General features: G+C 40.9%; 1 protein-coding gene across 1 annotated transcript; it reads right to left on the bottom strand.

The window, feature by feature from the left end:
• Positions 1-354: 354 nt before the first annotated feature.
• LOC119140743 lies at positions 355-22,104 on the bottom strand. The gene is given in 7 exon segments (XM_037372275.1): positions 355-576; positions 578-838; positions 4,518-4,590; positions 7,221-7,314; positions 8,415-8,512; positions 8,514-8,556; positions 22,053-22,104. Coding segments are annotated over 7 exon segments (837 nt in total). The 3' UTR covers positions 355-360.
• Positions 22,105-60,948: the final 38,844 nt, after the last annotated feature.

Genomic DNA, 60,948 nt, shown 5'->3' with positions numbered 1-60,948 from the left:
AAAATCAGATCTTGAACTGATCACACTGATTAGAGAACTCTCCTGATGACTAGAACAACACTTTAGAGTAGAAGCCTTGAAATGGCTTCCTGAGTGCCCTGGATCTAAGCAACTAGCAAGATATACCTTACTGGAAGGTTTTTCATACAGTTCCCTGAAAGTTTTGCCTGTGTGAAGACAGTAGGAGTTTCCACAGAATGACTGTGGTGAAATAGCTAATCTATTTCACTAAGGAAGCTTATGGAAATAGAGAATAACTATTGTCACAAGCTCACTGACATATATGGTCCTAATGGCTCCATTCAAGAATCAGAGTTTTTGGGAACTTGATTTTATGGTATGGGAAACTATCAAGATGCTTCAGTTCAAATTTACTTGTCCCATCAAAGTTGGTCCAGATGGCAAAAATATCAACTGGCTTTGCTTGAGGTAGTCTTGGGGAGAAAAAAATCCCTGATGCTTAGTTTGTGCTGGCTTACTGCTTAGTTCCATTTCCAGATGAGGTTGAGCAGCTCTTGCAGGCAGCGTCACTGTCAGACTCATAAAGACTTTCTGGCTGAACTCCATGTTGGTGTTAGTCATTCAAGAGTGGCACTGTAATGGAAATGATTCCCTCCTTTTCGGTTGTAACTGCTTTTTCAGGGATTTCTTTGTGCCTTAGGCTTATGTCTATGTTATTCCTAGGTTCTTCTGACTGACAAGTGTCATACTTGCTGTCTTCTCCATCATCTGTAAAGAGGTCTCGCTTCAAAGGAGCCTTTGACTCATGCTCTATGACATAAAGGCTGGTGGTATCATTGTCTGGCAGGGCCTGAAGCAGTGATCTTGAAATGGCTTTCTAATTAGTCTGCAAGACAAATCAAGAAGAAAGACTCTAATTTCAGTATCGTACTTTTGCAAAGTGCAATTGGCAATTTAATGAAATAAATGCCAGAAGAATAAAGCTGAGACAGGCAGCCTGGTCTGGCCTATATAATATGGCTAACATCCATTTTGTCTCATATTCAGTGGTTTTAGAAACATGAAAGAAAATATTTATTTCCCTAATTCAGAAGATCATCTTCTCTTCTCTTTTAGTATTTAATCAAAGTTTTTCTTGCTTTTACACGTGCTCAAGACAAAATGTAGTGGCAATAAAATGTAAGCTTCACGATGTTTTGTTCCAAGTCCCACAGTTTTCAAAAAGTTTAACCAATAAAAATGCAGTCAATAAAAAGGCAGCAGCTTGAATTGAACAGCAGCCAAAATAGCTTTTGATATCAGCCTCTGCAAGCAGTTTGTTATTCACCTTAATGCCATGTTGTGATCCAAGTATACCTTGTGTTACAAGTTTTTGCAAATTCTGGATGATTAAATGGAGAACAGTTTGCGACACAAAGTATCCTTCTTTTCCACTTAGATTGTTCTGCTGGCTTTTCTGACTTTTCCTGTCATATTTTTTTAAATTACAACCAGGTTGGTATGTTCTCTGATATAAGTATTAGCTCCCCCCCCCAGTTGTTCTAAGTTTGTTTAAACTGTTATGGTTCTTTTGCAAGAAATAAATAAGGATGTATTAAGTTTTATTTTCTTTTTTACTACAATTTCTGTTCTGACTTCAAAAATGAATATGCTGTTATTTGAAATCTCAGCAATACCACATAAAATACCTTTATTTTTCTAACTGACACTTGTAATGGGATGAGTAGACACATCTCCATGGTCAGCATTTGCCTTATTTTGAATAAAGACCTATCTGATCTGTACCTCCATTATCTTGTTTATTATGAGTGGCAGCCTAATATCTACACCTAACAAATCTAAAATAAGCCCTGTGTGAGCTTCTGTCCGAAAGAGGCACTAATGGGTGAAGAAGCAACATCTTTGAAGAATCTTGTCTAAACATGAAGAACAGGACATTGATTGGGTGACCATGTTAGTCACCATAGTTCATTTTCCTGATCTCTGTGTGCTGACTGAATTGAGAGTGTTCCCAGTTCCTCCTGCTGCTCTGTACAATGGGATGTATTATTGCCTTAGATTGCAGTAATGAATCTTCTATCTGGATTTAAAGTACAAATTCTCTTGCCACCTATCTGGGCTATATATATGTTTCTGTCAAGAGTTTCTACATTGCTCAACTAAACTGACAGGGTTCAGTCTTGAAACAACCTACAAACAGAATAAATATAAAGAATATTGTAAAATTTACTAGTTGCCTCAGTTTTACAGTGCTCATTTGGGGAATACCTTTTTCCACATTTCACGAACTGTTCATAACATCAGATTACTTCTAGGCAATATATCTGATAACTGCTTTATTGTACTGTCTACTCACATAGAGCTTTTTCTCCTTCCCCCAAAACCCTTATCTGATATCTGTTATTTCTATTTCTGCCACATTATCAATGTTATATTTCTTTGCCAGACTTAGCTAATACAAGTTTCATTTCCTTTTATAGCTGCTTTGCCTCTGCAGGAACAGTTAAATGCATTTTAAATAGCTATATTTTGCTTTTAAAGTATTTATGTCAGTGGCACTTTGGTTCATAAAATCTATTTGTCCTTTCTATAACATGCAGCCTCAATGTATTTCACCTGTACTTCTTCACAATGGCAAATTATTATTTGAACCTATTAGATTATTTTGGCTGGTAGTTCTTACTCCTTTCTTGCTGAACTTCTGTCCTGCAATTCCAGTCCCTCCTCCACCTAACCTTATTAGTACATTGAAACAGCTTCAAATCTTGCACTTTCTTTATTCAGCATTTAGGGAATTTCTCCCTTATAATAGATTCCTCATTTCCCTTTTGAGAAGTCTCACTTTGAACAAGTTTTGAATCTGCAGATCTCCTACTTTCTAAATGCATGGTGGAAAAGAACCAAGAACATCAAGTGTAGTAATTTTTACTGGAGCGGTCAGTGAGGGACATCTGAATCCCAGAATTGAGAACTGGAAGTTGCCTGGTGCTCATAAGCAGATCAAGTTCTTTAACTGAACGAAACAGTGAAATTGCAATCTTCTAATAGCATTGTTTTTGAAACTGTCTTTGTACAGCTGTACATTTGTACATCTGATCCTCCTTTGTTCAGCATTGTCTGGCTTTGGCAAAATGATTATCTGAGACTACCTCTGAGCTCATCACTTCATCTACATTTAGGTGGAAGAAAGGAAGAAAGCAGGCAAGGAAGTCCTGATCTGGAATATGAAAGTCCAGAATTGCTCTGTCAAAGGAAGCAATGCTAATGTTCAGCTAAACTTTTGATTACCAGCAGCCTGTCAGAGTCTTTTGAAATTTTCTTGCTGATGATTTCATTCTGGTGTCGTATATTTAGATAGTGTCTGGCTGTAGATACCTTTGAGTTTCTGCCTGATCTTTGATTGTGCTCTTGCCTATTCCTATGTGAATACATAACTTTGAAGTCTCCAGTTCCTTGCCTTCAGCTTAGGTTGACACTGGCATATACTTCCTGTCATCATCCTAATGCTTAAGAAAAAGGGGAATGAGAAAGTGGCACACTTGTATCTCTACCTATCAGGATCCACAGAGAAATGTTTATTTCACTTGGTCGCTTATTTAGGATAATTTTTCTCTGTCATGCTTTTGCCTTAGATAGAAGTCTGCTTTGTTAAAGGCTTGAGAAACTAGATCTACAAGTGCCAAATTAAGTTCAGGTCTGCCAGTAAAATCAAAGTGATTTAAAAAGGAAAGCAGTACAAATACCTGCTCCAAAAACATAATGGTTGGTGGTCTGAGACTTGGGAGATAAACTGAGGTGTCCTAGAGGAAGGACTTTTAGTCTAATTGGAGCAGAAGCATGTAAGGAGAGGAAGATGCAAGAAAGTCCACTATAAGGCAAAAGCAAATAACATGGTCTCCATCAGCCTCCTAACAGCTAATTTCCAGGCACTTCTTCAGTCCTGAAGTTCAGGTATCCTTACCAAAGCATATGGGAAAGCTGTGGGCAAGGTTTGAACATGCTACTGAACCTTGGTGCCTTTTGACTAGTAGATGCTTCCTCAGACAGTTACCAGCTGACAAGCCAGAACCCCTGGATTGCTCTAAAAGCAGGTAGAGACTGAGGGGTGAGGAGTGGATTTCAGAAAACACCATATACATTACTTCCTTTGTGATGCTTTTGTGGAAGTAACACATGTTGTGGCCTAATTTGTATTTTGAATAACTTGTACTTAATAATCCAGTTGTTGAAAACTGACTGGATATAAAAACTGAACTTCTCCCTTTAGACTCCATCTCCCCCCAATTCAGCTTTGCTTTGTTCTTTTAACAACCATACCTTTAAATATGCTTTATAATGTTCTCAAAAAGTCTGAGAACCTTTATTAAATTTAAAAGTGTGTACAGCCTCTGCCTAAACAACCACAGTCCCCCTCCTATATTTGTAATATTACCCTAGCTTTCCAACTGTTGATATTAGACATTTACTAGGATGGAGTGTGAGAAGTCTAATAACTAGCATTACTAATTAATCAGTAGAAAAGATCTCCATTGTATATTTTTTCCCAACATCAGAACAGTACTTGCCATATCCTGGATAGCACTGCTGTTTCTTGGATTTGGTACACTTGGCCAGTGTGATATTTTCAACCTATAAAGAAATAGTCTGAGTTTATTGTCAGCTTAAATGACTGACATTTCTTCTGCATTTAAATTAACTGCCAATTATGCATATATTTTATTGGCATTTTCATGACCATCAAAACAAGGGGTTCTACAATGACTATTAAGCATAATACCAATTAAAAACTGAAGACCAAGCTTGGCAGTCTACATTAAAATCCTGAGTTAGTGAAGTTTAGCATCTTTGTTTAAGAACAAAGGAACTGCAACGGGAGCTGATAATGTTTCCTCTGTGTTTATATCATTGCATATTACTAATTTGCTATGATTTCCACAAAACTTCTGTCTTCCTTGAGGACTCAGACACATACAAAGAAGTTTGTTTTTAGTAAGTATTTGCTTCTGGGTTTCTACTTAGAAGTTTACTTTCCCTCAAAGAGCAATTTTTTTCTGTTTTTAGCTTCTGTGCAATGAAGCCAGTAGCCTGGAAAAAGTTTTCCCTACAACTGACAGGACAAGACATGCAGCTCCTGCTCTTTCCTGATAGTTTTGAGTTTGGCTCTTTCTGGGAGCTATTACAGTATCTCATTGTTTCACCTGACATGAACCTAAGCCCACCTTTACTAAAAACTTATACCAGTTGCTTCTGTTGTGGAGGAAGTGGGTTGTAAGGCATAGTTGAGTTTGCCAGTTGAGCCATACAAATTGGCCATACAAATGAGCTGGCTGCTCATTGACAGACCTCTCATCAGAGCCCTTTCTTTCAAGCCCCTTCCTTCTACCTAGGGACTTCAGAAACAACAAATCCAGCAACAAGCTGCTATGCTCTCCAGCCTCCTTGAGCCACCCTCACCGTGGGCATCACCTTAGGCATTGTCCTCCCTGGCCCTTCTCAAGAGGGCAGGCCACGATGCCAGTATGTCCATTGCTTCCTGGGTTGCTGGTGCTGGCTGCTCTCCCCCCAAGCTAGCAGGAGCAGGCTGTGATTTCCCTGCAGAAGGGAAGCAGTGGAGTGGGATAATTTCAAAAGGAGTTTCTGCTGGGCTGACTATGATCCTATTGGCATCAGTCACCCCTGACTGCTTATTACCAGCTTCTGCAGGAGCAAGGAGAGACTCTTGGTATTTTTGAGCTGATCACCACCCTGTCAGCAGCTGCTGTCAGAGCAGCACCCTGTGACCTTTGGGCAATGACTCACCTCCATAACAAAAAAACCCTCAACACAGCTTTGAGAGTCTGTGGGAGGTTATGTAGTCCATCATCCAGCCTCAGTATCTACTTCAGCGTTATTTGGTCTTTGAGTCAAATCTAGGCTTTATTAGCTGTAAAGTACTTTGCCTCTGTTTAGGCTGTGGTTTGAGGTGAAGCCTGAGGCTGTAGAGTTACTAGATCTTTTTGCTGATCCTATGAAGATGGCTGTTTGGCTAGTGAGTCCTTTTTTTTTTTTACAAATTAAGCAGGCAATAAGATGAGGAGATCCTTGGGACCCTTCATCTCAGTTCCAGGTATTCAATGCTACTATGTATTTCATTGCTACTTTATAGTGCTATGCTGGGCTTGTGTGTGCTGGTTTTTTTTCTAGTTTTCCAAGAATTCTTTTCTAATGGGCCCAGACAATGAAGTGTGATCTTATCTTTAACAAAATAAAGTTATTTCTGGGGCAAAAATTCTGTGTAGGTCTCAAGTTCTTGTCAGAAAGGCTAGATCAGATACTAAAATAAAACCTGAAAAGGAAAGTGCACAGCAGACTTCATGTAGAGTAAGTACGGTCTGTTTCCCAACAGCAAAGGCAGGAGTTTAGCCTGATGTACAAGCTGAAGCAAGTTACATCGTGTGGTATGCCTTTCAAGTCACAGGTTGTACCATCTGTCTGTTCTGTCCTTTAACAGCTGCACTTTCAGTTTCTGGGGCTGGTGCTTTGTAAAAGGAGGGTAGTGTTCTAGGACATCAAAATAATAATATGAATGGTTGTATGAAGCTAGGTTTATGAGAAAATTAATATTAGAACTGATCACTATGCAAGCAATTTTTCTTTTAGTGGTAGTGTATGCCACTAATATTGTACCCCAGATTAATTTGAGGGGGGATATACTTTATTACTGCAGAGAATAATTTCTCCTAAAATAAGAGGACCTCATTCATATCTTGTAGGCATCCTTGTTATTCTCTCTTCTCCCTACTCATCCATCCATTACTCCTTCTCGTTATGTGCTTATGTGTGTAATTTATACAGTTAATATCCAAATGTGCTTGAAGGAAACTGTTTAGATGGCAACATAAACTTGTGTATGCTGCTAGAATTTATTTTTGTATTTCAGTAGAAAAGACATGATTATCAGTTGGGAATGAAAGAGCATAATAATCAAATGCACACTTTTTCCATATAACTATTTTCCACTGTGATAAATGGTTGTTGAGATGGGAAGTAGTTGGATAACTGCATCAAAAGCAAAAGATTATAGATTTTTGACAAAGTATTTTAATCAGCTTATAGTGGTTTGTAATTGCTCTCACTATGTAAATGAGTGGGGTGGTTTTGTGCTGTGTGCTTTTTGAGTTGAGTTGCTTTTAATGACAGAAAAGGTCCAGTGCTATGAAACTTGAGGTTAAGTAAAAAGGAAGTGCTGATAACAGCTTCAGTCAATATTCCTTTCTTACCTTTTAGGCACCAGAGAACAAGTGATGGGTGCAAAAAACAGAATGAACATCATGCTGAAGCAAAGGCCAGTCACAAAACCTTCAAACTCTTTTTCTGATGGGAAACAGAGAGATTGAATCAGACTCATGGTATCAAGTATAGAGAGCCTATATTGCCTCCATGAGAGAAATATTTCAAACCGAACTCAAATCAAACTTTATACATGGTTTGGGATTCCTGTAAGTGAAATCTAGTTCAAACAAGACTTGGGATTTTGGGGGTAGGGTCTGAGGCTTTCAGGTTTGTATTTTTAAGATATCTAGATATATGGTGCTGAGTTTTTAAATCCACCATCCAAAGACAAACGGTTTATAATAAAAGAAATATTCCTACTCCCCATGTTATTGTGTGAGTTCTTGCTTGTTTAATGATACTGTCCTAGCCCATTTATTTTTCTTTAAGCTTCAATTGAGTGAAGCTGTGGTCAAACCAAAAAAGGGTCTACTGCAGTGTTAGATTTAGTCTAATGTATTAAAAAAAAAGAGAGTCCATGTTTAGCCAACTGTATATGATACAATATATGAGACTTCATAAACATAACTGTATTGATCTTAGCCTATCTAGTCACCTTTGAAACAAGCAAACTCTTGCCAGTGAACTATAGGACCTGTTACATAAAATGTACTTAAATTATTAGAAAACAAAAGATAACTTTGATTAGTTGTCTTGCACAATAAGAGCAACTGAAAGAGAGACTTTTTAGAATAGTTAATGGCTCAGGGGCTAACTGGAAAACGGTTCTACAAGATTGCTTGAGATTTTGCCAAGAACAGACTACTGAGCTTAACTAATCACAGACAGAATTTTTAAACTGCTGAAATCTATGATAGGAATCTGCAATAAAGATATGTGAATATATAGCTAGCAGAAAAAAGTCAGAAAACAGTTCAGAGATGAGGAACCCTAGCTAAGCCTTCCCTGCATGTTGGGTAATGAAATATAGGCAGAGTTGTTCTGCGATATACAGTTTATCTGTAACAAAGGAATGATTTTGTGTGTTTGATATCATTAACTAAGGACTGAATAATAAATCTTGTGTATGAGCACTTTGTTACTCCTTAAAAAGCAGGAAAGGGTAGAGAATAATGCCATATATTGTGCATAAAGCAAAGATTCATGCTGGGTAACACAGATGCATAGAGCTTCCATGGTACCATATTTTGGAGTGTTGAAAGATTGTAAAAGAGTCACAGGTCCTTTGCCAGAATTAGTGAACCCTGAAATATGCACACAGTATATGGTCTTTTCCTTCAGTAAGATGGTGATTTGTGGTAGAAGAATTGAGGAGAAGAACAGCTGAAACAAGAGAGGTTGGGTGTAGGACAAGGCCTCAAGGACAAGAGTCCAAGTACTGATAGCCTGATGAATAGAGACTCGTTAGAACTTGTAGGGCACAAGCCCTGGGAGCAAAGGAACAAGCTAACTGCAGACCCCTGAGCCGTCACAGCTGAGGAGGCAACCAGACGGACAGAGAAACAAGTAGCCAGATAAGGGAACGGATGGCGCCAATATGTAATCAAGAAAGCCGCGTAGAAAGAAACTCCCTAACCTTGGAATAAAAATTATTGCTAGGTCAAGATAAACTAGTAAGTACCTATTGTTCTAACGGTGTGCCTTAAATATCAACCAATCAGTGTTTTTTACGCTTAAGATTTAACCAATCAGTGTGTAATATGTAGAAGGTAGAAACATATATAATTGTAGAGAAAATCACTAATAAATGGACAACTTGCTTGCATCAAGTGGCGTCCCGTCTCTTCATTCGCCGCAAATTGGTGACCCCGACGTGATCCGTTTAAGGATCTAACGTGAAGGGCTCTCGAATCGCCTATCTGAGCGACATGCAGCGAATCCCACAGAACTTTGAATGATCTGCTGAAAGGAAGCAGGAGCCGGCTGGCCATAGATCCCTCCGGAGTTGAGAGGTGAGCTGTGGGAAATCTGTAACGGGGAATCAGGCTTCGTCCCCAGAAAGAGACGTATATGGACTCATAAAGGGTCTTCTAGTCAGATCAGGGAGTCCGTGCCTCAGTCTCCTCAAATGGTGACCCCTATGGTGGTGTTCCGAAGCCTTGGAAGAATAAGGACGGAAAAAAGACAGCTCGTGGAAGAGGGCTGCGTTCCGGAGGAGACGGCTTGGCTGAACGATCGTCTTGCTGTCTGGACCAGGCGGACAACCTAAACCCCGAGGATAACACCTGTATTCATTGAGACAGGTGAGCAGCCAAGAAACCTTAGAGATTTTAAATATTTGAAGAAATTTTAAGAAGCTTTAGAAACCTGTACTCATTGAGACAGGCGAGCAGTCAAGAAACTTTAGAGACTTTGAAAGAAATTAAAGCGGTCAGCAGACAATTGTATGATGCTGCCGCAGAGGGGAACTCCGTGTCGGGAATGCATTTAGCACCTTGGTGGCAAATTCTGACTACTCTTTGCCAAGTGTGGACTAATTCTACTAACGGTGCTAAACCAGAGGAAGCTGTAAATTCCACCGACAGCGCGACTCTTCTCAACACACTGTCAGCGATGGCGATTCCGTCCACACCTCCTCTGCCCCCAAAGCTTCTGTCACTGACTGCAGCGACCCTCACAACACAGGACCAAGCACGGGAACAGGACAACTCGGACAATGATTTTATTGACACTGATAAACCTTTTGATCCAGGTCCTATAGATCTGGAAAAGGAGCTAGACCTTTCCCCCACCCCCTTGTCTCTCCTGATGCATTGATTGTATTTTGGGGGAGAGTGAAAGGGGGTCTGAGGGATTGGTGGCAGGAATGCAAGTGGGAAACACTTAAGTCATGGGTTTTGGGAGTCGCTAGGGCATGTTCAGTATTTTGTCAGACAGATCAACCTGCAGAGTGCCAGCCTGTGCAATACGAGGCTGTTACAGAGTTAAGCAAAGCAGTGCAGGAAGGGAGGATTCATAATATATTTGCTATGTCCCTTCTTGAAGTGATGGCAGAGCCTTATACACTCACACTGTGCGGCGAATGAAGAGACGGGACGCAGCTTGATGCAAGCAAGTGTCCATTTATTAGTGATTTTCTTACAATTATATATGTTTCTACCTTCTACATATTACACACTGATTGGTTAAATCTTAAGCGTAAAAAACACTGATTGGTTGATATTTAAGGCACACCGTTAGAACAATAGGTACTTACTAGTTTATCTTGACCTAGCAATAATTTCTATTCCAAGGTTAGGGAGTTTCTTTCTACGCGGCTTTCTTAATTACATATTGGCGCCATCCGTTCCCTTATCTGGCTACTTGTTTCTCTGTCCGTCTGGTTGCCTCCTCAACTGTGACGGCTCAGGGGTCTGCAGTTAGCTTGTTCCTTTGCTCCCAGGGCTTGTGCCCTACAAGTTCTAACAAGTCTCTATTCATCAGGCTATCAGTACTTGGACTCTTGTCCTTGAGGCCTTGTCCTACAACACTGCATGATTGGAAGTTATTGCTTTGTATGGTACTAACTGATACAGTATATGATGTGGTTATTTGATTTTTGTGAGCTATGTGTAGTGGCCTTGACTGAAAACCTTAATTGGGGAATTGCTGTTAAATATGAGCAGTCAGCTGGGGAAAATAATTGTGCTGATTCTGTGACTCAGGCAAGGTATCCCAGGGACAACTGTTTGCAAATGAATGAGATGGCTATTAAGGCAGTCCGGATGCGGGAGTCTTGCCACAGTCTTGCCGGGTCCTAGAGAGTCACTAACTTTAATACTAACTTTATTGATTGGCTTCAGAATATTTTGCAACAAGTCGAACATCAGGAAGCTCAAGGGTTGCTTTTAAAACAACTAGCTGTGATAATGTCAATGAAAATTGTAAACGGGCGACTTTCACAATCGCAACCCCAACATGTGTCAAGTGATTGTAACGCAGAACTCACAGCAGACTGTAATTCTCAGGCTGAGTTCTGGAATGCAGCATAATGGATTTTTGCTTCTCTAATCTCTTCTGTAAGAATAGTACACGCTCTTAACTTGCTTAGTAAATTAGGCTGCTAGCTTGCTAAACAAAGTAATACTACAAATACTATTTTTTTTTCTGGCTTATTAACAGATGTTGATTCTGTCCATCATATGTTGCTACAGAATCGAGTTGCTATTGATTTTTATTATTAGCACAGGGACACAAGTGTGAAGACTTTGATAGGATGTGTTACGTGAATCTGAGTGACCACTGTGAATTAATTTACAAAAGTATACAAGACTCAAAAGCCTTAAAACAAAGATCTGCAACAGAGCCAGGGGCGGGATGCCTTTGGTCTCTTCTCACGGCTGGGAAACTTCGGGCCATGACTCAAAAGTATTACAGGATTTATTATAATTATCTTTAACCACCTTATTGATGTTTGCCTTATGTCTCGCATGCTTTTTTCTTCTGTATTCAGTGTTTAGTTGATTGTAACTTAAAGCAGATCATGGTCACCCAGCTACACACACCCTTTGCCTCCTCGCAATTAACAAGCAAAAAAGGGGAGGATAGAGAATGTCTGAAGAGAGAGATAGGAGAGGAAGCTGGAGAATTATTTGACCTAACAAGAGATGAGAGAACAGCTGGGTATTGTGAAGGAGACTAGGAAAGATGAACATGGTTGTCTAGTGTTTAATAGGTGTCTGCATGCTTGTAGTGATATATAGCTATGTAACTACATGAATGATTTCTGCCCTGAGCCTGGTGGAGCATACAGCTGCGGTTTGTGTCTGGGCTCAGAGATGTAAATAGGGGCTTCTCTGTTATGGTAAAAGTGTTTCTCTTTGCATAAAAAAGAGAGGGAATGAAGGGAATGACCCCGAGGTATGTTCAGAGAAGGCATGCTATGTTTTGAACTTTTTGACTGAACCAGTTCTTGTTTGGTGTGCCCTTCCACCTATGTATAATGTTAATCCAAAAGAAGCTGATATTGTTTACACTTTGAATGTCGATAATTGTCTTTCTGTAGATGTTAATGTAGTAGGAGGCTATGATGGGAACGTGTCGCAGCGGTTCTTCTCTTATCCAGAGTAACAGCAGGGAAATCATTAAAGAGTTAAATCACCTTGTTTGGTAGGCAGTTAAGAATGTGAGTCAAAATTGCCACTGCTTTTTGTTGTTGGTTCAAGGACATGGCTGTGAGGATTTTGATGGTATGTGCTGCGTGGATTTTAGGCGCCCCATTGCAGCAACATGTTATCAAAATCTGAGAAAATTTCAGCCTTTTTTGGCATCAATTCACTCAATTGGCAGTATTGTTTGTTTGCTATTGCCTTGGTTGCTGTCATGTTTGCAAGGGCCCTGCAGAACATGGCAAACCTGGTACTAGCTGTTCAAAAACAAAAAGGGGAAATTGTAAAATTGTACGGAACAAAGACAGTGGGTTATTTTGACATTGATAATATGTCTTAGTTGGTTTTTTATTTGTTCTATTACTTGTGCCTTGTTTTTGCTCGATTTCAGGGGTTCTTTTTGTGCAACAGGAAGGGGGAGATGTAGGACAAGGCCTCAAGGACAAGAGTCCAAGTACTGATAGCCTGATGAATAGAGACTTGTTAGAACTTGTAGGGCACAAGCCCTGGGAGCAAAGGAACAAGCTAACTGCAGACCCCTGAGCCGTCACAGTTGAGGAGGCAACCAGACGGACAGAGAAACAAGTAGCCAGATAAGGGAACGGATGGCGCCAATATGTAATCAAGAAAGCCGCGTAGAAAGAAACTCCCTAACCTTGGAATAGAAATTATTGCTAGGTCAAGATAAACTAGTAAGTACCTATTGTTCTAACGGTGTGCCTTAAATATCAACCAATCAGTGTTTTTTACGCTTAAGATTTAACCAATCAGTGTGTAATATGTAGAAGGTAGAAACATATATAATTGTAAGAAAATCACTAATAAATGGACACTTGCTTGCATCAAGCTGCGTCCCGTCTCTTCATTCGCCGCAGTTGGGGAACGAGATTATTAGATGAACTCTGATGGTTGAGTCTGTATCACTGTAGCTAAATGGGCAAAAGGCAAAATTTCTGTACGCTAATTCACACCTGGAAGAAGCTGCACTGTGCATATCTTTTTGATGTGTACAAGATTTCTCCAAAATATTTATGTACATTTTGAATCCAAAGTTAAAAGCATGAGCTTCTAACATATCAAGGATGTTTAGGCGGCAAGTGCAGTAGGCTATGTATAACGCATGACAGGGAAACATACCTAACATCCTGAACAGTGAATACCCTTGTCTGTACACAGTTAAAATAAGGACTGGTTTTCACAGCAGTAATAGAATGAATGTCCATGTAAAGTCCTGTGTTTGTCATTACAGTAATGGGTAGTTATTTGCTTTGATTAATATCAGTGTTATTAGTGTTCAGTACAGAAAAAATGATTTGTATTCTGCTTCATCTACTTTTACGGATTTGGGTTCATCTTTCTTTTTTGATGGTGCAGTGAGTTTTCCCCTGGCCAGAATAATATAACCATCAATGCTGTAGAATGCCTTTAACGTGGCAGAAATTACTTTTCAAGTTTGCCTCTGAGAATTTAAGATTTTCATGGAAGTGGAAATGGCGCTGTACCCTATAGGCTTCTCTATCCCAAATTCTCCAGTAAAATTCTTCTTCCTGCCTGGAAAATATGGCAGTTGAGTGTTGTGTCACTGTTTTATTTACTGATGGATGGGGAGTTCAGTCCTGGACACTCCCCTTCTGGTCTCCTCTTGTACTCTCTGATAGGTATGTGGGGTGGATTATAGCCCCCTGAAGACAGTGCCAAACCTCCTGCTAATGTTGCATACGTGAAGCTTTTGTTACTCTTTATGATCCTGTAAAGGCATATGCCAACATGAATTATAGAACTCGTTATTCTCCTTTGCTGGGTCTTAGGTGCTATTTGTCTTCCATAACATATCTTTAATTTTATTTGAAAGTCAGCATGTGTGAAGTTATTGCATTGTTATTTATGGCAAGAAGACTTTCCACTGCAGACCAGAAGGAAAATATTTATCAAAAGAGATATGGGGATTTTTTTTGTAAACTTAAGTGGTTTGAGCTTGTAACTATTAATTTATTTTGATGTGTAGAAGTTTAGTCCCTTGCAGTTAAAGATAAAAAGCTATCAATTTAAGAAAGTGTTTCTAAAAATGAAATTAATAAGTGTCTCTGAAAATGGGTAAGAAATACAAACTGCATTCCCTGCTAATTTAGTTCAAAAAAGAAATATATAATGTCTTAAGTCCTACAGTAATTCTCACTCAGTCAAGCTTGACTGAATTGCAATGAAATATAAAAATATTGTGACTGAAATCTTAATACCTCAGAAGTACTGAGAGTACATCTTCCTTTCAGTGTTACTAGAGAATTCTGTAGTAGTCTTAGAAATTTAAGCTTTAAGGAAAATTTTTCTTATAATCTCAAATTAAATATTGATATAGAGGAGGAGAATCGGAATGTAAAACTTGAGGACTGAGATAAGAAAAAATTAATAATTGAAATAAAATAAAAACAATAATTATAACAATTATAATGAAAATGGGGGAGAAAGGGAGAGAAATGAAATCCAAATGGAAGGGAGAAAAGAAAACAAGTGATGCACAATACAATTGCTCGTCACCTGCTGACTAATGCCCAGCCAGTCCCCAAGCAGCAATCTGCAGGCCCCAGCCAACTCTCCCCAGTTTATATACTGAGCGTGACGTTCTATGGCAGGGGTCCTCAAACTTTTTAACCAGGGGGCCGGCGCACGGATGAAGTGGCAGGCAGTCATCTGCGGCTGCTTGGTTCCCCCCCCCCAACCCCCGGCAAGGGGGGGGGGGGGGGGGGGGGGGCGCAGGGGGAGGTCTGTAAATACCAGGGGCCAGATTGAGGACCCTGTGGGGGCCATATCCAGCCCGCGGGCTGTAGTTTGAGGACCCCTGTCATACAGCAACAGCAGCTTAGCTACATCTGTTGCCCAACTGTGACCAGAAGAATCCTACTGAAAACTCTAATTTCTTTTGGTGATTCTAAAAATTAGATGTTGTCTCAGGGCTAGACAAAGATACAAGTTGCACTTATCTGAATCTTAAGTTTGCTTTGAAAAACAGGATGAAAATCCTTCCCTCCCCAACAAAAAATAACCAGTAAATGGTGCCTCCATCAGTAGATGTGGTTGTTGCTGTTACTTGGTGTAAAATTTCCAGTAGCCATAGTTACTATTTTCATGTGCATATCCTCTTTACCAGTGACCCAGTTAACCACAAAACATTTTTGACTGTATTCTGGAGTCCAGGTAACAACCACATTAGTTCCCTGATGTTTTATGTGAATTTGACTAGGCAAGTCTATGAACAAATATACCATTAGAGATCAATAAGCAGGAAAGCAGTCTTTTCATCTCTTTCTCACTTTCTCTCTTTTGCTCTTTTTCTAAGATTATTCATTAAGTAGTTATCATTGCAGGTGACCAGTATATAGTAAGGTTTACACTAGTATGTCAATAAAGGGAATTTAGCATCTAGTATTTTTCAATGGTCTCTGGGAGCTCCAGTGTTAATTGCTGTTCATGACCTTACATTTCTTACAATTGGAAAAGGGGAAATGGCTGTTCCAAGCTTCAGGAAGAGGAGGAAGCCTGACACTGCTAAATAACCTCTTGTGAACTGCTATTAACATGGAGCAACTGTGAAATGGTGCTTACCTGGCAGAGGAGGAGCTAATTATGGATTATAGTTATATAATTTAGTATTTTTATATACTTTTAATTTTCTGCAAGAATTCTAAACATTTCGACAATTTTTTAAAGACAGATTATCAAACTAGGAAGGAAAGACATTCTAACTGAAACTGAGGGGGAAGAACAACCTGTCATTTTGGGATAAGAAATGGATCTTGTGGCAGACAGACAAAATTCTTCATTTTATCTCCTATCTGAAAACCAATATAATTAAGTGGAATTAAAGAAAATGGCTGTTCTAGCCAAGAAAGAATTGTGCATGCTGAGAAGGAATTTATTTTGGGAACGCACTTAATGCAAGTATCTTCCCAGTAATTCATCATAGATATGGAGAACTTGCATAGAAGTAAAACCAAAACTAAAACAGGTGTCTGGAGAGAGCCATGAAGCATGGTCTGAGAGGTTCGGTAAACAAGCAACTGTCAGTCAAAAGATGGCTTGAGGTGATAGTACATATTTCATCAGGAGAGTGCTGAAGCAGTTAAAGAAGCTTTCTTATATAGCTAACTTATTAAAAATTGTTAGGTAGTTTTATTGTTTAAATGAAAAACCTGTGTATTTAGGCATCATAAAAGCTTACATCTTCATTGGAATATGTGTACATCCTATCTATTCCTCTTCCCATGTGCCAGTAGGGGTAATACTAAAATAAAGGACAGTAGCGGGTCTCTTAATAGTTACTAAGCTCAAAAACCTTAGATTTGCACATAACTCTGAGAACTTTGTTTAAACTTCTGGCATCTACTTAGCTTTGAGTACATTCCATAAGCCTTTTTGATAGGTAAATCTAGTGCACAGTTATTTCTCTAGCTTGAGAAAACAAGTGCTACAAGGAATGTTAAATTGCTCAGTCTGTTAATTCTGTTAATTTCTATCAAAATCCTTAAGAAACAATACTGACACTCACTATGCAAAAATATAAGCCTAATGAATATTCAAGACAATGCTTATCCCTATCCCAAAGACTGTCAAAAGGTAGCATAGAAATTGCTCATAAAACTCGAATGAATGATAAGGTAAGTACCTGTTGCAGAGAAATCTGGGACAATATGGTTTGCGGAGATTGTCCTGCTTTATTATAGACAGAAATATTAACTCTATAATAAGCCATGGAGAGATTTAGAAGAACTCTTCTGTCCTTCAGAATGATGTGATTTGGTGAATCCCTGCAACTGTTGGGTATTCTTTCAACACTAACATAATATCCAGGGATGTTCTTGTGTTGCGACGGAGGGAAGACGCAGTCGCTCAATATGAGTGATCAGCAGACTTCCTTTATTGTCTCTTACAGTCACCTTTTATGCCTTCTTATAATTAGCTCATACATATTACAAAAGTTAAGCTCATTATTGGTTAGTTGCCTAAATACCAAGCCCATCCCTAGTTTCTCTTCGGTAGTTTTCTGTTCCCACCTGCAACATTCTTTTCCCACCAAAATCTTCCTGTTATTGTGTAACAAAAACAGCCAAAGACAGTGTATTTTGCTTTACTTCAGATAAGCTGAGAGCGATGTGCATTTTTGTCCAGCCAGCTGGACTATGTCTATGTGACCTTTTTCAGCTAGCCAGTTATCCACATTCTTGCTTTGTGTTACCTAGTAAGAGGAAAAAGATTATTATTCTACAAATGTTATAACATCCTGTGCAGAAAATAAAGAGAAATTATATAAACAGTATGTCGCCTTTAATGATGAAGATAAGATACTTTTAACTAGATTATTAGGAATCAATGAACCAAAGCATGTCCTTAAAATTAAGAGCATGTTTAGATTGAGAGGATTTAAGCACAGGATTGTTTTGCTTAATTGGGATCTTAGTTATGTGTAGCCAATTAGTAATAATGGCAGTGAAGCAGCTGTAATGTTCTCTGCATTTCACTGGAACATACCCCTCATAATTAACGAACTGGAAAGTTAATGAGAGGTGTTTAATTGCAATATATGCCTCTGGGAATCTTCACCTACTAGGCTCTGTTAGGCATCTGATCTCTGTGGATAAATGCTAGTAATTATACTACAACTTTGGAAGATGTTATATATCAATCCAAATTTTTAAGTGTTTCTGGTTCACTCATTATTTTACTGTACTAATCTTCATGAGAGATTAGGAAATGAGTGCACAGAAATGGAAATTGCTGCAGTCTAGATAGAAACTGAACTCAATATATGAAGGTCTGGGAATTATGCAAAGGTTACTTCTGATATCAAGCTTGTCTGTTATTTCTTGGCATAAAATTAATAGTGTGAAAACTCCACAGAGCTAGGAGACTGGGTTAGCTTAATGAATAATTGGATACTTTTGGAGTAATGTAGGATGACATTCAGTAATTTAAAAGGCCAAGACATACATGTTGAGAGGAATTTCTGCTAAAGCTGGAAGCACTTAAAATGGAAACAGAAATCTTTCACAGGATAGGGAGGGAAGAATTGGTGCCATTATCTGAAGCTCTGGTAAAGCTGCTGGGGGAATAGTGTTATGGTTCTCTCACCAGGCTTTGAAACTGGAAAAGGTTTCTGTGTAGGAGAAATGATTCCTAGGATATATGAAATATGAGGTCTATCACACAAGAAGAAACTAGTAGAATTTAGCTTTCTTAGCTTAGCAAAATGAGACTGGAAAAGGCTAGCACTGCCCTATCTTGAATAATCCTGTAGAAGGCTCCATGTTATTTGCAGCCATGAAAGCAATACACACTGCCTGGTTGTATGTTTAGAGCTGAAGACAGCTATCTTGTGCCTGTTCAGTAACCTCTACACAGTTTGGATCACTTAATGTTGAAAAAAGCAGAGGAGCTATGGCTAGCCTCTAACATCTTAGAACTATTTTTTTGTTTCAGATTGGCTTAAACAAATATGGCAGCAGAACTCAAGATTATTTTTTTCCCCTCCCTCCCCCTTTAACATATTAATTATTGAGTGCAGTCCTTCCCTCTGCCCCTTTGATATTTGATGAAGCCATATGGACTTGAACATTTTTCAGTATAAGACTAGTACAAGTGTTAACCTGAATGAAGGTCCTAGCCTGATCTTATATTTAATATTATGTAATTTTTAACTAAAGCATTTTGATGGAGAATAATTTCTTCTCTTAGCTTAACATTTAAATTGGCATATACAATCAATTGCTTTATTACAAAATGAATCATTTACTGTGCAGCTTTTCTTTCTTCTTGGGAGATAAGGGAAAAGGGGGATATTTCATCCTTATCAGGATATGAGGTATTTATTTCCTCTGCTGTCTTTTCTTTCCCTTAACAAAAACTCAAGGGGCAACTACAAAACTTTCTACATCATCTGATATTTCAAAACTCTGCCAGACTCTGTGTTTACTGCTGGGGATGTTCCCTATAGTGAACTTCTTGGACTTTGTAGACGTTCTTTCTCTCAGAATCTAGATAGAATTATTTTTCACACAAACAACTCTAGTAACACCTTGCTCATTGAAATTGCTTGTGGGCTCCTTCAATATAAATTCAAGATTGTCAATTGTCCATTTCATACCACGAGAACTGCAGCTGGTAAAACTGCCTGATGTACTGTAGTCAGTCGGCTGATAATGACACTTGCTGCAGAAGAGGGGATGCAGAAGAGGGGAACCAAGCAACTACAGTTCCTGGTTTGAATGTTCTGTATAAAAATATGGCTTCAGGCGTATGGGAAGGGCCTAATCCGGTGTTATTTATCGGTAGAGGTTATTTTTGTATCTCCACAGATAAAGGACCTATATGGGTCCCTAGCAAGTTTGTGCGACCTGTATGTCAAGATCAGAAGTCGGAAGAGAAGACTCAGAGCGAGCAGACGGAATAAACTGTCTATGTTGTAAGGGATGTAACCCGTGGGTATTGTGCCGATGTATGCTATGTGGGGTAAAACGGTTCTGTAAGCCAAAGCTTAAATGTAAATGGTGTGAAGGGTGTATGTGTTTGATTAGTAACTGGGCATATGAAACAAGAGAAAGCATACGACTAGTGTAATACCATGCTGATTGGAGACAGTATACATCATCAGAATCTGTGAAAGCACCACAGATTGTGTGGGGTGGAATGAAAAAGAAAAAAAAAAAAAAAGGTGGAAATTGTAGGAGTAAACATGTTTAAGTGGTGGTCTTGGTTTACGGTCTTGATGAATATGTTACCCATTGGCCAAAGTATTTTTGACATCTTGCCTAGAACAAACATATGGGTGACATGGGCAAATATCACAGGGGTAACAGACTTTTGTTTAAGTTTGCAGCAAGCAGACAACCCCTTTAGAACTTGTTTAATTGGTATTCCCCTGCAAGAGAATGAAACAAATTTTGATGTTTTTTTGAAATGTTAAAACAGTGGATCTGACTTCCAATCAGAATGGTACATGTATGAGTCCGAATGGGCAATTTGTTTGGCCTTCTATGTGTAATGCAGCGTGGCAGAAAACGGTTATTGAGAATTTGAATCGACCATATCATTTGCCATTGCAGGAGTTAGACCTATTAGGTAGCATTACGCCCGTTAAAAACGTTAACGTGACTGCAACGGGAATGCCAGAATGCGAGGACACGGTACCACCACTTCAACCTGTAAATGGCACTGGAGTAATTTGGTTTGGTGAACCGTGGCGATTTTGGCTAGCACGACAAGGTGAATGGGAGTTTGATACTAAGTTTCAAAATTTAATTGGTTTACCTAATTGGGGTGAACTGAAAGCTGGAGGCTTACATGTAAATGTATCAGGGGGCTATCAGGTGCCACCGGGAGTCTTTTTGATATGTGGAGATAGAGCATGGCCAGGGATTCCTTTGAATCCTGTCGGTGGACCATGTTATTTAGGGTGTTTAACTTTGTTTGCTCCTCGTATGAAAGACTTACTGAAAATGACTCCACAATTTCATAGATCACGGAGGGCACTGCGCACCTTTGCTGAAACATGTAATGACCGAGTCGATCTACAGTCTGTAACAACAAATGTCTTAGCCTCCATATTTATGCCGGGGGCAATGGCTGCATTAAACGCTAAGAATATACGAAGGTTAGCGTGTTGGGGAGAGAAGCAATTTAATCTTACGTCACAGATTTTAAGTTCGTTATCGCTTGACGTAGATAGTGTTAGGCATGCTACGTTACAAAATAGAGCTGCAGTAGATTTTTTGTTATTAGCACATGGACACGGTTGTGAGGATTTTGAAGGGATGTGTTGTGTGAACCTTTCCGATCATTCCATATCTATCCACAAGAAGTTGTCACAACTGCAGGGAAACATGAAGGGAAATAATCTTCTTGATGATAATCCTTTTGATGAATGGTTGAGAGGACTGGGGATAACAGGTTGGTTAAAGACGTTATTGATGGAAGGAATACGCTTTGTTATAATCATTATTGTAATGCTTTTAGTTTTTTAGCTGGTTTTTTTCTTGTTTAAAGAGAGTAGTTTTTAACATAACCAATCAGGCCTGGCTTGTGCAAAAGAAAAAGGGGGAATTGTAGAAGAATGGCTGCAAAAGCGTGGCCTTAGAATCTCTGAAGATCTGCACAATCCAGGCCTGGTATTAGAATAGGCCTGTAATCAGAATTGTGCTGAAGTTGCTGTGCTGAAGTTAACAAGAAAGGTAGCCTTGAGCTATTCTTGAATCCTGAGACCAAGTAATTATGTTGTGCCAACAGGCCGTGGCTGTAACAAGCTACAGCTGCTGGGAAAGCAGGTGCAGGGCCAAGAAAGATAGGGAGCGGTATGGGAATATAGGGAGTAACAAACTACAAGGCTGAAGCACAGCAACACAATTAGCTACATGGATAGAATGCTTATTTTAGTCATGATAATTAGGGGTGTGAGAACCGCGTGCGTTTAGAGACTACTAACCAATTATATTTCTGCTTTACGAATATGCATGTGTATCGGTTCTATATAAGTAGTGTTAGAAACTAATAAAGTTGAGCAAGATGCATAACTCATATTGAGCGTCTTCTTGACTTTGGCGAACCCTTCTTCCAACAGAAAAGGAACAAAAATCCTCAGCCTCTGGAAGTGACTCGTGTCAAGCTTCAAAAAAAGGTATCCCTACAAGAAGGATATTACATGCCACCCAGGCAAGTAGACTGCAATAGAGAAAGGTATCCTGGTACCTGAGGGAATTAGCCGTAGAAGAGATGATTTATTATGACCAGGATGATCCATTGTCACCCACAGATACCGATGAAGTTCTATGCACATGACCCATGTGGCAGAAATTTGTACAGAGTATGCACCATCATCATATGCCAACTCATTGGCAATAACAGGTTGGAAAGACAACGCACCACAAATGGTGGATGAAGTTGTTCCTCATCTCCGGGATTATGAAGATAGCTTCTCTACCACAATTACTGCAGCTGTGGAGAAACTGGTCCAGCGACTCAACAAGGATATATCCTGCTCCCCACCTATACGGACCCGTATCTCAGCTATCAACTGTAGGCGCCCTTCTGTTTGGGAGGGAGAATATAGGAGATACACACCACAGGATAGACTATGGTTTTACCTGCAGGACCATGGAGAGGACACGAGGTGGGATGGAAAACCTACTTCAGTTCTGGAGGCAGAGGTGCATGAATTACAAGGAAAACCAATCACAAATAAGGAGTCTTCCAGGAAGGTTGCTGCTCCAGTCTCCAGAGGACAGTTTCTCAGACAGAGCGATAGGGCTGACTTTACTCTTGATCCTGTGAAAAGGAATTCTAACCCATTCTGGCAAGACACAAGCAAGCAGAACCACTCCACGCTACATCCACTTCACACCACTTGCTGTCCTAGTGGAGAATCCTACAACCAGGATTAGGGGAGCTCTGCCTCCATCCAGGTGGAGGCCAGGGATAACTGGGTTTACTGGATTGTGTGGATTTGATGGCCTGGCACATCAGACTCGCAGGAATATAAAGCTTTAGTAGATACTGGTGCACATTTTACCTAATGTGATCAAGCTATGAAGAGGCAGAACCTATTAGTATTTCTGGAGTGAGGGGGATCACAACAGCTAACTGGCCCAGAGGATCAGTGTATCCTTGGAATAGACTATCTTAGGAGAGGGTATTTCAAGGATCCAAAAGGATATCGGTGGGCTTTTGGTATAGCTGCCTTGGAAACAGAGGAAATTAAGCAGCTGTCAACTTTGCCTGGTCTCTCAGAGGACCTGTCTGTGGTGGAGTTACTGAACGTCGAAGAACAGCAGGTGCCTCTTGCTACTACCACAGTGCGCTGGCGGCAATACTACACCAACTGAGACTTCCTGATTCCCATCCATACGCTGATTCACCAACTAGAGATCCAAGCAGTGATCAGCAGAACCCGTTCACACTTTAATAGCCACATATGGCCAGTGCAAAAGTCTAATGGAGAATGGAGACTAGAAGTGGACTATCGTGGCCTGAATGAAGTCACGCCGCCATTGAGTGCTGCTGTACCAGACATGCTAGAACTTCAATATGAACTGGAATCAAAGGCGGACAAGTGGTACGCCACTACTGATATTGCAAATGCGTTTTTCTTGATCCCTTTGGCTGTGGAGTGCAGGCCACAGTTTGCCTTTGCTTGGAGGGGCATCCAATACACCTGGAATCGACTGCCCCAGGGGTGGAAACACAGCCCTACCATCTACCATGGACTGATCCAGGCTGCAGTGGAACAGGGTAAAGCTCCAGAACACCTGCAATATGACATCATTGTATGGGGCAATACAGCAGGAGCAGTTTCCGAGAAAGGGGAGAAAATAATCCAAATCCTTCTGAAAAATTGTTTTGCCATAAAACAAAGTAAAGTCAAGGGACCTGCACGGGAGATGCAGTTCTTGGAAATAAAATGGCAAGATAGACATCATGAGATACCAAAGGATGTGATCAACAAAATGACAGCTATGTTTCCGCCAACTAATAGGAAAGAAACTCAGGCTTTCTTAGGTGTTGTGGGTTTTTGGAGATTGCACATTCCAAACTACTGTATGTTTGTAAGCCCTCTTTATCACGTGACCCAAAAGAAGGATGATTTTAAGTGGGGTCCTGAGCAACGACAAGCCTTTGAACAAATTAAATGGGAGATAGTTCTAGCAGTAGCCCTTGGGCCCATTCGGACTGGGCAAGATGTAAAGAATGTGCTCTACACTGCAGCTGGGGAGAATGTCCCTACCTGGAGCCTCTTCCTGAAAGCACCAGGGGAAACTCGAGGACGACCTTTGGGCTTTTGGAGTCAGGGATGTAGAGGTTCTGAGGACCACTATACTCCAACTGAAAAAGAGATATTGGCAGCTTACGAAGGTGTTTGAGCTACTTCAGAAGTGATTGGCACTGAAGCACAGCTCCTCTTGGCGCCCTGGTTACCAATGCTGGACTGGATATTTAAAGGGAGGGTTTCTTCTACACATCATGCAACTGATGCTACATGGAGCAACTGGGTCATGCTTATTACACAAAGAGCTCAAACAGGAAATCCCAATCATCCAGGAATCTTGGAAGTGATCATGGACTGGCCAGACGGCAAAGATTTTGGCATGTCACCAGAGGAACAGGTGACACATGCTGAAGAAGCCCCATTGTATAATAAATTGCTTCTCATGTTCTGGCAATGTACCTTGTTTACTGATGGCTCCTGCCATATTGTAGGAAAGCATCGGAGGTGGCTGTATGGAGTCCCCTACAACAAGTTGCAGAAACTGCTGAAGGAGAAGGTGAATTGAATCAGTTTGCAGAGGTGAAACTATGCAGCTGGCTTTAGACATTACTGAATGAGAAAGGTGGCCAATACTTTACCTCTATATTGACTCATGGATGGTGGCAAATGCCCTGTGGGGGTGGTTGTGGCAATGGAAGCAGAGCAACTGGCAGCACAGAGGTAAAACCATCTGGGCTGCTGCATTACAGCAGGATATCGCTGCTTGGGTGGAGAACCTGGTTGTAAAAGTACATCATGTAGATGCTCACGTACCCAAGAGTCAAGCCACTGAAGAACATCTACAAGAACCAGCATGTAGATCAAGCAGCCAAGATTGAAGTGGCACAGGTGGATTTGGACTGGCAACATAAGGGTGAATTATTTATAGCTTGGTGGGCTCATGACACTTTAAGCCATCAAGGAAGAGATGCAACATATAGATGGGCCTGAGATAGAGGGGTAGACTTGACCATGGATGCTATTGCACAGGTAATCCACGAATGTGAAACATGCGCTGCAATTAAGCAAGCAAAGCGGTTAAAGCCTCATTGGTATGGAGGACAATGGGTAAAATATAAATATGGGGAGGCTTGGCAGACTGACTATATCACACTCCCACAGACCCACCAAGGCAAGCGCCATGTGCTTATAATGGTGGAAGCAACCACCAGATGGCTGGAGACGTATCCTGTGCCCCATGCCACTGCCCAGAACACTATCCTGGGCCTTGAAAGACAAATCTTGTCTTGACATGGCACCCCAGAAAGAACCAAGTCAGATAATCATACTAATTTCTGAAACAATCCCATAGACACTTGGGCCAAAGAGCATGGCATTGACTGAGTATATCACATTTCCTATCATGCACCAGCCTCTGGGACTATTTAACTGTTAAAGACTACGTTGAAAGCAATGGGTGGTGGAACTTTGAAACATTGGCATACTCATTTAGCAAAGGCCACCTGGTTAGTCAACACGGGAGGATCTGCCAGACAATCTGGTCCTGCCCAATCAAAGCTTTTAGGTACTGTAGAGGGGGATAAAGTTCCTCTAGTGCACCTTAAAAATATGCTTGGGAAAACAGTCTGCGTCATTCCTGCCTCAGGCAAAGCCAAACCTATTTATGGGATTGCTTTTGCTCAAGGACCCGAGAGCACTTCGTCGGTAATGCAGGAGGATGGGGAAGTTTGATGTGTGCCCCAAAGGGATTTGATTTTGGGTGAGAATAACCAATGAATTTAATTGTATGATGTTAATTGTTACATAATATTGTATATTGTCACTTCTATATGCCTATTAGTACACTGGGTGTTTTGTGGCACCCATCTCTACCACTTTGGATTTGAAGATCTGACCCTGACTCCATTTCAACTGCTACACCAGCGGAGACTGACTTTGGTGAAACCAGATCAGCGCAGCCATAATACAATCAGAGCTGGCTTCAAGATACAATTACAAGGGGTGGATACTGTCATGGTTTCAGCTGGAATAGTTACTTTTCTTCTTAGTAGCTGGTGCAGTGCTGTGTTTTGGCTTTACTGTGAGAACAATACTGATAACAAACTGATGGTTTTACTTGTTGCTAGGTAATGTTTATTCTAAGTCAAGGACTTTTCAGTTTCTCAGGCCCTGCCAATGAGAGGGCTGGAGGGGCACAGGAAGTTGAGAGCGAACAAAGCCAGGTCAGCTGAACCAAATTAGCCAAAGGGATATTTCATACCATATGACATCATGCTGAGTATATATAAGCTGGGGGAAGAAGGAGGAAGGGGCAATATTCAGAGTGATGGTGCTTGTCTTCCCGAGTAACTGTTATGCATGATGGAGCCCTGCTTTTCTGGAGATGGCTGAACACCTGCCTGCTGATGGAAAGTAGTGAATGAATTCCCTGGTTTGCTTTGCTTGTGTACATGGCTTTTGCTTTACCTATTAAACTGTCTTTATCTCAGCCCGTGAGTTTTTTCACTTTTACTCTTCCGATTCTCTCCCCTATCCCACCTTGGGGAGGAGTGAGCAAGTAGTTGTGTCTCCGGCTGAGGTTAAACCATGACAATGGCTTCTGTGACAGATGCACTCAACTCCTTGACCAAACTAGTGGTAGTTTGGTTCAGGCTCCAAAGGAGGTGAAGACCTAAGCTGTAACTGGGCCAAGAACTTCTCTAGTTCCAATCTGTTCTCTGGAAACCCCCAAAGGAATGGAGTGATGTGGTGAGCATCAATGCATATGAAATTGGAACACCAATCATGTGATTAATACAAAGCAGGTGGCTTTTCCAAGACTCTTATATCAAGGAACAAAGTTGTGGGTACCAGGTGTATTATTGTATTGGATTTACATGGTAAGGTTTTGGTAGTGGGGCTACAGGGGTGGCTTCTGTGAGAAGCTGCTAGGATCTTCCTCTATCCGACAGCCAATGCCAGCTGGCTCCAAGATGGACCCACTGCTGGACAAAGCTGAGCCTATCAGCGATGGTGGTAGTGCCTCTCTGATAAAATATTTAAGAAGGGGGAAAAACTGCAGCAGAAACAGCAGTTGGGAGAGAGGAGTGAGAATATGTGAGAGCAACAACTCTGCAGACACCAAGGTCGGTGGAGGAGGAGGTGCTCCAGGCACCAGAGCAGAGATTCCCCTGCAGCCTATGGTGAAGACTATGGTGAGGCAGGCTGTCCCCCTGAAGGCCTATGGAGGACCCCATGGAGAGCCTGCTCTGGAGCAGGCTCTTGGCAGAACCTGTGATCCTGTGGAGAGAGGAGCCCACACTGGAGCAGATTTGCCGACAGGAACCACAGCCCTTAGGTGGTTGCTTTGCTCCTCTGCAATGTGCAAAGGATATACCTAGCAAAATTCACAGGGTAGTGATATTTCCTTAGCTTTAGGAGATGCTCCTAACCACAGCTTTTTTTTTTTTAATGCTGAGTGGTTTGTTATGTGGCAAAATGATCAGCAATGAGTATCAGAATTTAGCAACAGCATATGGTATGATACCCTGTGTACCCCATGACATGGCCTCATGGCAATGATCATGTCTTCTGATCTCTGTTCTCTCTTTCTAAGCATACCCTTAATCTCGTGGGAGATCCCAAATATGTAGATATAAAATGAGGAAAATCCCTTTTGTAATGCAGGTACTGAGACAGCAACCAGCTTTTTTTTAAAAAAAAAAACCAAAACACCAATGGGCAAATGATGCTTTAATCTGCCTATCTACATTTTACCTGGCTGCTTTGTTTTAGCTTTCTCAAAAAAAGGAGCAACTGCAGATACCCATATTTTAAGGTATCTATTTAAGACTAACCCTACAAGTTCACTCCATCTATTAAACCATTACTTGATAATTCAGAGTTGCAACAAAATACTTAATCTTTTTTTTCTTATGTGTGTCCTGGTTTCAGCTGGGATAGAGTTAATTTTCTTCTTAGTAGTTGGTTCAGTGATGTGTTTTGGCTATGATGTGAGAGCAACGTTGATAACACACTGATGTTTTTAGTTGTTACTGGGTAATGTTTATACTCAAGGACTTTTCAGTTCCTTGGTCCCTGCCAGCCAGAGGGCTGGAGGGGCACAGCAAATTGGGAGGGGACACAGCCAGGACAGGTGACCCAAGCTACCCAAAGAGGTATTCCATACCATATGAAGTCATGCTGAGTATATAAACTGGAGGAAGAAGGAAGGGGGGGACATTTGGAGTTATGGCATTTGTCTTCCCAAGTAACCGTTACACGTGATGGAGCCCTGCTTTCCTGGACATGGCTGAACACCTGCCTGCCCATGGGAAGTAGTGAATGAATTCCTTGCTTTGCTTGGTAAAGCAAAAGCTGTGCACACCTTTTCCCCTGCCTTTCCATTTTGCTATTATTATTATTGTTAGTATTACTGTTATTATCGTTCTTACCTCTTTATTCTGTTTAAATTATTAAATTGTTCTTATCTCAACCCTTGAGTTGTACATTCCAATTCTTCTCCCCATCCCTCTGGGTGAGGGGGAGTGAGTAAATGGCTGTGTGGTACTCGGTTGCTGGCTGGGGTTAAACCACAACACCTCCCTTCTTCCTGGGCTCAACATTACTCCTGATTTTCACCACCTCCTCCCCCATAAGTGGCTCAGGGGGATGGGATATGGGGGTTGCAGTCAGTTCATCACACAATGTCTCTGCTGCTCCTTCCTCCTCACACTCTTCCCCTGCTCCAGTGTAGGTCCTTTCCATGGGGTGCAATGCTTCAGGAACAGACTGCTCCAGCATGGATCCCCCACAGGGTCACAGGTCCTGCCAGAAAACCTGCTCCAGCATGGGCTCCTCTCTCCACATGGTCACAGGTCCTCTCAGGAGCCTGCTCCAGCATGGGCTTTCCATGGCTTCACAGCCTCCTTCAGGGCACATCCACCTGCTCCAGCAAGGCATCCTCCATGGGCTGAAGGTAGATATTTGCTCCACCGTGGACCTCCATGGGCTGCAGGTGGACAGCCTGCTTCACTATGGTCTTCATCATAGGATGCATGGGAGTCTCTGCTCTGGTGCCTGGAGCACCTCCTCTCCCTCCTTCTTCACTGACCTTGGTGTCTGTATAGGTGTTGCTCTGACATATTCTAACTCCTCTCTCCCAGCTGCTGTTGTGCAGCAGCTTTTTTCCCTTATTAAATGTGTTATCCCAGAGGCGCTACCACAGTCCCATCGCTGATTGGCTCAGCTTTGACCAGTGGTGGGCCTGTCTTGGAGCCAGCTGGCACTGGCTCTATTGTACATGGGGGAAACTTCTGGTGTCTTCTCACAGAAGCCACCACTGTAGCTCCCCTGCTACCAAAACCTTGCTGTGCAAATCCAATACAAACATCTGCCCTGGAAGTTTAAAAAGTGCAGATGAAGCATAAATGTCACAAAGCTAGACAGTGCAGAATGCAGACGAAACAGCAATTTATATATTTTGATTTAGATTTCTTTAAAGAAAATATATGGCAAAACCTAAATTGATTTTGTTAAGACCAAATGTGGACTTATTCTGGTTATACTAGAGTAAACCTGGGGTCTTGCCACTGACAGTGATGTGATGCCAGATGTCCCTAAGTGTGGGTACAGAGTTTTGCCTATTGTGTCAGAATATTTATTAGTTGAGGCAATATGATAGATGGGACAGGCAACTTGTCTCTTCTTCAGCATCACAGTTATTTCTACAAGACTACTTGTGGGGTAATGGGAGGAAATTCTCCCTGGGGTATCTCAGACCAGTGGTTTCTAAACAGCATTCCACTGACACACATTGGATGAGCAGCTGCGTGCAGTAGCAGTCATAAGTATTGTGTTTTGAATTGGAAACAAGATCTTTACCTCTTCTACATCAACTTTAAGCATGTCTTATCAGTTTTACTGAGTTGTAGTCTCTACTATGAAAATGTAATGAACACAAATCTAAACGGTGTCTTACATTGTGTTCCTGTGCAGCCAAAATAAGAATCAAGGATTATCCTTAACATTCTCTACCACATTTATTGCTTTATTAAAAGAAACTTACAGCCTTTAATAAACAAGTAGATAAGCAAGGAAAGAAGCCTTCTTCCGTAACATCTTGTTTAGTTTATCCAATGGGTGTGCATCTGATACAGGGAGTTATTATGGAATATGTGGTGGGAAAACAAAAAGAAAATTACAAAAGCTTCTCTATAACTTCCACATGCACACCCGTGGAATAAAGCTGTAACTTTTTAAGTACAAAGGAAAGGATGAGTTTTTTAATTGTTTTGTGGTTTGAGTAGGTTTTTTTTTTTTGTTTAATGCCTGTCTTTTTTATTCACTGAGGAAAGTGAGAAAAGATATATAAATATGAGCTGCCCTCTCCTCTCCCTCTCCTTCTCTCTCTTCTCACCCAAAATCAAATCCCTTTGGGGCACACATCAAACTTCCCCATCCTCCTGCATTACCGACGAAGTGCTCTCGGGTCCTTGAGCAAAAGCAATCCCATAAATAGGTTTGGCTTTGCCTGAGGCAGGAATGACGCAGACTGTTTTCCCAAGCATATTTTTAAGGTGCACTAGAGGAACTTTATCCCCCTCTACAGTACCTAAAAGCTTTGATTGGGCAGGACCAGATTGTCTGGCAGATCCTCCCGTGTTGACTAACCAGGTGGCCTTTGCTAAAAAAAATAAAAAAAAATAAAAAGAAAACAAAATTGTGGAAATTGTAGGAGTAAACATGTTTGAGTGGTGGACTTGGTTTGCGGTCTTGATGAATTTTTTACCCATTGGCCAAATTATTTTTGACATCTTGCCTAGGACAAACCATATGGGTGACATGGGCAAATATCACGGGGGTAACAGACTTTTGTTTGAGTCTGCAACAGGCAGACAACCCCTTTAGAACTTGTTTAATTGGTATTCCCCTGCAAGAGAATGAAACAAGTTTTGATGGGTTTTGGAATGTTAAAGCAGTGGATCTGACTTCCAATCAGAATGGTACATGTATGAGTACAAATGGGCAATATGTTTGACCTTCTGTGTGTAATGCAGCGTGGCAGAAGACGGTTATTGAGAATTTAAATCAGCCACATCATTTACCTTTGCAGGAGTTAGACCTATTGGCTAGCGTTGTACCTGTTGAATATGTTAATGTTACTGCAACTGGTATGGCAGACTGTACCCACATGTCATCACCACTTCAACCCATGAATGGCACTGGAGTAATTTGGGTTGGTGACGCGTGGCAGATATGACTAACACGTCAAGGTGAACATGGGTTTTATACAGGGTTTCAAAATCTAACCGGTTCACCTATTTGGGGTGAATTGAAAACTGGGGGTTTCCATGTAGATGTAGCAGGGGGTTATCAGTTGCCGCTGGGAGTCTTTTTGATATGTGGGGACAGAGCGTGGCTAGGAATACCTATGCATCCTGTTGGTGGACCATGTTATTTAGGGCGTTTGACTTTGCTCCACATATGAAAGACATTGAAAATGACTCAACTATCTCATACATCACGGAGGGCACTGCGCACCTTTGATGAAACATGTAATGACCAAGTTGATCTACATTCAGTAACAGCAAATGTCCTAGCCTCCATATTTATGCCGGGGGCAATGGCAGCATTAAATGCTAAGAATATGCAAAGGTTAGCGTGCTGGGGAGAGAAACAATTTAATCTTACATCGCAGATTTTAAGTTTGTTATTGCTTGATGTAGATAGTGTTAGGGATGCTACGTTACAAAATAGGGCTGCAATAGATTTTTTGTTATTAGCACATGGACACAGTTGTGAGGATTTTGAGGGATGTGTTGTATAAACCTTTCCGATCATTCCATATCGATGCACAAGAAGTGGTCAAAACTGCAGGGAAACATGAAGCATATTCTTGCTGATGATAATCCTTTTGATGAATGGTTGAGAGGACTGGGGATAACACGTTGGTTAAAGATGTTATTGATGGAAGTAATACGCTTTGTTATAACCATTGTTGTAATGTCTTTAGTTTTTAGCTGTTTATTTTCTTGTTTGAAGAAAGGTTTAACATCTATTGTGAAACAGACATGGGTTGCCACAAAAGAAAAAGGGGGATATGTAGAGGGATTTTTAAAGGACCGAGACATATGTTACCATTGTCTGGGTTGGACAACCCAGGCCTGTTAGTTGAAGCTGCAGAGCAGCTTTAAATTGTCCCGGGGACAAGCAGTGGGAGAAAGAAAACAAGCTATGCACAAACAAGAAGCCAGGTGCAGAGCAAGTCCTTGGAACTGCGAAATCAACACACTCTCATCGGCACACTCTGATCAGGCGTCTGCAGCATGCTCACCAATCAGCGACACGGATGCCCACGTGGCCAGAGACTTTTATCCAATCACCTGTGTGTAAAGTCGTGTGAGCGGTCGGTTTAAGTTATAAATATGACCTGTTTGTTTAATAAAGTGAGCACGGTATGTAGCCATATTGGTGTGATTGTCATGACTTGGCCGACTCTCCACGGGGGACCCTCTTCGGTCATCTAATGGGAACTATTAATAATTACAACTTTTGCCTTTTCTCCTTGGAGAGTCAATCTATGAAGGAGATGTCCTTCCACATCTTGCCCTTCCCCACCAGTTTAATAACAGTAGCGTTTGAGAACTTTGAAAATTTTGAATACCCTTGGTTTGTTGAAACCAGCATGAACCTATTGCTAGAAATACCAAATATGTTCCAGGTCTTTTTAAAGTTTAAGCAACTGTTTAAGATCTGGCCCAAAGTTGGATGGGGTTGAGTGGAAGGGTGTGTCGGATAGTATGGGCAAGTGCCTAGGACAGTGGGCATGTCCAGTGTTTTGGAGCTTCACCCCTGAACAAGTGCAGAATCTGGAAAAACTACTGAAATATTTGGAAAAAGTATACTGTCACCCTGGCAATTCCAGAGGAGCACAAATTACTGCAATGTGTTGGAGCCATGCCCATGCCTACGAAGTCCTGTTTAACACTTCAGTATTCTTAAGGGGAAGAGAAGGTCTCTGGATCTGATGGCAAAGCTGATGTCCTGTAGGTGGGTCTATTACATGGGGCTCAGTGCAATTCACACACCAAGTAGAGGTATTTCTATCCTTTTATTCTACTTTTCACAGACTAGGGAGCTAGGTGGTTATCCACAAAAACTAACTCTCCTCTTAACACATAGTAAAACACTTTATACACTTTGAACAATTGTTTATAATTATGCTTAGTCACACTTAATTCTCACTGGTTCTTACAAGCCTCGTCTTAATTTAAAGGTACAGTATTCTGTTTTTTTCACCCCACATGTTCTGTGGGGAGGTGGTTTTGTTAGTAGGGGGCTTTCTTTGTTCGGGGAGTGGATCGTTTAGTATGCTAATTAGGCTAGTTCACACTTAGTTCCAGTAAATTTCTGTTTGGTCTCATTAACCATTTGGTTCTCCTTGAGCTTATCTTGTGCCCAAACTTGACATATTTATGATGTCTATCCTTTCTCCCAAGGGCATGTTTTGTTAACTGTTTGTAACAACCTCTGCTTTTCAAACTCTTTCTTGTTTTTCCTTATAGATATTTACATATTTTGTTTAAATTTCAAGTTAAATAACAGACTGGCCTTCTATATAATCACGTATCTGTGAGCCAATTGACTATAATTCCCCCCTTTGAGACCATCTACGAATACTTTTCTTTAGATAAGTCTCACCTTATCTCCTGATCGCATTATCAAAATTGAACGGCATTTACAGGCACATTGAATCAATGCATAAATAATACAAATACTAACAATCCAATTATTAATATGCTTAAAAACCTTTTTATCCATGTGGTTAAATTAGGGAACCAAAATATTAACCATTTCCATGTTTCTTCTGATATTGTATGAACTCAGTCTAGGATAGAATGAATTTTGTAGTTAAAATGTAATGAATATAAGATACATGACATCCCCTGTGTATTGTGTCTGCCAACATCTTGTGAGGCTGTGGACATCCTGTTATCTGTCGGCATCCTAAGCTAAAACACACCCAAGGAGGAAAGACGGGTAGCAAGAGCTGGTTGAAACTGGTAACTCACCCAACTCAGCATTTTCTGGCAAAAGGTGAAAAGTACACCTTGAGGAAGACCTACGGCCTTCCTCCCAAAGACCACCACCCACATCCCGAGGACCCCTGCCCACAGTTCTTGGAAGGATTTGCACAAGCACAAAAGACTGATAAGCTAATTAACATACGAAGCAAGAGTAGGCGGGTTTAGGTAATGACTATGTATAGGCATTAATTGAGTAGTCATTGTTTTATGGTATAAATATAAGATAGTTAGTTACTTTAGACATGCACGTTAGGCGGAAGGATCCCCCGTGCATCCAGCGCTGCCAATAAAGGATACTTAGTCACCAAGAAATTTTGACTTCGTTCTTTAAATCACTTCAAATCCTAAAGGTATCATCCTTTTGTATTTCCTGTAAAATTTTAGTTTCCAAATTTCATTCAAATCAGTAGAAATGTGTCCACTTTGATACATGTATACACAGTAACTAGTATTTAGTACAGTATACACTCCTTCGTATGAAACTAAAAGCATAGCTAAAACCATTCTATCTTGAATTGTAATGTCAGCTAATTGTCTAACTTCCTGTTGTAAATCTGCAAGGGCATCAGCAGTTTCATTTCCAATTTTTTTCTATAATTGCAGAGATATTTACAATAGCATATTCCTGCCCAATTATTTGGTAAAATTTTTCTAGACTTTTTCCTGCAAAGCTAATACCAGCCTTTTCCTTCTGGAGCAGGCCAGGACTTTTGAAAATTCCCTCCCCAATTAATAATTTAACTGCACTTAGAATAGTTTCCTACCATGTTATTATTACAGTCAAATCTACCAATGCCTTTCAGAGGAGTACACAACTGGACACATTTAAAATAACCACTCTGGTGATTTGGAATGTCTATATCCCATTCTTCTTGTTGGCTATCTAAACTTGTATTGAAAGAAGTATTTCTCTATAAGTTTTGCCAAGATGTTTCTGCTGGAATGAGGATTCCTGTAAGTGAGGTTCCTTTTTTTGAATTTCAGGGAAGTGTGTACAGACCCAAAAATTTGTCTTATTTGCAATTTTAATTGCTACCTCAATTATTTTGAGGTGGACATTATGGTCCCATGGACTTGGAAGACTATTCTTGCTCCCTTTGAGTATTGGTAATATCAAGTAAAAGAAGACTACTAACCTGTTTAGTTTGTTCTTTTCTAATTTTAAAAGTTGGTATACTTGTAAAGATACAATAACAATGTTACTATTCCTAATAATACAAAGTATAATAAAATTTCTCTAAATGAACTACTGATTCCCAATTTGTCCAGGTGCAGTTCATTGATTCCATGTTAATTTCAAACGTCTGGTCTCTCTTGACTTCCACTCTTCCAGAGGGGCACTCTTCACTCAAGTATAGTGAATCCAAGAGTCTATTCCCTTTACATTGATTGCTGTGGGTGTGATTAATAATACTAAATATGGTCCTTTCCAACGTTCTTTCAGAGGTCCATCTTTCCAGGTTCTGATATAAACTAGATATCCTGGTTGGAAGGTATGTACTGGGGTGTCCAGAAGTACAGGTGCTCTTTTGTTCAGGCACCTATGAAGTGAAGATAAAGTACATCCCAATGATAACATGTGTTCAGTAAGTATCTGATTTCCGCTTATATGCATCTGATCACCTTTCCCTGTTAAGCTACTTACTGGGTATGGTTTGCCATATAAATTTTCAAAAGGACGAATTCCTTCTCAAATCTCGGGGGTAATTTGGATTCATAATAAAGTTATGGGTAAGACATCTATCCATTTAATTTGTGTTTCCTGGCATAATTTTTAGATTTGTCTTTTCAGAGTCTGATTTGCTCTTTCTACTTTCCCACTAGGTTGTGGTCTCCAAGGTGTAAGACCCAATCAAACTGTAAAAACTTAGCAATTTCCTGCACTACCTTAGTAATAAAATGAGGCCCATTATCTGATGCTGTCCCCTTGGGTATTCCAAACCTAGGAATAATTTCTTTAAATAACATTGATTACTTCTCTTGCCTTGTTGGTTCGACATGGGAAAGCTTCTACCCATCCAGAAAATGTATCTACAAATAGCAGCAGCTATTTATACATACCAATTACATCTTGGTAACTTGGAGAAATCTATTTGCCAATATTATTTTTGGATTATTTCTGCAACAAATCAGGCATTGTTTCATGATAATATTAGCAAGCTGTTGCATTCTCGGCCGTACAGCATAATGTCTTATGCTTGCCACTATTGCCTTGGCTCCCATGTGGGTTTCCTCTTGGATTTTCTTTATAATTCCCTCATTAATGGAGCAGTAACCATAATCTGTCAAGTGTCCATTGTCTACCATCCATTTTCAGTTTTGGTACAATTCAGAAGTTTTGCCAATTGATCAAACTTTTCAGAGTAATTTGGAGGCTCTTTAATGCTAACTTCTCAACAGGAATCAAAGCTCCCATTACAGAATTTGATAGATCTATTAGTTTTTCAGCTTCATCTGATCTTCATTTACCTTTAATTACATCTGGTTTTCCTTTCTGGTGAGCCTTGCAGTGAATCATAGGTACTTCTTTTAGTTTTTGAGCTGCATCTAAGAGTCTTAACATTTCTTTACTGTGTTTGATTGGTGTTCCTTGTGAGGATAAAAGACCTCATTCTTTCCAAATGGTCCCATGAGCATGTACTACCCCAAATGCATATTTTGAATCCGTATAAATATTTACTTGTTTATCTTCAGACAGTTATAGGGCTTCAATCAGTGCAATAATTTCGTCTTTCTGAGCTGATGTATTGAAAGGTAACAGCTTAATTTCTATTTAATCTTTCAAAGTTACCACAGCATATCCTGTTTTTTTCTGCCCATTGTCCATAAAGCTGCTTCCATCAGTGAATAACTCCCAGTCCAGATTCTCTAAGGGTATATCTTTCAGATCTGGTCAGCTGGAGTATACCTGTTCTATGACATGTAGACAGTCATGTTCCAATTCATTATCTTCATTAACAGGAGGTAGGTTTGCATGATTCAGGACAGAAGTCACCTTCAAAGTGACATCATTTTGTTTGATCAAGGATGCCTGATATTGAATCGATCTGTTTAGGGACAACCAGTGATGACCCTTCTGCTCCAATACTGCCAAAACAGCATGAGGCACAAAAAGTGATAATGGGTCATCCCAAAGTCACTTTTCGAGCTTCTGTAATTAATAATACCATTGCTGCCACAGCTTTGAGTCACCCTGGTCATCCCTTGCTCACTTCATCTAATTGCTTAGAGAAGTATGCCACCGGCCTTTTCCAGTCTCCAAGGGTTTGAGTCAGAACTCCTAAGGCCACATGTTGTTTTTCATATACATATAAAATGAAAGGCTTACTCAAGTCTGGCAATCCCAGAGCAGAGGCCCTCATAAGTTCCAATTTTATAGTATCTAAGCTTTTACAACATTCAGGAGTGCATTCAAGAATTTCTTCAGGCCCTTTGATAGCAGCATATAACAGTTTAGCAATTAAACTGAAATATGGTATCCACAGGTGACACCATCTGGTCATTCCTAAAAATCTTCTTAATTCTTTCTTTGATTTTGGAGGGGCTATGCAGCATATCGCCTCTTTTTGTTCTGTTCCAAATCTTCTCTCGCTCTGCAAAATCTCTAAAACAGGATATTCTACAGTTAGATGAGCAATTTGTGCTTTTTTTTCTGTGATATTGGGTACCCAGCAAGTCCCAAGAAATTCAATAAACTAATGGTGGCTGCCTAACATTCCTGTTTCATTGTGGCTCCCAGTAGGATATCATCTACATATTGAAGCAAGGTAATCGAAGAATTCTTACCTTACCAATCTTCCAGTTCTTTGGACAATGCATTACCAAACAAAGTAGGGTTATTCTTGAATCCCTGGGGTAACACAGTCCAGCAGAGTTGAACTTTTTGTCCTGTCATTGGGTTTTCCCATTCAAATGCAAAAAGGTTTTGACTTTCCTCCTCCAGGGGTATGCAAAAGAAGGCATCTTTCAAATCCAGTACTGTAAAATAGACATCGTTATTAGATAAAGATAACAAAGTATAAGGGTTTGGAACCACAGGATGTGCATTGACTGTGATTCAATTAATTTCCCTCAAATCTTGCACCAATCAGTATTCTTGAGTCTGGGATTTCTTAACTGGTAAGATCGGGTATTATATTCAGATTGACGCTCCTTCAATAGCCCTTATTGAATAAAATCATTTATTAGTGGTTTTAAACCCAAATGAGCTTCTAACTTAATAGGATATTGCTTTTTTTCTTACCAGTTGTGCTCCAGGTTTTAATTCAACCTTTACCAGTGCTGCATTCTTTGCTCTTCCAGGTCTGTTGGTTGCCCATGTAGTGGGTATTACAGCATGCAAAATTTCCTCTGGGATGTTTGCATCTCTCCATTGTTTCTCTATTAATAAACAGATTTGAGCCTTCCAAGCTGTTTCCTTTGGCAGGTGTAGCTGTATTGTCTTATCAGAGAAAGCTATCTGTGCTCTTAATTTACACAACAGATCTCGCCCTAAGAGGGGTAAGAGACACTCTGGCATATAGAGGAATTAATGAGTTACAGTTTTACTTCCAATTTTGCATTCCAGTGGTTTTAAAAATGGTTTCAAAGCTTGCTTTCTCATGACTCCCACAATCAGCATATAGCTATTACTTAAAGGACCCTTATAACTAGTTACAACTGAATATGTCACTCCTGTATCCACCAGGAAATCAATAGTTTCACTCCCCAGCTGAACTGGAACCAGAGGATTGGCTGGGCAAATTTTAATATTGTCCCCCAGTCCCCTTCAGTCTGAATTTGAAGCTTCCAGCATAATCAGATCAGCTTCAGGGGTCATCCACACCCCACACCCCTTGGGGAGTTGTTCTTTTTGGGCACTCGTTTTTCCAATGTCCCTCTCCTTTACAATAGGCACATTGATTCGGCCCCATGGAACTTTCTAAAATGGAGTCCAGCCCCAGCCTCTACCTCTATCCCACATATTTTCTCAATAACATCCTTGATCTCTTCCCTTGCCTCTCACTGAATTCTCAGCAGTCACAACAAATTAGCCTGCATTTTCTGATCTTTTAGTCTTTCTTTTTCTTTCTTTTTTTTCTCTGCTTCATCTCGATTATTATATATTTTATAAGCTATTTCTATCAATCGAGAGATAGTCATTCCTCCTACCCCTTCTATTTTCTGTAACTTTTTTCTTATATCTGAAGCCAATTGTCCAATAAACAGCTTATTAAACATTCTCTTATTAGTCTCATCTTCAGGATCTAAATCAGTCCACTTTCTAGCAGCCTCACACAATGTCTCATAAAATACTGAGAGATTCTCATAAATTCTTTGTCTAATTTCATATAACTTTGACACATTCTTTGATTTCTGGACCCCATATTGTATACCATATAAAATCAATTGCTGATATTGTTTAATCATTTCCTTCCCAGCACCAGAATTTGCGTCCCATTCTGGATCAGTTTTAGACATAAATCTGGCAGGATCATCATTAGCATTTTGCCTCTGATTCTCTTGTTTGGCTTTTTCCAAAACCAATCGCTTTTCTTGTGGAGTAAAAAGTGTTTAACAGTGTTTGCATGTCATTCCAGATAGGATTATGATTCAGCACAATTGATTCCTCTAACTGATACATTTTATCTGGATTATCTCTATACGATTCCACTGATAGTTTTCAATTTAGTAAGTCTGAGCTGGTAAACAGGACATGCAAAAACACTGGTAAACCTTCAACTCCCACTGCCTGCCGGAGTGGTGCCTGTATCACTGGGTGTTGAGCCTGAGTTCTTCTGAAATGGGAGAGAAATTTCTCTCTTCCATTTGAGGAGATTGTTCATCAAAATTGTTACTAGCCTCTTCTTGTCTGATCAGTGGTACCAACAACTGTACATCCTCCAGCTCCTCGTTTCTCTTAATATACCCCTTCCCAATATCACAAGCCAAACAGCACCTCTGAGTCTTCTGTAATCCACTTTCAGCCATAGATACAATTCAGATCATTGTCTAGCAATTTACATTTCTTTCTCATTTCACGATTATCACGCAAGGCAAAGAACAAATCAACATATGGTACATCATCCTATTCACCCACTCTTCTACAGAAAAGCATTAACTGCAATATAGTATTATAGTTCAAAGTCCTATTTTCTGGCCATTTCTCGCTGTTGTCCAGCTTATACTTTGGCCATCACTGATTACAGTATCTGTGTAATTTTCTTTTAGTTAAGGGATCCCCATCAAAATACTTCCAATTTTTCAGGACACATTCTAAAGGAATGCAAAGGGGTTTTTCTATGGAAGTGGAGGAACTCATTTCAGTACCAAAAAAATAATTATACAATGTTTCATACACTATAATTACAAATGCATACACCTCAAACCCAAGTTTTCACACACATTCAAAATCCAAGTTTGAAAACATGTATGTAATACATCAAAACCCAAGACGTGCGTCACCAAAGCGTAGAAAAAAATATGCTCCTGCTGCGTATTGTCTTGATGCATCTTATGCAGAGCCCAAACCAAAACCCCAAATCCTGCTGCTTCTTTTTTCAATTACCAGTCACGCCCCTTTCACCCAAGAAACACGTCTATAAAAAGCAAGTAACAAGCACTGCGGCTACTCCAACCCTGACAACATGCACTGTGGCTACTCCAACTCCCACAATGGGTGATGCAGCTGAACCTGAGAACCAACCTGTGTTGGTATCAGTTGCCCCTATACACAAGAAGAAATGGACATGAAAATCATCTCATTTAGTAAAGGAGGATGAAGCAGGGCCATCACAAGAACCAGAGGAAGAGGCATAACAAGAGGTAGTCACTAAATCCCTATCCCTGAGTGATCTGCGGGATATGCAGAAAGATTTCAGCCATCACCCAGGTGAGCACATTGTCACCTGGCTGATTTGATGCTGGGATAATGGTGCTAATAGTTTGGAATTAGAGGGTAGGAAATTAAGTAGCTGGGATCACTTTCTAGAGAAGGGGTCATTGACAAGGCAATTGGAAGAGGGACACAAATCTTCAGTCTCTGGAGGCAACTCCTGTCAAGCATTAAGGAAAGGTATCCCTTCATGTCTCCCAGGCAAGTGGACTGCAATAGAGAGAGGTATCCAGTACCTGAAGGAACTAGCTGTGAAAGAGATGATTTATTATGACCAGAACAACATGCAGGTACCCTCAGATCCAGATCTGTAGCTTGTTGTTGTAGTCACAGTCAGATTAAATATTAGTCAGTACAGGAGTGCTTCCCTGAACTGCAGGCTCTGTGTGCTCCCAGCAGGGAGCTGGATTCTTTCCCAGCCCCAGTGGGACTGGTGACTCCAGAGCAGGCTATATCTGGCATCTTTGGCCACCTCTGTAGCCAGCAGGCAGCTGCAGCCTTTTTTGTGGTGCAGGCCAAATGTCTTTAAACTGTCTTGCACTGTTAGAGATTTAGCTCTCTGCTGTGTCAGAATGGCTGAACCTTCCCCATTTTGAGAAAGCCGTTGTAAAGGCAGCTAGCACATTGTCTGAAGGGAAACTGTGGGCGAGCTCCCTGGACATGCCTTCCTGATGAGATCTTCCTGGTATGAGAAGAGAGTGTTGGGTAGCTGGGCATGCTTGGGCCTGTGAAGGAGGGTCAATAAGGGAGCTGGAGAAAACACTTTGACACTGGCCTTGGGATTTCCGTCAAAGGCAGTGTAGACATACCCCATTTTCCTAGAGAACTGTATTGAATTCTTGAGGACAAATGTCTTCAAACTCCATTTATTTGTTGCTGTTTTAAAGTGTTACAGAAAAGCATGTACCTTATCCTTACAATTTAGCAAAATCATAAAAGTGTAATCTCAGGGGATCTCCAAAAAGGAAAGGAATGAGAACATGCTTATTAGATTTGCTAATGATACTAATCTGCAAGCGACTGTGAGTATGTTGGAGGACAGAATTTGAATTTAAAGTGATCTTGACAAATTGAAGGTATGGTCTGAAATAAATAGAATGCTATTCACTGGGGATAGATGTAAGGAACTGCATTTAGGCAGGAATAATCAGCTGCACAAATAAAAGAGGGGAACAACTATTTAAGTAGCAGATACTTATTTGTAGGTTTTATGGCTCACAAGCTGAGTGCAAGTCAACAACATCATGCCCTACCTTTCCTCCTCTGACAAACAAACCCAAGAACAGAAACCCTGCAGCGAATAATGTAAACTTCAGCTTGTGGGGATGTGCAAAGATATACTCCTCCTTTCATTGGGGCCAACAATGTCTCAGCTAGACTGCTGTGTCCCACTGGAGTATTGCCTTAGTCCAATAAAACATTTGGAGTGGGAGTAGAGGGGATTCAAATGTTAGAAGGTCTAGAAAATGTTACTTATGAGGAAACAGGTTAAATTAATTTGTTTTATTCTTCACTTATGTCAAAAGTTGCTAAGTGAATTGCCTTAATATGATTTGTGAAAAGTAATTAAGAAAAGCAAGCTGTGGTGTGGGGTTTCATTTGACTACATCCTGCACCTGCAATTAGAAATGTAAAGGTATAGCAGTCTTTCAAGGAAAATATTTAAGACCACCAAGTTAGAGACTAGAAACTGTTTATAATGGTTTGGATTAGGCTGCCTGGGGATGATATGTGGTCTCTGGGGACATATTTAAGGACAGGTTAGATGAACATCTGCCAGGAATGAAACAGATACAGATGTAGCTGATCTTTGTTCAGATGGAGGGGTGAACTGGAGGTTTTCCTGAGGTCTCTTCCAGCCCCAGCATGAGCCATACATTCAGGAGACGGACGCAGAAAGATAACTGAGATAGTGAAGAGCAAATTGAGCTGATGGTTCTTGACATTGCTTCAGAATATATTGCTTTTTTAGGGATTTCTTTCCCACTTTCACAGTTTCTTCTGCATCTTCCCTCTTTCCATGAGTTGTCTTTCCCTGCCCTTTTTATCATTTCCACCTATGCCTACTTTCTTCCCTTTTTCTCTCCTCCCTCAATATACAGGAGCAAATGGGGTTGTCCCTCAGCTGAGAATAAATTCAAAATGATGACTTCACTGCTGTTCTAGCAGGTATTGTATTGACCCTCACCTTGACCCTTCTCTAACTACTGGCTCTTCAGGGATGCTTCACCTGGCTGCTCGTTGTATTCTCATCTCAGTGTCTGAGGAGACATGCAAATAATTCAGCTGTATAGGTGTACTGGGTCTGGCTGAGATGGAGTTATTCCCCACAGCAGCCCTCACAGTGCTGTGCTTTGTATTGGTAGCCAGAAAGGTGGTGATAACACACCAGTGTTTTGGCTACTGCTGAGCAGTGCTCCCACAGCATCAAGGCTGTCTCTGCAACATCCCTCCTCACCCCCAAAGGCTGGGTGTGGGCAAGATCTCGGGAGGGTACATAGCCAGGACAGCTGACCCAAAGTGACAAAAGGGATATTCCATACCATATAACCTCATGCTCAGCAATAAAAGCCAAAAGAAAGGAGGAGGAAGGGGAAGCATTCGTTATTTATGATGTTTGTTTTCCGGAGCAACTTCTACCCATGCTGAAGCCCTGCTTCTTGGGAAGTGGCCAAACACTGCCTGCTAATGGAAAGTAGAGAATAACATCTTTTGTTTTCCTTTACTTCTGTGTGTGTAACCCTTGCTATTGCTTTACTAAACTGCCTTTATCTTGACCCATGAGGGTTTTTTTCCATCTTATTTTCTCCCCCCATCCTGCTGAGGAGAGGAGTGATTAGAGCGGCTTGGTGGGCACCTGCCATCCAGCCAAGGTCAAACCACCACAGTCCTTTATGGCACCCAACATGGGGCACAAGGAATTCAAGATAAGGATAGTAATTGGGAGAGATAATGGGCAAAACATGGACTGAACATTGCTAGACAGCAGAATAATTGTGGGGAATTTCTGATGTTCTGACTGTGGTGAAAGGACGAGGTGTGGGTTGTGTGTAAATTGTCCACTTTCATTTGGTGTTGTGATGATGTTATTTTGATTTTGATTTGGGGAATTCTTTTTGTTGATGTGAATGAAGTCTGTGAAGTTCATGTAATGAATGTGGATTTTAAGGATAATTCTTAAATATGTGGTTCACAGAGGTGAGGGGTGGAATGTGTTGGGTTTGCGTGACAAGGTTTTGGTAGTGGGGGGGATACAAGGGTGGCTTCTGTGAGAAGATGCTAGAAGCTTCCCCTGTGTCCAATGGATCCAGTGCCAGCCGGCTCCAAGATGGCCCCGCCTCTGGCCAAGGCTGAGCTAATCAGTGACAGTGGTAGCGCCTCTGTCATAACATATTTAAGAAGGAGGAAAAAAATATGCGCAACAAAACTGCAGCAGAAGAGAGGAGTGAGAATATGTCAGAGCAACAACTCTGCAGACACCAAGGTCAGTGAAGAAGGAGGGAGAGGAGGTGCTCCAGGCACTGGAGCAGAGATTCCCTTGCAGCCCATGGTGAAGACCATAGTGAGGCAGGCTGTCCCCCTGCAGCCCATGAAGGTCCATGGTGGAGCAGATATCCACCTGCAGCCCATGGAGGACCCCACACCAGAGCAGGTAGATGCCCGAAGGAGGCTGTGACCCTGTGGGAAACCCATGCTGGAGCATACTCCTGGCAGGACTTATGACCCCATGGGGGATCCATGCTGGAGCAGTTCATGAAGAAATGTAACATGTGGGAAGGACTCACATTGGAGAAGGTTGTGGAGAACTGTGTCCTGTGGGAGGGACCCCGTGCTGGAGCAGGGGAAGAGTGTGAGAAGTCCTCCCTCTGAGGAGGAAGTTGCTGCAGAAACAACATGTGATGAACTGGCCACAACTTGCATTCCCTGTCCTTCGTGCCGCTTGGGAGGAGGAGGTAGAGAATTCATGAGTAAAGGTAAGCCTGGGAAGAAGAGAGGGGTGGGGGGAAGGTGTTTTAAGATTTGGTTTTATTTCTCATTACCCTACTGTGATTTGAATGATAATAAATTAAAGTAATTTCCCCAAGTCAAGTCTGTTTTGACTGTGATGGTAATTGCTAAGTGATCTCCTTGCCCTTATCTTGACCCTCGATCTTTTCATTATATTTTCTCTCCCTTGTCCAGCTGAGGAGGGTAGTGTTAGAGTGGCTTGGTGGGCACCTGGCATCAAACCAAATCAATCCACCACAGTGGTCTAATGCATAGTGACAGCAGGTGTAAATCTCCATCTGCATAAAAATCTTCCTGAAATTCAGCAGCATGCTGTTTTTCTGTAATTTTCATATATAGGTGACTTTTCATGGTACCTCCAGAAGATTCCTCCCAACTCCCTGCTGTTACCTCTGTTTTCCTACCTGCTGCTATCAGAAGCTACAGGTTGATTTGTAGCCCTATGTGAGGTACTATTTTTAAGTATTTCTGTTTGTTTTGTTTGATGGACCCTCCTTTGGATTCAGTTCAGGTATGTGCTTAGGTTCCATGGTTTGCACCATGACTTTGTTCTGGTAGACAAGTGACTTCCTTTGAAATGCTCTTGATGTTCACTGGGAGAAGGGGATGCCATGACTAAAGCTTTAAAGCAGGGGTGGTGATCCTGCATCTTGGGGACCAGACCCTCTGACTGTTTTGTATGGCCTCTGGCAGACATGGTGATAGTTTTTGGGGAGAATATTTTTTATTTTTTCGTTACCATTGGGTAGCAGTATATTAATGAGATGTGGTTAGGTAACATCTCTACGCTACTGTCAAAAGCTTTTGTTCTAAAACTTTGATCAGTGGTTTGAAGATTGGGGACAAGCAAATATTATAACAGCTTGTTTCTAAAAACTGAGATGTTTGTATAGTTTCTTTTTTTACTCTTTTTTTGAGTGTCATGGTTTAACCCCAGCCAGCAACTAAGCACCACACAGCCGCTAACTCATTCCCCTCACAGTGGGATGGGGAAGAGGATTGGAAGAGTAAAATTGAGAAAACTCGTGGGTTGAGATAAAGACAATTTAATAGGTAAAGCAAAAGCTGCATGTGCAAGCAAAGCAAAACAAGGAATTCATTCACTACTTCCCATGGGCAGGCAGGTGTTCAGCCATCCCCAGGAAAGCAAGGCTCCATCACGCATAATGGTTATTTGGGAAGACAAATGCCATAACTCCAAATGTGTCCCCCCCTTCCTTCCTTTCTTCCCCCCCCCAGTTTATATACTCAGCATGATGTCATATGGTATGGAATATCCCTTTGGCTAGTTTGGGTCAGCTGTCCTGGATATGCTCCCCTCCCAGCTTCTTGTGCACCTGCTCACTGGCAGAGCACGGGAAACTTGAAAAGTCCTTGACTTAGAGTAAGCATGACTTAACGCACTTATGTTTTAGTTATTGCTATCAACATGATTCTCATACCAAATCCAAAACACAGCATTGTACCAGCTACTGAGAAGAAATTTAACTCCATCCCAGACGAAACCAGGACAGTATCCACCCCTTATTCCATACCATTTACGTCATGCTCAGGTCCCCACACTATCCAATACAACCTCATTAACCACCACCATCCTTCCTATACTTTGATATAATACACAGACATCACTCCCCTAGTCTATGCACCACCCCTGTAAAAATATATATAAAATGTCCACAAAATGTCCATTGAGTTAATTTAGTCCATGACTTTGGGTTCCATCTGTTATGGTGATCACTCAGGGCAGGAGAAGTGGTGTGTTGCGTGAAGTTATCAGGCACCAGAGCCAGCTCAGGTTGGGTCACTGCTGCACTTGCAAGCTTCTTGTAAGGCTTGTCCTCCAGTGGTTCAGGTGGTTGCTGCTATAGTCATTCCGATAACATGAAACTCAAATCATGGGTTACAACAATTTAAAGGCATATCCATTACAATCTCCACCCCTGGTCCCATTGGGCCAGCCTGTAGGGTTTAACATTGCAATGAACTCCTCTCCTTGCCCCTGCTCCGGCTTGGACTTATCCACAGACTGCAGTCCCTTAGGGGTGTACCTGCTCCAAGTGGAGCCTCAGCTATGAGCCACATTCTCTCCAGGGCTATACCTGCTGCGGCATGCTTTGAGGTGCACCTATTCCAATGTGGCCTTATCCATGGACCACAATGTCTTCAGAGAGACACCTGCTCCAGTGTGACCTTTCCCCTGGATGCAATCCCTCCAGGGCTGTACCTTCTCTGTTGTGGGCTTATCCACAGCCACATGCTTTGAGGTGCTCCAGCATGACCTCATGCACAATCACTGATGCTTCAGGCTGTACCTGCTGCAGCATGGACTTATCCACAGCCACAGATGCTTTGAGGTGTACCTTCTCCAACATGGACTTGTCCTTGTACCACAATTCCTTCAGAGGAATACCTGCTGTGGCACAGACATAAACACAGCCACAGATGCTCTGAGATGTACCTGTTCTAGCAGGGATTTGTCCATGGCCACAGACGCTTTGGGGTGTCCTGCTCCCACGTGGACTCATCCACAGGTCACAGACCCTTTCACTTGAGTTCACACTGGAGTTCCATCCTGTCCAGTACAGCAGCACAGAAACAGCAGCTGCAGGAGTGGGCTGGAAATTAGGACCATGCGTGGCAATCAGTTAGCTGAGGGGAATGTGCTCGAGCTTGTAGGTCACAAACCCTAGGAGGACAAGTAGTGTGAATAGACACACAACAATTAACATGATGAGTCATGCTGAGAGAGCATAGGGGAGTGGGGGACAGACGGCGCCAAGGATGGCGCCAAGGAAAGGTAACACCTTGCTGTTAATTGATGGTAGTTAACCACCAATCGAGGATTGCCTAGTATGCAATGCTTAGCTTCAAGAACCAATCTGTTTAAAACGCGCAGCTTCTGAAAGTGTATAGAAACTCGTGCTTCTGTACAATAAATCAACATTTGCTTGCATCAAGCTGTGTCCCGTCTCTCTATCGCAGCAAGCAGCCATGCCCTGGCCATCTGCCAGCCCAGGCACATCACCACTGCTGTTATCAGAACGTTCCTGGGCCCAGCACAGTGAGATGATGAGCAGCAGCACAGTGGTGCAGCAAGCACCGAAAGCAAGAAGCAGCCACTAATGAGCACCAAATTCTAATTTACAGTAAGGCAAGCAAGCCACAGGAGCCTGTCATTTAATAACTAAACAGCAATAACAGCTATAAATTCAAACTAGTACATTCCAGTCAAATCTGTCATTATCTTGAACCCTTCAAGCCCCACGTTGGGTGCCAAAAAGGACTGTTGTGGTTTAACCCCAGCCAGCAACTAAGCACCACACAGCTGTTTGCTCACTCCCCCCAAGATGGGATGGGGGAGAGAATCAGAAGAAACTGAGAAAACTCGTGGGTTGAGACAAAGACAGTTTAATAGGTAAAGCAAAAGCTGTGCATGCAAGCAAAGCAAAACAAGGAATTCATTCACCACTTCCCATGGGCAGGCAGGTGTTCAGCCATCTCCAGGAAAGCTACGCTACATCACACGTAACAGTTACTTGGGAAGACAAATGCCATCACTCCAAACATCTCCCCTTTCCTGCTTCTTCCTCCAGCTTTATATGCTGAGCATGATGTCATATGGTATGGAATATCCATTTGGTCAGTTGGGGTCAGTTGTCCCAGCTGTGTCCCCTCCCAACCTCTTGTGCACCCCCAGCCTACTTGCTGGTGGGGTGGTGTGAGAAGCAGAAAAGGCCTTGACTCTGTAAGCACTGCTCAGCAGTAAGTAAAACATCCTTGTATTATCAACACTGTTTTCAGCACAAATCCAAAACGTAGCCCCATACTAGCTACTATGAAGAAAATTAACTCTATCCCAGCCCAAACCAGCACAGTGTCCTACCATATATCAAAGCTGAGTTATATATTTCTATGGGGATACTGAGCAGGGAGGAAATTCATTATTGTAACCATCATTCTCACTATGATATAAACACTTCTGTGAGGGGAAGGTTTTCTAAAGATGACTGAATTCTCCATTTACCTTATCTCCACTGGAAGCTTGGTCTCCAGATCTTGTGTATGTTTGCCCAGGCTTTATGCATGACTTAAGATATGGATAAATACTAACTCAGTGGATTATAGATCAAAATTTAGTACTATTCTGTGACCATTGGTATACTTTGCTGACAAAATTACCTAAAGCATACATTTTTCAATTTTTATTCTATGTTCTATTTGCTCACTTAGCAGTTTCATACTAAGACAGGTTTAAAAATAAGTATTTTAAAGTAGTGGTTTGGGAGCTGAAGTTGACAAATCCATATTCTTAGATTCACTTACTGCCAAAATTTCAGTACTATTTATACTAGTAACTGCCAGTTTAAAAGGAAAAAATCCACTTAATACGGATGTAGGAAACTCTCAATTTATCCAAATACTGCATGCTTAAAATACAAACATTTCATATTTATGTTTCAAATTGGAAGTAGTGATCAACACTTTAAAAATTAAATACTTATAGTCAGATTCCTAAACACCTACAAAGAATCTTTAAAGGCGACTTACAAGTCTGAAACCAGGTTAATTTTATGTAGGGAGCTAATCTGAGGCAACTAGCTGTGAAAATATTAGACATTGTTGCTCATTTGTCCAATATGAATTGTGGAAAAGATTAAGGGCAAGTGCCAGATGGCTTCCTAGCCAAGGAGATCGTTCTAGATTCTGAAAACCCACCCAGACTGTCAAATGTATTAATGAAACAAGTTTTTCTCTCAGGCAAAAATGAGTAAGAGCTTCAAAATGAGATAAATAATAATAATTTTTAAAGTATTCTGAAGTAATACAAGATTTTAATGTATAAATGCAATTTTCTATAGTTAATTCCATAATTCAGCAGAGCAAATTTGCACCTTCTCAATGTCTTCTCTCTTTTCAAAGAAACTCTGAATATTTTTTGTGCTCCAAATTTTTTTCATATATATTTCATCTTTCTAGCCTGTTTATGGCAACAATGTAATAAAGTTGAAGTGCTTAAGCAAACTTGTCTTCATTTTTTAATTTTAGAGAGATTATGCTTCTCCAATGATAGCTTTTCTCTGTTATAACTAATGAGGATGATAGGGGATGCACTGATTTCTCAGACCTCAGAGATATGGTAAAAATATTCAGACTGAAAAATATAGTCATACACATTAATAGAAAAGCTGCCTGTATGAATTACTGTCTCAGCCTAAGCTTTGCTTTTTTGTTTGTTTGTTTGGTTTTTGTTTTTTTTTTAACAAAATACATAAAAAATAATTAAGGACATGTATTGAAAGAGTGATCCACTCTTTATATCAGATTGAAATGTAGTAGTGGACATTTTCAGTATCATAAGAATCTGTCTTGGGCTGCTTAGAGTTATGCACGATTTCACCAAATCAAGTTGAAGTTTTCTATGACAAGAATTTAGCTGAAGTTATGATCATCTACATGTTTTTTCTGTTGTTATTGTTGTGGCTATTTCTATTTATTTATTTATTTGTGGAATTTTCAACCAACACAATCCAGCCATTTCCAAGAATAACATCAGAGGAAATACACTGTTTAATCACTATAAAATTCCCACAGCCATTCAATACAAAGCTCCTGTGCTTTTATGCTTTAGAACCAGAACCCAAATTTTTTGGATCAGTTTGTCTGAAATCAGCCTGCTATTCACCCATATATGAGAGAGGCTTTTACTGACACTGCTTTTTAAAATGCTGAAAATTGTTGTGGGTTGTCTTTCCTGTGCTTTCATTGCCTTTGCTACTGAATCCATGTAGCAAAGGGCATGAAGATCCAAACTGGAGGGAAGTGAAAGGAGCAGGAGCACAGGAAGAACAGAGATCAGACACCAGAGACAGGAAGGAGAAGAGCAGAAAGTGGGTCAGAGCAAGAACATGGAAAGAAGTGTGGCAGGTGCAATGAATATGTGCAGAAACTGTTGGAAAGAAGGAAGAGCAGGATATCAGGCAAGAAGAAAGAGAAGTACAAGCCCCAAAATGCTACAGGCCATAGGAGACAGGGACAGGGGAGTCAAGACTCCCTTGGGCATAACCTGCACTAGCACCTGCAAGCAATTCCAAAATCTCACACTCTGTTAATACATCTATCTGTCAAACAACTGGTGTGAAACCTTACAATTAGGTTGAGACCAAACAGTTGTGGTGAATCCTTTGCTTAAGGAGTGCGTCTCTTCCCTGCTACTGGTTCATTCATATCAAAGGTAACATGCTTGTGGTGGATTGGCGCTGGCTGGCTGACTAGCAGCCAGCCTGTCCCTCTGCTCCCTCCCAAGAACAGGAGTGAGAAAGCTTGTGGGTCAAGATACAGGTAGGGAGATGGCTTGCCAATTGCTGTCATGGGCAAAATAGACCCAACTTTAGGTAATTTAACTTAATTTATTGCCAATTAATATAAATTGTTAATTACTAATTTGGGTATTGGGAAACAAAAAAAAGGAAAGAAGCAAACATTAAAACACTTGGGGAAAACACCTTTCCTCCTCTTACTTCTCTGTTCCCTCTGCTGTTTCTCATTCTTTATTTTCCCTTCTCCTCTGCCTGTATGCCATTTTCTACCCTTTCTTAAATACCTTTTCCCAAAGGCACCACCAGCATGGCTGATGGGCTCAGCTGTGTCTTGTGGTGGGTCCACTGTGGAGATGGTTGGAATTTGCTGGTATGAGACAGCCCTGACCTCCTTTCACAGAGGCTGCCCCTGCAGCCCTCTGCTACCAACCCTGTGCCACCCACACCCAGTACCCTACTGGTTTTAGTTGCTATATTAATTCAAGTGAGTGAAGACTGTATTGTGGAGCCTGACAATTGGCAAACTAGCTCAACAAGAAGCCATTGAGATGGAGGTTGAAAAGGGAGAAAGCAAAGTTCTCATGGTGGGTGCAGGTTGGGTTGGTTTTCTGCAATGCAACCTGTATGGAAAAGCAGTATAGCTGCATAGTTAAGCACCCCAAATTTAGGAAGTATCCAAGTTGAGGCTTCCCTGGTAACCTTAGCTTGCCTCTGTCTGTGTGTGTGCTTACTGTGATCTTTAAGAATGTGTTCAACATTCAGTCTTTTCAAAAAAACTCAGCCCCATTCAATGCACTGCAAGATGATAATCCATGAATTAATTTGATTTAGGTGGGGAATGAGACAATCACGTAGGTGCCTCCTCTTGGAGTTGTAACAGAAGCTGGAAAACATGTACTGAATAAGGGGACTGCAAAACAGTGTGCTAGAGAGAAAGTGAGCAGACACTGAAGCTGCCTAAGCAAAACTCTTAGAGCTCGGCAAGAACTGCAATTGTACAGAAGGAAAAGAACAGAAATTCCTGTGCAACAATTAAAATGCAAATATGTTTTGCTTTCCGATCCTTTACTGCTTTGTGTTACTTAAACTATAAAACCCTATACTCTGCTTTATTACTATGCTTTACTACAATTAAGGTATTTCAAAACAATTCAAATAAAACTTTAAAAAGATACATTGAAACAAAATAATTGCAAAATTAAAAATTTAATCAGAATATCCTGGAGAAATGTCAGGGTAGTCTGTCTTTTTGTCTTTTTTCTTTTTTCAAAAAGACAAAGTTTAATTTCAGTCAATACTGTCAAAAAGAAATTGAATTGGAAAACTCCACTGGAAAACTTTAAATAAGCTTTACTAATCACTTTGAAAAATTGGCCTGTTGCATCTTCATCAAAGTTCACCAAATCAGTGTGTCTCTAGCAGTTGAAACTCTTGTTCCCACTGAATAAAGATAAAATCTATTTCACTCACAGAACCGTTGCAATCAGAAATTAATTCATTTACAAAACACTCCCGTATTATGAGTCTAGCTGGAGGCCTGTAGCTAGCAGTGTTCCCCAGAGGTCGGTACTGGGTCCAGTCTCATTCAACTTGTTCATCAATGACCTGGATGAAGGGACAAGTTTGCTGATGATACTAAACTGGGAGGAGTGGCTGATACACCAGAAGGCTGCACTGCCATTCAGTGAGACCTGGACAGGCTAGAGAGCTGGGAAGAGAGGAACCTCATGAAGTTCAACAAAGGCAAGTGTAAGACCCTTCGCCTAGGGAGGAACAACCCCGTGCACCAGTACAGGCTAGGGATTGACCTGCTGGAAGGCAGCACTGTGGAGAATGCCCTGGGAGTTCTGGTGGACAGCAAGTTGCCCATGAGCCAGCAGTGTGCCCTTGTGGCCAAGAAGGCCAATGGGAGACTGGGGTGCATTAGGAGGAGCATGGCCAGCAGGTTGAGGGAGGTTATCCTCCCCCTCTACTCTGCTTGAGCACCCCCTGTCTGAGAGGATGTTGAAAGGGACAGGAGAGCAATGCTAACTCAATGTCCTGGTTTCAGCTAGGACAGAGTTAATTTTCTTCCTAGTAGCTGGTATGATGCTGTTTTTTGGATTTGGTATGAGAATAATGTTGGTAACACACTGATGTTATTGCTAAGTCGTGCTTACTCTAAGTCAAGGACATTTCAAGTTTCCCGTGCTCTGCCAGTGAGCAGGTGCACAAGAAGCTGGGAGGGGAGCAGAGCCAGGACAGCTGACACAAATTAGCCAAATGGATATTCCATACCATATGACATGCTCAGCATATAAAGCTGGGGGGAAGAAGAAGGGACTGCTATGGCTACTGCTATGCCTGGTGGTGTTTGTTTTTTCAAGTAATTGTTGTATGTGATAGAGCCTTGCTTTCCTGGAGATGGCTGAACACCTGCCTGCCCATGGGAAGTAGTGAATGAATTCCTTGTTTTGCTTTGCTTGCATGCACAGCTTTTGCTTTACCTATTAAACTGTCTTTGTCTCAACCCATGAGTTTTCTCAGTTTCTTCTAATTCTCTCCCCTGTCCCATCTTGGGGGGAGTGAGCAAACAGCTGTGTGATGCTTAGTTGTTGGCTGGGGTTAAACCATAACAGGCAGATATAGTCAACTAAATATAAGAATAATAGAATAAAGAAAACTAAATCCCTATGTCATTGTTTTACTTTGAAAATAGAAAGTAGGCCACAAAGGATGTTTTGCTGTTAAGAACTTATGGAAAAAAAAAAAAAAAGTAAAGCAATACTTTGGAGAGAAAAAAGAGAAGAAGAGAAAAAAAAAAAAAAAAGCCAAACCAGAGAACCCCACCTGTTTTCTAATTCTGGTAGACCGAGCAAGTAAAAATACCTTTTGGAAATTTTACTTTACACATAAGGTATATACACTAAAAAAATGAATGCATCTTAAGCATGTAATGTCTTCCTAGCTTTGCAGTCATTACATTTTGAGAGATTACCCTAGTTATTAATGGGAGAGAGAGCAGAAAAGACTGAAACTCAGAATATTCATCCTATTTATATGTACGAGTACTTAGCTTTTACTATTGCTGTCAGCAAGAATGTCTGAACAAACAAAACCATAGTGTGTATGTACTGTGGCACCATTTTTAGGGCTCCCATACAATAGTTGATTTCTCAGAGAAAATCACAACTTTTCCCCAAACACTGTGCCTGCTCTATTTTGGAATTGTGAGGCCTGGGATGAGGGCAGGCAGAGCTTATGGAAACCTCGTGGGCTGACTCAAACCTGTTTCTGCCTCAGTTGTTGCCATGGAGCTTTGGACAGTCTGACAATTCAGGGCAATCACTGGATCTCATATTTGTTCCCCATTTTCATGTTGTTTTTCAAAGAGGCTCTGACTAACATTTGCTGAGGAGGATTTCTCTCCATAAACTTCACAGCCGATACTAACACTGTCAACTAGGGCCTTGACATTTAAGGAAGGGATGCTGTATAGCCAACTGAGGACATCTAAACCTGCCCAGGGAAGTCCACTACCCCATGGAGCCTGGAAAATCAAGCATTTCTCAGGTTACAGGTGTAAATTTGGTTTACTTTATCAAGCTAAAGGTTAAAACATGGTTTGGGAATGCTAAAAATAGTGACCAGAATACACTACAGGATGTATCCATGCAGGTCTACATTATATTTAGCAGTCCATAGCTGACTATGCCTCTCAGCTAGACCATGAGGTTGGCTACATAACCACAGCACAGGAAGGGTCTCAAGAGCTACTCTCTTCTCCCCACTCTATCTGCAGCTGGAGCTTTGGTTATCTCTAATTTCCATCCTGAGTCTGGACCATCTCTTCCTGTCCATCTGTTCTTTGTAAAAACTCATGACTGGGCACTAGGATACTGCATGGTAAAATGAGAAATTATCATATCCTTCCTACTTCCCCAGATACAACACTATGAAAGAACAGTGATAACCTTTGTTAAAATGTATTGTGAGAGGCAACAGTTTTTCAATAATTTTATGAGAGTCATAACATTGACTGACTTTTTATAAAAACCAGACTTCCTAAAACAGAATGTGAATTTGGGAACAGGGATCTCAGACTGAGTAACCTTCTCTTCATATGCCAGTTGGTAACAGGCCTGTGCCAAGCTCACACTGCTCTTCCCTGCTGCCAGCATATCACTATATGCCCCTGCTACACAGATGCTGTGAAGGTAAAGGAGAATTTGTGGAAGGCTCCTTGCTCGAGGGTTATCCATCAATAAACCTAGCACATGTCAGCAGGACTTGTGCAAAAACTCTGCACAATGTGCTGGCAGTATATTTCTGTGGCTGAAGTCAAACTAAGACAGTATAACTTTTACTGGTCCCTGCTGGCACACAGCCTGACAGCCTCCCTGAATCTGCCTAAAACTGAGAGCAGGGGTTTCTGATGGTATGACCCCATGGCAGTGCCTTGAGGGAGACCTGAAAATGGGGTTCAGTGGAGTATGCTTCCCTCTATTCCCATACAACCTCCTGATGCTCAGTGATATATAAAGGCCTGAAGAGCGTTGGGCAGAATTCTTGGGTTTTACCCTGAAGGTAAAGAGGTTTCCTCTAAGCATAACTTTCTGCAGGTCTCCTGACAGTGATTCATGCAGTGCTCCTGCAGCTCCTCAGGTGCCAGTAATCAGGGAAAGTGTCTTTAGCAATTACACTGTTTAGTCCTGATCAAATCATCTCTAGCTGACAAGATGGTGGCGCTACTTGGACATGCACTTGCAGCAGATGGAGGCCTACACTATTTTTCCTCCCTTGGCAGAGACACCTTACATCTGGTAACATATTCAGTTAATATGTTATATTTTTCTCAGGTTTATTGTGTGTTCGACTGACTTGAATGGGATATTTCTGTTCATGCATATACCTAAGGATTTACAATGTAACATGACCAGCCTGTTAATGCCTTTTGAGATGATCTAAAGCTAATCAGCATGTTCAAATGTCCTTGCTTCATGCTCTGCAAGTGCTATTGAAAGTAAATTGTGCTTCACATTCATTGTCAAAAAAGCTCTTTAATGGAGAGAGTCTCAGAATTGATTCTCTTGGGAAGGAATGAAGTGGGTTCTGCTTATGCTGAAGTAGGAAATTCATCCTATCCTAAGATCTAAGATGACCCTCAAAGATGAGAAGAAAGGACATCTAAGTCATGCTGTATGTTTGTTTGGTGGTGCCTGCCCCGCCCAGAAATGAGAGTTGCCACCTGCTTCCAACCTACCACTGCAATTGACATCAGTGGGTATTCCTGCCACTAACACCAATGGATTGTACCCCACCAAATAAAAGCTTTTGAATTCCTGTTCTTGAATATTGTTTGAGAGCAAGTGTGTAGAGATAAAGCACATAAAGTAAAAATTTAAGGTGGTCTTCATGGCACCATAAGATGGGTTTTTCAACAAATCTAGATTCTCAAGAAAAGGACTCTGATTTCAGAGTTTACTGCTAGAACTGGGAAGAGCACTCAAAAGTGCAAGTTCCTGTTTGCCCATTTTCTGCTATTACTTCAGGTAGACAGCTTTTTTCCCAGAGGTAAGGCAGAAATACAAGTGAATGAACCACCTCTCATAGAAAAGAGTGTGCACTAATGAAACATTTATACATCACCAATGCAAAAGTCTGGAATTAAAAATCGAAAGGCCTATTCGTATTACAATTTGCTTTCAGGGTTGGCACTAACTGGCAATATTGTTTGCAGTCTCAACAGGGAAGGCAAGAACTGAGTAAGCATGGAGATCTATTCATCCAAAGAAGTGGTTTTTCCAGGTCAGCATTGATGTATATATACTATACAGAAAGGGAAGCAGTTCATTATTGTTACTGGTATTTTTTGAAGAGCCCTGCAACTGCCAGAGCTGTCAGTCTTGTCTAGGGATTGTCTCAGGTGCTAACCTTACTCTATATTTTGAAAATTGCTTTTTTGCAGATGTGGACTTTTGCCTAAATACACAGAATCAAAGTGAAAGAACAACATTCTAAGCAGTATAAAAAAGAATTCGGCAAAACACTGCCTAGTTCTAAAAGGCAATGATTTGAAGTCAACTAATGTCATAAAACTGATGTAATAGCAACTATAAAACTACTTTTTGCATTTGACCCATTAAAGCTATAACACAGGACAGTTGCTTGCCCTGCTAAAATCCACCTCTTAATTTTGTCCTGAGTTGTGTATTCTTTTTCTCTGACTTTTCTCTGGTTTAAATCTCCTTATGGGTCCCTTCCAACTTGAGATATTCTATGATTCTATGAATGTTTACTTTCTTTGTCATTTTAACCATAAATCTACTTCTTTGATTCCTTGCTATCGTTTCTTGGGAAAGCCTCATATGTTGCAGAATGGCTGTGTGATCATGGCCATGACTCCCTTAAAGATCTTTGTGAAACAAAGTTAGCGTAAGTTAGCTGAAGCAGGCCTTGCAGCTATGCTGAGGCATGCTGATAAGGAAGCTGAGAAAAACACTGACCTTGTGCCTAATGTTGTAAATAACTTTGAGGAATTCGCGTAGACAAGAGAGGAAAAAAAAATATGTAGCTAGCTATCCGCAGAAACCGCAAGTAGGAGGACGTATGAAAATGTAACCCTTTAGAGCTTAGCCAATCAGCAGATGACTAGTAGGCATAATTAACTGGAACTGTATATAAGACATAATTGCGCCGTAATAAATCGAAGCTTGCTTTATCACTCACATTGAGTCGGCTGCTTGCTTCCCCTCGCTTGTCGCACTCATATCCTTATCTTCAAGGTCCAATAACAAAACCAATGCTTATCTCTTCATGTGTCTTTTTATGCTGTCTCATGTATAGCATGATTTACTGACCTTTTTTTTTTTACACCTCTTCATGCTTTTTTCCAGTGTTTGCCTTACACCTGGTGATCTTGTGCCAAATTTGTCAATAAATCTGTTAGCTAGTCATTCTTCCAGTCCTTCAAGACCACATAGATTGTAAGCATTTGCCAAGTATTAAAAACTGGGTATAGAATCAAGGGGATTTAGATGCATTTTATTTCTTTTCTTGTATTTTGTTTTCAATTAGCTGACATGAAAGCATTGAGTTGTGCACACAGTGAACAGCCATACCAAACCATAGGACTATTTTCCTTAATTATAAATTATGTGAGGACTCTGTTTTACTTTCAATATGTGCGGTGCTGACCACAACTTGTCGAGAGGAGGTAAGACCCTGCTGGAAGGAAGGGGAGGAAAGGGACATTTCCTTTCCTGAAGTGCAGAGGCAGGAGAGGGAAAGAGCAGCAGTGGTGTAGGAGTAGCCTGCTGTGGCTGTGTGGTGCAGAGTGGGTGACTGCTGTGTGTACTGGGGGAGGACAGAAAGGGAAAGTTGAGGAAGACATTAGGGTATGGATGCTTGTAAACATACAGGCAGAACAAAAGCATGTGAATGGGTGAATGTCCCAAAGCTGAACCTGACTCCTGTCCATAATATGGACATAATCTTAAAAAATGTTTTCAAAATGAGCTTCTCAAGTCATGCCAGATATTCAGTGTTATGCCACGAAGTACATCACTGATTTGTGAAAGTGAAGTGCAAGTAACAGTGTTTTCCCTGGCATGGAAAGCAATATAAACTTCTATCTTTGCTGCTTTTAGCTTTAGCTCCCTTTTAACAACTATATGCAGCATAGCATCCCTCTTCTGTTTGTGTAAGATAATGTCAGCAGAGTATATGATCTGGCATAGTCTATAGGCTAGAGCAGAACAATACTGTCACTTGTCTTCTGTAACTCTGGGGTGATATAGTAAATTTTGAGTGCTTTCTTATACTTCAATTTATAACAAAAATTAGAGCAGTTCAGTGACTATTCTAATATATGCCTTCCTGCTCCCAGATTATAGGGGCTGTTCTGGCAGTTGGTAATAGCTGAAGTGTAGAAGTGCTTTGGTTAGGCTCTATTTTTTCCAGTCTCATTTCAGGCAGTAAGAGAAAGAAAAGGAAGTGACAAAGATCTGCAGTGTTGCTTTTCACCACCTGGCAATTTTCTTACAAATTGCAAATTCCCAGGTAGGAAATTAAGCCAGTTGTTCTGCTATGAGAATGACACTAAACCAGAGACAGAATAAGACTGGAGGATATTTGGCTTTAAAATCCAATGATTCAGGAATTACGAGAAAGTCCAGGGTTTTGGACATGCAAGAGCTAGTGTGCAGAACTTTGAGTACTAAGGAGGAACTCTTTTCCCTGGTTAGTTAAAATTATTATAGTTAGGTTTGGAGTAGTATACGTGTAGAATTCATTTTGTGTTTCCTGCATATATCTCATATTTTCTTATCATTAAATGTTGATATAGGCAAATGGCTGGGTCAAATTCTGTCCCTAGTGACTATTATAATCCTCTTTCCCAACAAATTAACTTATAGGCATTTGAAGAGCCTGAACTAAGTAGTCACAAGAAATCAAAGAGAACTATCTGCATTGTTACAACCTAATATCCATCTGTAATAGCTCATTCAAAGTAGAGAAGGACTGAGATTTGGAGAATTTTTATAGAGTTATTTTTCCTTCCACTATCAATCTGATAATCCATACAATCATTATAACAAAAAAAAAGGTTTTTTTTCCTTTTACCATCAAGGAATATAGGATAAGATGTTCAAATTACAAATCTGAAAAAAGGGGAGACTTGCATTCTGGTTCTTACGTTCATTATCTACACATCAATAACTAGTCTGTGCTCACATTTCTTTTTCTATAAAATGGAAATTATATCTACTCTATAGTGATGCTGTAGGACTTTATTCATTACCAAAGTGCTTAATCTTTTTTGGTTCCACAACTGGATTAGCCCAGGAGACTCTGGGCTGTACAGGCATAAACAAATAAGGCTCTGGCATATTGTCCTGGTTTTGGCTGGGATAGTTAATTTTCTTCTTAGTAGCTGGTACAATGCTGTGTTTTTTGGATTTAGTATGAGAATAATGTTGATGACACACTGATGTTTTTAGTTGTTGCTAAATAATGTTTATACTAAGTCAAGGACTTTTCAGCTCCTTAGGCCCTGCCAATGAGAAGGCTGGAGGAGCACAAGAAATTGGGAGGGGACACAGCTAAGACAGCTGACTCAAACTGGCCAAAGGGATATTTCATACCATATGACATCATGCTCAGTGTATAAACTGCAGGGAGTTGGCCAGGGAGGAGGATTGCTGCTTGGGGACTGGCTGGGCATTGGTCAGCAACTGTATTGTGCATCACTTTTTTTTTTTTTTCTTGAGATTGATTTCTCTTTCTCTTTTTGTTATTGTCCTGGTTTCAGCTGGGATAGAGTTAATTTTCTTCTTAGTAGCTGGTTCAGTGCTGTGTTTTGAATTTGGTGGGAGAACAATGTTGATAGGACACTGATGTTTTTAGTAGTTTCTGGGTAATGTTTATACTAAGTCAAGGACTTCTCAGTTTCCTGGGCCCTGCCAGTGAGAGGGCTGGAGGGGCACAGGAAATTGGGAGGGGACACAGCCAGGACAGGTGACCCAAGCTAGCCAAAGGGGTATTCCATACCATATGACATCATGCTGGGTATATAAACTGGGGGAAGAAGAAGGAAGGGGGGACATTTGGCATTATGGCATTTGTCTTCCCAAGT

Source organism: Falco rusticolus, chromosome W (assembly GCF_015220075.1).
Source record: "Falco rusticolus isolate bFalRus1 chromosome W, bFalRus1.pri, whole genome shotgun sequence".
In the NCBI taxonomy this organism is placed as follows: domain Eukaryota; kingdom Metazoa; phylum Chordata; class Aves; order Falconiformes; family Falconidae; genus Falco; species Falco rusticolus.
The sequence above is the reverse complement of the archived record's forward strand: the minus strand, read 5'-3'. Positions and strand labels throughout refer to the sequence as shown.